Source organism: Embiotoca jacksoni, unplaced genomic scaffold, assembly GCF_022577435.1.
Source record: "Embiotoca jacksoni isolate LCO1_2020_lvr unplaced genomic scaffold, fEmbJac1.0.p SCAF_5, whole genome shotgun sequence".
Lineage (NCBI taxonomy): Eukaryota > Metazoa > Chordata > Actinopteri > Embiotocidae > Embiotoca > Embiotoca jacksoni.
The window spans coordinates 21,825,217-21,897,305 of NW_027185403.1; positions in this window are offsets into that span (position 1 = coordinate 21,825,217).

A 72,089-nucleotide genomic window follows, 5' to 3' on the forward strand; every position below is an offset into this window, starting at 1 on the left:
AAATGATCAAGAACGAGTACATGTGTATTCAGATACAGAGAGGTTCTACTTAAAATACTACTTTTCTGCATTTATTCTGGATTTTTACTTTAATGACGGCAGCATTTGAGCTCTATGGACTCCACATGTTTTGTCTTTCATAGTAATAATTAATGATTTTTGGATGTTTAGATCACTATGTTCTGTTAAATTGTGTATGTTATATAATCTTCTGTCCTTTGATTACTCTCCTTACTTGAAAAACAAATTGTAATTGTCCAAAAAAAACATTCATGTCGGTTTTTTTTTTTTTTTTTTTTTTTTTTTTTTTTTTTTTTTTAATCTGTTATCCTCGTAATTGTTCTTGAATTATTAATAATCATTGCTGGAAAGCTGGATGATCAATGAGACCCACATTCTCTGTGCTCGATTCTTAAGAAACTATTTTAGCTTAGAATTGTGACAGAAGCATATAGAGATGTTGTCAGTCGTGTCCTTGGTGCCAAGCAGAACGTCATACAACCTTTCTGTGGAGTCTTGTTTTGTTTCCTCTCCATGTGCCGTCTCCTTCACCTTCCACTCTCACTTTCACTGCAGCTCTCTGTCATGTTACATTTTGAAACCTTTTTTTTTTTTTTTTTTTTTTTTTTTCATAAAGCGACTCTATATGTATTCCAAGTAGAGACAGGGTTATGATTTGGACCTGGACTTTATTTAGCCCACAGTGGGGAAATGCAGTTGTTTCAGCAGCAAAGAAACACAAAAACATTTGCACACAATAAGACACGATTTTACAAATACGAATACATAAAGTAAGATAGATACAAATAATTATTTTAGAAAAACATATGAGCAGTGAATAAATAAAATACACACGTACACACGCAAACTACATATACAAAAACAAACAAATAAAAAATAAATACGGCTTGGGATGATTGGAAAAAGTGTCAGGTGCCTTGAAATGAAGTACGGTGCAACGTTATTTAAGGCTGGTGTTGAAGAGTCTGACAGCCGTCGGGACAAACGAGCTGCAGTAGCTCCTTCCTGCTCTGAGGGTGCAGCAGTCTGAAGGAGCTGCTTAAAGCTCCTACAGTCTCATGGAGGAGGTGAGAGATGTTGTCCATGATCCATGTCAGCTTGGCTAACATCCTCCTCTCACCCACCTCCTCTATGGAGTCCAGAGGACTGTCCAGGACAGAGCTGCCTTTTGACCAGCTTGTTTATTCTCCTCCTGTCCATCTCCGTTCCTGCACAGCTCCAGCAGACCGCTGCATAGAAGATGGCCGACGCCACCACAGAGTCACCCACACACTGAGATTTCCAAAGATAAACTGGCTGACACATCGACATACGGTACATTGCTGTACAGTTCATTTGAACTATCTAGAGTCATGATTTGAGCTGTCTTTGATAAGACGTTATGAATATTTACAGAAATATGTGTTATCAGCCGAGATAGGAAGCTGGCTTTGTGGGTAACGTATGTCCAGTGAGTCCTTGTTGTGTGATAAATAATATTAGCAGCACGTAGCCACAGTCACTGTGAAGTACATGCCGGCAGCGGTTAAGTTCCTGTAATCAGCCACAAAATGTGTAAATAAACCAAAGTTTCAGATGAACAGTTATCAGGTGTTGTGCACTGTGTCCACTACCCCAGAAGAGGCCTGATTATTACCACCGTGTCTCTGGTTCTCATCACTGCAGCATTGCTGCAGACAGTAAAGGCTGGTTAGAAAACACACTTTTATGGTTTTGGACTTTCTGCTTTCATTCGAGGTCCTCTGTCCCATTCTGTATCCACGCCGACCGCATCCAACTCACCTGCTCCTGGTTTCCCATTCTGTGTCAGCTGCTTCCACTCAGTAATCATCTGGCTGCCAGTGGATTCTGCCCTGCCGGCCACATCCACCTCACCTGCAGCCACTTTATTAATTAACTTCATCAGTCTAAGAAAGCTCAGTTTGGAAGCCAGAGCTGTCAGACAACTTTGTTCATCATCGGTCTGTTCGTATACAGTTCATCCTGCTTTGTTTGGTTTTTAGTTTTAATGTTTTGATTCTTTTGGTTTATGGAACTTTTCTTAATTAAAGCCTGTTTTTTTTTTATTTGTTTGTTTGTTTTTGTTTTTTTCAAACCTGCTGTCCTGTTGTGCTTTTAGTTCCTCCCTGATTTACAATCTCTCTCACATGCACACGTCTTCTTGTGCCCTGACTATTAGGGTAAGATACAATATACTAGGTTGAAATAAATCATATTTTAAAAGCTCAATACTATGGTTGTGTTTTTCTTTATAATGTATCACCATAAACAATATTACAACATTTGATGTCAGACCTGAGTTTCAACCATTTCCTGTCCAGACAACTTGGAAAATAGAATGAGGCTGAACAATAGAAAAAAAAAAATCTGCTTTTATTTGACATGTATATATTGGACATGTATGGAGTTGAATGTAAGTGAACTGATTCCATTCCACTTGCTACAAGCTCAGAAGATGGAGAGCCACCAAGATATTTCACAGTATTTATGGCTGTTGAATGTTTGATGTAGGTCGGGGCAGCGGTGGCAACGAGATGAAAAATTGCCGCTTTCCAGGCTGTGTGTGTGTTTGAGAACGACATCCCTCCCTGGTCTGACCCCTATATGAGCCCAGACTAATGCCTTTTCACATTCTCACTGCACACAGAGCCGCTGCAACTTAAAGTGTTTGTAGATTGATACCAGTGACTGAAGGCTTCAGTATTCATTCATGTATATGTCAAAATGCCTTCAGCAGGAAAACACATGATGGTCCTGACACATGTCACCAGATGTAGTCGATGCAGCCTCGGTTTGTGTGTTGCATACAGAATCCCCCACCTGAATCGGTATGTTTGCAGCCCTCTCTGTGTGTTAGTAACAGCCGTAATGTGAAGTGACAGAAAGATAAAAGGTTTCCTGCTCTCCACCAATGACCATATGTCACCACATACATTGACGGAGACAGAAGAGAAGGAGAGGAGAAGGAAAAAAGGGCTGAGTGAGCAAAAACGAAATAGGAAAAAGTGAAACAGCCGAGGTTTACTGCACTCACATGTCAAGATGTCAGTACAGCCTGGAGAGGACATGGTGTGGAGTGGAATGGAAAAATGAATATATAAAAAAGAAACAGCAGAAAAAAAATAATATAACTTTACTTCCAGCCCGTTCTTATTCCCAAGGCGTCAAATTCACCTGTTTTGTCGAAGCTGTTTGTGTCAGACAGGTACACACAAGGTGTCCTTTGGCAGCGGCAGCATGACCACCCCGGTCGATGAAGGAGGTCACCAGACAAAGTAGAAAGAGTGACAAAGTCTGCATACAGAGAAGGTTGGGGATGATTGGATGCAACAAACAAAAACACCACTTTCTACCCAAGAGACTGTACGAGTCTGAGAAAGAGCTCGTTGCGCTCCTGCCATGCTTGGAGCACATCCTGCTCTGTATTGTGCATCAAGCACCATCTGCGATTAGGAATGGATGTCCTGCACAGTGTCAAGATTGTGACTCTTTAGATTAAATCTCATTCTGGGGAACAGAAAGAAGTCGCATGGAACCAAATCTGGTGAGTAAAGGTAAAGGAGCAGCGATTGGGTTGCTGTGGGTACAAAATTTGTATTTTTAACACTGAGCTTCCACGTTCACCTGTTAGAGAACCAAATTGCCATTCTGCTACAGTTCAAGTTGTTTGCACTGAATGTTTTTCCATCAGACGCCTCAGAAGGCCACAAAAGAACTCGGTGTTGACAGTCAGACCTGTCAAAGAAAACCCACCTGGTTAATCCGGACCTGACACGCCTCCTTCAGCCTTGGACAGTGACGTTCTGGCCCTCTTGAAATGTGAATGCCACTGAAGACACTTTGCTCAGCTCATTGCTTCATTGCCGAAGGTTTTCTGAAGCATGTCATGGGTCTCAGCACGTATCATAGTTTGTGTCAAACTCGGGAACTATCTGCTAAAGTTTCAGGTTCATGATGATATCATAAACGTGCACATAGTAGTGGTCACAAAGCCCCATGTTAAAGTAGTGCTGATGTTAATCAAGCAATGTAATTTGGATTACTTACTTACAAAAGTTATAAGCTAAGAAATAGGTCCTTAAACTAGATTTAAAAATGGGACCCCTCAACACAAAGATCTGTTAACAATGTTACTATCCAGTGATGCAATTTTTTTTTAAAACAAATTTGCATTGAATGGCATTTTGTAGACCCAAATGATGTGGAGTAAATCTTTGGCTTTGGGGGCCTTGAGGGGTCCAGAGCCGCTTAGCAGTTGCCCACTTTGCAGGGATGATAATCCAGCCTTGATCCTAACTGATGTCTTAACCCACAAAAATAAGACCCAACACTCTTTTCCCAGTGTACAGCAATAAGTGTTATCACGGGTGCACTGCTGGTGAGTATTAAAAAAAAATGACATGCGATTCTGGCATTCAAAGAGCAAGATGCAGCACTACATCATCAAAATAAAGTTGGTTGATGTCCAAGTGGACAGTGATTTACCAGAGAAGAAGCCAGGAAACAGTACGACATGAGAGACAGTGAAGGATGCAGTACTATGATGAAGGAAAGGGAGAATTTGACAAAGGAATTAAACGAAGGGGATGTTAGAAAGAAAGGTCAGAGACGGTTTGATAGGAGAAGAGATAAATGGAAAATCTGGGTCCCAAAGTGCTTAAAAAAAGGATGTGACACCCTAAACAAAAATAAATGAGGTCTGGAATAAGGTCCATTATAATCTCCAAAATACATCCAGGTTCTTGTTTGGTCACAATCATACTACATTTCCTGTCCCTGCCATCAGTGTCTGTTACTTCTTCGCCCAGTGAGTCTCGCTGTCCCTTCTTCACACACACACACACACACACACACACACACACACACACACACACACACACACACACACACACACACACACACACAGAGTCCTAATACCCCTTCCAGACAGGCGTTGTTGTAAATCCAGCCAGGACTACACAGCCCGGTTCTGCTGCCTGTGAGCTCCGACTAGGGGACCGATTGTTTGTATTATTTTTATGTCGAGGCATCCAGAATTAATTCTTCAGCATATTAAATATTGAATGGCAGAGATGTGTTTTATGACCCAGGTGTAGAGTCTCATCATCATGCACACTTTCTGTTAACTATTTAGTAGAAGCAAACCTGTGTCGTGGATTTACTGAGGGTTTCTAAGGTTTTCTGCCATATTGTGTTAAGAAATAACAAAAGTCCAGTGCACCTGTATCAGCTGACCACTGCAAACACCAACCACAATTCACACTTAAATCATATAGTTATGTTGTCAGTTCCACAACCAGCCCCGTGGTTCCTGCTGTGCTGTTGCTGAGTGCTTGTTGTTGTCAACAGTCTAATTTCCTCAAAGATCATTGTGTCACAGAAACTGCTGCGTGCGGTGTCTTCAGCTCTTTCTCTCGTTCTCAACACACCTTGTTGGAGACTGTTCCCAGGCAGGAGAAGTTATTTTTGGTACTGAAGTCTCCTCCTTCCTTCTCGAGAAGAATCTGTCAAAGCAAAGTGGTGTCGCTGCTTCTGCTGCTGCTGGCCTTGAAGCTGTGACATTCTCAGAGAGCAGCAGTCCAATCTTTTATAAGTTCGACCCCGGGAGGTTTCCTAACATCCCAGCCTCACGTGGTCATTCAAGCTTTGTTGAGCTGGGCTTTATACTGCCGTGGTGCATCTCCAGTACCTTTCATCACTGATGCTTCCCGGTGTAAGACTTGTCTTTGTTTTTTTTTATCTGTGCCATGCAAAATTAAGTGAAGTCAGCATATAAGTCTAATGCATCCTCCTACACTAAATATTAATGTTTCATAGTTGTGCTATTGTTGCCATATTGCAAGCATACCCATTTTAGCCAAGTGTGTCTTTGACTACATCTAAATGATTAATAAGAGTTTGGCTTCATTTTCATTTCAAGTAACTTCTCTGCTGTGTTTTTAGCTTTTTGCATGGATATACTGACAAGCCACATGTTTTCACCCAGATGGAAAACATTTGCATTAAGGCTGGGACCCCTGAGACGTTTAGATGGTCTGTCTTTTTAAGGTGAATGAGGTGAGTGAGCAAAATATGTGTGCAACAGGGCTTCCTGCCGGGACAGTACCTGGGACGCCCCAGATTGCCAACGGCACCTATTTGATTGGATCTGCCATCAAAATCTGTAAATCAATTTGTGTAACATTTCACGTTGTCTGTTGTGTAATCTTTTTATTCCTCATTCAAGTTTTTTGTAAAATCGCTTTGCTGCCTATTTTGGATGCATTTTAAATCTAACCACAAAAAAGAAAGAGATGTCAGTCACTCAGCTGATGTTACAATGACTTGCACCTCATCAAACTCATCAGACCTTAACTGGCTTGAAAAAAGTTTCAAGCCAACATGTTTGTTGTATGTAGTTGTGGTGCCGTGAGAGCACTGAAACAGAGCAGAGGTCAAAAGACACAGAGACAGAACACATCACTAAGTTTGGTTTCTCGAGGCCAAAACACAACCCTTCACACGGCGTGCATCAAAACTGCCGCTCCTATTATTTTCTATGTAAACCAAAACTGCCGCCGCCCAGCGACGCTTCATGCCAACGTCCCATTTCCAGCATCGCCGGAAAAACAACATGTTTCCCAGAGAAAAGGCTTTTCTGTACTTTGTGTCTCCCGTGCAACAGAGAGGGGAAGAAGTGGAGCTGCAACAGGAGCAGTCTCACAGTGGATGAGGAGAGAAGAGTTAACAAGGTTGAGAAATATCCTGAGCTGTACGACTCACAATACCGTTACTACCAAGACAACGGGCCTCCTATCCATCATACATTTGTTTCCGTGCTGTTTGGCTTTCACACGTTGCAGCTGCTGCTCGGGTCATCAGTTGACACACGATGCACCGCGGCGCCGGTGTGTTGCAGCTTTAGTCTTCTTGCAAATAGAACTTTTGCCAGAATTCCATTTTCCTCCCTTTGTAGCTTCCACAGACATGAATGAAATGATGTGAAGTGAACGGACAGTCAAGGAATTAAAGGGATTTTTTTGTGAATACTCGAAATAAATAAAGGTTTGAGTGTGACAGTTTCATTCAGTGACTTTTTCTCTCCCACCAGAACATCTCCCTTTGTGTTTCGGGACCTCTTCACTTACAAATTACACACTGTGTTCACCGTCTCCCACTCCAGGCTAAAGCCATAATAAAGAACTGAATGACCTACGTAAGAAGCTGCTGATGGCTTTTCGCCATGCCGGTGGCATCATTGTCGGTCTTTTGGTCACTCAGTCTGACTGAAACATTTTCACTTGATTTTACATAACGTCTGTTACATTCAAGATCAAGAACGAATCCTGATGTCATTGGTAATCCTCTGACTTTTCATCTCGCACAATCAGCAAGTCAAACTTCAATAAAACAGCTCAACATCAACTTGATGAAATGGAAAAGCGTTGGCATGGATATCTGTGCTTCCCAGATGATACACCCTAATGAGTTTCCCTCTAGCATGTTCGAGCTGTATTTCATCCCACTTGCATTACTAATTAAAGCGACACTTTTTGAATGCAACCTTCGGATTCAGTTAATCAAAGAAAATGAAGCTGACTCTTGTCTATGGACTCTGATGTGAATCAGGAAGCCCCAAAGCTCTCAGCTGAGAGTGTTGAGGCTGCTACATCCTCTGCTGCAGTGAATGTATCTGTCATCGGTGTCCCACCCCCATCCTGCCCCCAAATTTGTCACTGTCAACTTTTTGTTTGGCCCTTGTATTGTTAATCCGCTTCCATACTGGGCAGCACTTCTCATAATACCAGAGGATCAGGGCTTTATAATATCGGTTACTGTTTGCAGGTCAATTTATTAGTACTATGAATTTGGTGATTACGAGCCTGAACGTCCTGAACGACTATGTCAGACTCGTCCTGTGTAAAGTTTGGCTGGCGGTATCCATCTGCTTCTTCTTCAGCCATTGTGAAATTGACAATACTCTGCACCACAGTGGTTTAAAGGTGGATGAGAGGAGCTGATTGATTGGCCATGATTGACACTGGGAAGTACCTTCTACATGATCTACTCTTTCTACTTTATCCCGGTGCCATGTTGTGCTATGTGTTCACCAAATTACCAAAACAGTTGTCCACACTATGATGTTAAATTAGACATTGTTATGGTGTCTGCTTCCTCCATCTTCAATATATGATTTACTTGACTCTATGTTGATGCCTATGCAGAGAGGAAGGTGACCATTCCTCTCACCTATTTGATCAACATTTATATGAGCTGAGAACTTGTGATATTTGAGAAATCATTGCTCACTTGTATTCAATGTTTCTGCCCATACAGGTTTTCTGTGTGACGATTCTAACTCCCTGACCTCCGACCCTTTAAGGAATTTATTTTCCCCTGGACGATTTCCTTGTAAGTGATATTATTTGCTGACATTTTTTTTTTGTTAGTCATTTCCAGTGACGTTTTTACTTGTAATACAGTGGGTAAAATAAGTATTGAACACGTCACCATTTTTCTCAGTAAATATATTTCCAAAGGTGCTATTGACATTATTATTTCACTAGATGTTGGTAACAACCCAAATAATCCATACATACACAGAAACCAAAACAAATAAGTTCAACAATTAAGTTATGTGTAATAATGTGTAATGACAAAGTAAAAAAGTATTGAACACATGAAGAAAGGGAGGTGCAAAAAGTCACAGAAAGCCAAGACAACAGCTGAAATCTGTCAGTAAATAGAAAGTAATCCGGCCTCTTGTCAGTGCAAATTAATATCAGCTGGTTCAGTCCCAACTGATGGACAAGGTGTCTCATTACCAAGGTGTCACCAAGAAACATCTCATGATGGGTGAAAACAAAGAGCGCTCTCAAGACCTTCACAACCTTATTGTTGTAAAACATACTGATGGCGTTGGTTACAGACGCATTTCTAAACTTCTGAATGTTCCAGTGAGCAGCGTTGGGGCCGTAATCTGGAAGTGGAAAGAACATCATTTCACCATAAACTGGCCACGACCAGGTGCTCCTCGCAAGATTTCTGACAGAGGAGTGAAAATAATTATCAGAAGAGTTGTTCAAGAGCCAAGGACCACTTATGGAGAGCTTCAGAAAGACCTGGAAGTAGCAGGTACAGTTGTTTCAAAGAAAACAATAAGTAATGCACTGAACCTCCACGGCCTGTCTGCACGCTCACCACGCAAGACTCCATCGCTGAAGACAAAGCATGTTGAAGCTTGTTTAAAGTTTGCTGCACAACATTTGGACAAGCCTGTGAAATACTGGGAGAATATAGTCTGGTCAGATGAGAGCAAACTTGAACTCTTTGGATGCCATAATACACCATGTTTGGAGGACAACACTGCACATCACCCTAACAACACCATACCAACAGTGAAGTTTGGAGGTGGGAACATCATGGTGTGAGCTGCTTTCAGCATACGCTACTGGAAAACTTCACAGAATTGAAGGACAGATGAATGGAAAAATGTACTGAGACATTCTTGATCAAAACCTGCTGCCATCTACCAGGATGAAGATGAAATGAGGGTGGACATTTAGGCAGGACAATGATCTCGAACACACAGCCAAGGAAACTTTCATTGGTTTCAGAGAGAGAAAAGAAAGCTGCTAGAACGGCCCAGCCGATCACCTGACTTCAATCCAATTGAAAATCAATGGAAAGAACTGAAAATCAGAGTTCATAGAAGAGCCCCACGGTACAAAGTATTAAATAAATGTCAGTAAGCGTGTTCAATACTTTTCCCCTGTGTCATTTCACATTATTACACATAACTTAGTTTCCGAATTGATTTGTTTAGGTTTCTATGTATGTATGGATTATTTGGGTTGTTACCAACATCTGGTGAACATTTCATGTCAATAGCACCTTTGGAAATATATTTACTGAGAAAAATGGTGACGTGTTCAATACTTATTTGACCTGCTGTATGTATGTTTGATTGTTGACCTGCTGTATGTATGTTTGATTGTTGACCTGCTGTATGTATGTTTGATTGTTGACCTGCTGTATGTATGTTTGATTGTGCCTCTTTAGTCACTCTTGCAACTTAAATCAAAATATTAAACAGGATAAAAAGCCACTTCCAAAATGAAAATACTGAAGGTAGTGTGTGAATTGTACCGTAGGAGGGTGAGAGCGAAGAACCACTCAACATGAACTGATGATTCATATCACTTAACCAAGTTGGTTCATTTAAACCGACAGTGCCTCATTCATCCATGCCGGTTCCACTGCTGCTGGTTGTTTACTCCCTCCTCCTGTTCGGTTCCCTATCTGTCAATATCTAACATATGAGTCTGTAGGCCTGTCTGTGGAAATTATGCATTTTTCATACCTCAGTGATTCATGTCTGCTGCTCCTCTTTTGTGTATCTCTGGGGGTTTGATTGCTCTAACTGCTGCTTAAGCACTGTGTATACAGAGTCTGCCACAAAAAAACAACTTCATAACTATTAGAACCGCAATTATTTTATCTTTAGAAGAGAGCACTTCTGACAAAGATATTGAAAGAAAAACAAACATAACATTGCAAATAGAAGTGTGAGGGTATAAAATAAATTAAAACATTTGAAACAGAGTGTTTATTTTGACTTGATGTAAAGTTGTGGATGAATTTGTTGGTACCCGCCCATGAAAAAAGTAGAAAAACTCACAATTCACTCTTAACAGATGCAATCTGCCTCCATCATTGTTTATTCCATATTTATGGAATAAATAGAAGATTTTGCTTTTCATTTTTGATTCAAATTTTTTTTTAATAACCAATATAAATTGTATTATTAATGGAACTCAACAATAATATTTATAATATTGTTAATATTATTTATAATATGTATAATATTTTGTTGCACAACCATCAGAGGCAATCACTGCAAACAAATGACTTTTGTAGTCTTGAGAGAGACCTCTGCACCTGTCAACAGGTAGTTCACTCTTCCAGAACAAACTTCTTCAGCTGTCTCAGGTTTGAAGGCTGATTTCTCCAGATGGCACGTTTCAGCTCTTTCTATCAGTGTTTGATAGTATTCAGATCAGGACTCATACAGGGCCACTTTACAATTGTCCAATGATTTGTTCTTCGCCATGAGCTGATTCCCTGCGGGGATTTCAGTTGTGTGTTTATGGTCATCCTGTTGGAGGATTAGTCTTCAGATTGTATTGTGCCTTTCACAGATTGAAGGCAGCCTCTGTCAGACGCAGCACAGCGGCCCTACAACACAACCGAGCATCCTCCACTTCTCACAGCAGGTTAGCTGTTCTTTTCTTGGAAAACAGCGTGTTTTTCACCTGTGAACATAGAGCTGATATAACTTACCAAAAGGCTCAAGTTTTGTCTCATCTGTCCAAAGGAAGTTCTCCCAAAAGTCTTGTGAAATCCTTCCGGTTTGCCTTCCATGGAACCCGCTGCGCTCAAAAGCAACGCATGCTGAAATTTAAGGTCCAGATACATCAGTGTCTCTTTGGAAGTTTTCTTCTGTTCTTTGTCTATTATTACGTCCATCCTTCTGTTCAATATGGGGTCATTGTTTCTCTTGCAGCTGCATCCAGGCAGTTTGACTTCAGTCCAATGGACCTTCAACTGGCTGATAATATTTGCAACTGTAGACACAGAAACATCAAACTGCTTGGAGATGCTCTTATAGCCTTTAACTGCTTGTCTTGCTGTTTGGTCTGATTGTGTGTACCACACTGAACATGGACCACAGAAACCAGAGTGACCTTTTTTTTTTTCTTTTTTTTTCTCCACTTAAATAGCCTGAATGGCTGATTACAAGATTGAAGGCTGATTCTAACAAAAGAAAACAGTTTGAAATATCCCAATAACACAGTTTATAATGCATTTTATGGGTTGTTACAAATCTGCGATGGCCATTTTAGAATAATCTTTGTAGAAGAAGCAATAATTAATCTTGTTTTAACATTTGCTTTGCTTCACTATTTAACATACCAAAGAAATGTGAGTATGAGAAAGCTGCTTTTAATTCATTCTTTGTTCAGCGGGGGTGAAGCATTTATTTCAAGGAACTGTTGAGGATACCAACAAATTCATCCACGACTGTTTGTCTCTTTGGCAACTAAATGTTACACGATATTCACGGCTTTATTTTTGAGGCATCTAAGCTGGCAAGGGTTCAAATAGGTGAAAACAAGGGGAAGAAAGGACCTGGCAAGACTGATTTCATTTTAGTCAACATGGGAAATCCATAGTTTTAAATGGTCATTGTTCAAGATTAGTTTCTGTCCTTTTTTTTTTTTTTTTTTTTTTACCAATTTGTTCTCTCTTTTTTCTTGATAGACAGGTTTGACAACACAAGGGAGGACCTCGTGCTTCTCATCTTATTGCTTTCACTGTCTCTGATGGTGGAAGATGGAAGAAGTCCAGGCTGAAAGGTCCTTGTTAAAAAATGGATGTGAAATGAAAGATAACCTTCATGATTTAAATTAAATGTTGTATGCACCTGAATGGAATAGTGAAATAAATGATACAAATTTGGACAAAAAGTACTTAACATTGCAGCCCCAAATGGTCAGATGAGATGAATAATGTCTGAGTTTTTGTCCCAGTGATGGTCCGAGAGGAAATACATAAACAACATGAGGAATAAATGTGCTCATCAGATTTAATTATTAACCCCTGAAGCCTTTTGCCTTTTTTTTTTTAAACTATCTGGTCAAAAACAAGCATCCTTTAATTCAGTCAGTAAAAGCTCAACATGTGTAAGGCCAGATTTAACAACCTTGGCTCAATGGATAAGAGACACTTGGGAGAATTTTAAAATACAATTAGTCTCTTTGTCCCTTGTCACCAGTAAAGTGTGAGATTTGAGAAACTCCAATTGGCCTAGTTTTAAAAAGTGCAGTTAAATTAATATTGCTGCATATGAACCGCGTTTGACTCTATTTCAGCAAATATGGCCCGACTGATATTCAACAATGAACCTGAGCCTTACTCCTTTGTGGCATTTACTTCCTATCAGTCAGCCTAATTCATATTCCATTCATGAACTACCTTTTCTCAGGGAATGTTTTGATCATCTTGCAGGTGCCCAGTCTCCACTCAGTTTAGTCTTCAACCAGCTATGGATCCCAGGTACCGTGGTGTCTCCATCAAAACGTTCTCACAGTGAATCGCATGCACCCCATGTTTTTCAGAGTTTTTAGTCAGGTGACCAGGTCCCTGAGTTGTTGAGGTTTTTGAGAGTTTAAGAGTTGCACTTAAGTTGTGTTTGCTGATTTTAGCAGTTAATACAGCTAAAGTGGCTGAAACAAAAAGTGCTTGGTAAACTGTTTTCATAATCAGCACAAAATGTGATTCAGGCAGCTTTTTTATTTCTCTGTCATTTAGCAAAAAAAGCAGAATATTGTGGACGTGCCCCAGGGGACCTCACTGAAACACATCTAAAATAAGATCTCTCAGGATTGAAACTTGTGACCACAACTGCCCCACCTTCCCTGGATGCTCTCCCATCACTTGAAAGCTCTCCAGTCCTACAGCTGCTCTATCTCCCCTGTGACAGCAGCAGGAGTGGCCACAGTAATCCAGTTAGCGGAAACTCACTCACTCACTAAATGCCAGCTGCAGAGATTATTTCACCAGGTAAAATGGCACTGTGCACATATGTATGTGTGTGTGTGTGTGTGTGTGTGTGTGTGTGTGTAGGTCTCAGGGGAACACAGTGTAATCACAGGAGCCGATTACTTGGTAGCAGTCAGATGTATGTGTGTGTGTGTGTGTGTGTGTGTGTGTGTGTGTGTGTGTGTGTGTGTGTGTGTGTGTGTGCGTGTGCGTGTGTGTGTGTGTGTGTGTGAGAGAGAGAGTTCCAGGAGAGCACCAAACTGTAATCACAGGAGAGTGTTACTCAGTGGCAGTCAGGTGTGTACGTTATATGGTTGTTGTGATAAGAACATATGCAGTAAGATAAAATGACTGCTCTGCAGATACAACCCTGCACATAAACACACACACACACACACACAAAGCACACAGCATCTGTCTGCATCAGCACTTTGTGTCTAAAGTGCACTTCTGTTTGCAGTTTGGGTTGAACCTTTCCCTCTGAACATCACCACACTTTATAGTGAAATGACTTCGTCCCTTTGAATCCCAGTTGTGCGAGGTCGATGCAAATCAAAAGTGACACAGTCTCTTTTACATCACAACAGTTTCACATACATGGAGACTTGCCAATATCCCTGTATGTGAACACAACAGTGTTTGAACTAATTGCAACTGAATATTTATCAAACTCCCCCACAATGATCGTCCAATGAATGTGTTTGAAATTTCCCTCAATATGAATAATTTCAACTTTTCACAAGTTCAGGGTTTTAGCCTCTGAATGAATATGGGCCAAGTACAAATTACAAAGCTTTATTTTGAATGCCATCGGCCTCTTCGAAATCAGATTTGACAAACTATACTTCTTTGAAAGCACAAAGCCTCAAGAGTGCTTACACAACAAAAAGGCAAACGATATGTTATGCACATTATTTTCCCTCTAAGAGTGCAACGATCAAAATATTTCTAAGCTTTTAGTGTAAGTGTAATCTTTTATTAAAAAGGGGGTGAAAAGTGAAATGCTATGGAACTGATGTGGAACCAGTTTAACTTTTTTTTGTTATTATACTCTGTATCTGTTGATGATGTTCAATACTTGACAGTGTGAATGCACTTACAGTGCATCCGGAAAGTATTCACAGCGCTTCACTTTTTACACATTTTGTTATGTCATAGCTTTATTCCAAAATGGATTAAATTCATTTTTTTCCTCAAATTTCTACACACAATATCCCATAATGACAACGTGAAAATAGTTTGTTTAACATTTTTGCAAATCTATTAAAAATAAAGAACGAAAATATAACACGTACATAAGTATTCACAGCCTTTGCTCAATACTTTGTTTTTTTTTAATTTGTTTTTTTTATTTTATTTTTATTTATTTCACTTTATTAATCCCCGAGGGGAAATGTCTTCACTACAGCAGGGGGGCTCTCAGGTGGGAGCTGCTGCAACAGGCTGCCACTGGCACGGCACCAGGTAACCTGACGTGCATGTTTTTGGATGATGGGAGGAAGCCAGAGAACCCGGAGAGAACCCACGCAAGCACAGGGAGAACATGCAAACTCCGCACAGAAAGGCCCAGGACCAGATTTGAACCCGGAACCTTTTTGCTGTGAGGCGACAATGCTAACCACTGCACCACCGTGCCACCCGATAAAGCACCTTTGGCAGAAATTGCAGCCTCAAGTCTTTTTGAGTATGATGCTATAAGCTTGGCTCCTATTCTTGGGCAGTTTCTCCCATTCTTCTTTGCAGGACCTCTCTAGCTCCATCAGGTTGGATGGGGAGCGTCGGTGCACAGACATCTTCAGATCTCTCCAGAGATGTTCAATCAGGTTCAAGTCTGGGCTCTGGCTGGGCCTCTCAAAGACATTCACAGAGTTGTCCTGAAGACACTCTTTTGTTATCTTGGCTGTGTGCTTCGGGTCGTTGTCCTGTTGAAAGATGAACCTTCGCCCCAGTCTGAGGTCCAGAGCGCTCTGGAGAAGGTTTTCATCAAGGATGTCTCTGTACATTGCTGCATTCATCTTTCCCTCCATCCTGACTAGTCTCCTAGTTCCCGCTGCTGAAAAACATCCCCACAGCATGATGCTGCCACCACCATGCTTCACTGTAGGGATGGTATTGGCCAGGTGATGAGCGGTGCCTGGTTTCCTCCAGACATGACGCTTGGCATTCAGGCCAAAGAGTTCAATCTTTGTTTCATCAGACCAGAGAATTTAGTTTCTCATGGTCTGACAGTCCTTCAGGTGCCTTTTGGTAAACTCCAGGTGGGCTGTCATGTACCTTTTACTGAGGAGTGGCTTCCATCTGGCCACTCTACCATACAGGCCTGCTTGGTGGAGTGCTGCAGAGATGGTTGTCCTTCTGGAAGGTTCTCCTCTCTTCACAGAGCAACGCTGGAGCTCTGTCAGAGTGACCATCGGGTTCTTGGTCACCTCCCTGACTAAGGCCCTTCTCCCCCGATCGCTCAGTTTGGCCGGGCGGCCGACTCTAGGAAGAGTCCTGGTGGTTCAAACTTCTTCCATTTACAGATGATGGAGGCCACTGTGCTCATTGGGACCTTCAATGCTGCAGAAATGTTTCTGTACCCTTCCCCAGATCTGAGCCTCGATACAATCCTGTCTCGGAGGTCTACAGACGATTCTTTGGACTTCATGTCTTGGTTTGTGCTCTGACATGTCAACTGTGGGACCTTATATCAACTGAATTTAGCAGGTGGACTCCAATCAAGTTGTAGAAACATCTCAAGGATGATCAGTGGAAACAGGATGCACCTGAGCTCAATTTTGAGTGTAATGGCAAAGGCTGTGAATACTGATGTACATGTGATTTTTTTCATTTTTGATTTTTAATAGATTTGCAAAAAATTCAAAAAAATGCATTTCATGTTGTCATTATGGGGTATTGTGTGTAGAATTTTGAGGGAAAAAATGAATTTAATCCATTTTGGAATAAGGCTGTAATATAACAAAATGTGGAAAAAGTGAAGCGCTGTGAATACTTTCCGGATGCACTGTAGTTTGCTCATCATGTCTCTTCCTAACAAATTGACTGGGCAGACCTGGGACAAGACAAATTGATGTCTCGCCCGTCTCCCTGTTGCTGGGTCTATGACTCGTAACTCTGTGGATAGTGGTTCTGCATATTCTTCTTCGTTTGCTGCTCTTACCCTGATCCTTTCTTGTGCTAATGTCTGTAATTTTGGGTCCTCATCACTCCTAATAAGTGACCGACATGCTCCTGAATCACACAATAAAGTCACTTCAATCTCTTCTATCAGTAAAGTCACCAAAGGTTTATCTTGTTCTGTGAGTAATATTTCAACTGTATTTAGTTCTAACACATCACTGGTCTCCTCATCTTTAGTTTCTAGTTGGGTATGTGTCTGTGAATCATGTGAATGTGCGCGTGTCTCTGTATGAACTGATCCTGGAGTGTTTGTGATTATTCATGTTGAACCCGTCTGAGACCGCCAGCTGTCTTCGTCTCCTCTGCTTCTCCCGCCCCTCCCGTCTCTCCACCGCCTGCAGTCTTTTGTCCAGTGTCCACTCCTCCCGCAAGTATAGCAGCTCTCATCATACCACCCTCGTGGTCCTCCCCCACGGCCGCCAGCCCCTCTCCATCCATCTCACTTCCTCCTTCTGAAATCTCCTTGATCATCATCTCTTCCATAATATACTTCAGAATATTCTGTGTCTTCATCCTCATACACGTATGTGTCCGCTGTTCTTGTTTTTTTCTTTCGTTTATCCTTTAGAACTTTTTCTGCATGTACTGCGTGTGCCTTAACGTCTGTTAGTTCGTCTGTCTGCCAGCCCACCTGATGTTTCTGATGTTTCTTTACAAACGAGCTGATATGAGCGCACAATCCGTTCAAAAGGGTGTTCTTTAACTGCTGTGCATAGGGCCCTCTGTCATTATATGGATTTCCTGGTGCTATGCCACTGTGTCTGTCAAACACTATCTTCAATCTTGCCAAATACTGCACCACTGCCTCATCGTCTCCCCGAGTACATTCTGCCACATGCGAAAAATCTGCTCTATCTGCTGTCAGATTTCTTATTCTAAGGAGTAATGCTTCCAGCTGAACTGGTGAGTATTTGGTGACTACCGAAAGGGGCGGGGTTTCCATCTACGAGCGGGTTCCAATCGCCGGTATTGGAACCAATCTACTCCTGTTATCTGTCTGATGCATCTTTCTATTTCAAATCCATTTAGCTGGTAGCTCTGACACGATAACTTTAGCTGATTTTTGAATTCTGCTGAATCTTCTTTTGGATGAGGAATGCCGTCTACAGCCATCCTAATGTCCGCTAATGTCCACGGATGATAAACTAGTACTGTGGCTTCCTGTCCCTCTTCTCCTGCTGGGATTAGATCATTCTATCAGGGGGTGCATCTGTGCGTGATGTGTTTCTGCATCTCTTACGGTATTATTGAACAGATTCTGATAGTCTCTACCTGGTCTGTTTTTTTTTCCAGGGGATGTGGTTCTTAACCATACGGCAAATCTTCTGAAAAGTTATTGGTTGCTGTCTGGGGTTGGAGTAGAGGGGTGGAGTTTGGTGACGGTGTCGTGGGTTTGGAGATAGAAACTGGCTGAGCAGCTGGAGGCGGAATAGGCGGAGCGGGCGGATCAGCTGTTACTGGGACGTCTCCCTCCAGAGGTATCTCTTCGATCTTATTACAGCATGTCCCCATTTTTGCTATCTGTGAGCTAATCAGTTTGTATGGAGTTCACCCGAGCAACTGGTCTTTATACAGTGTACAGTTAGGTTTCGGCCCGCCTTTACACTGTAGGACACTCACGGTATCTAATTATTTATTCTTATAGTTCCCTGTAGGTCCCTGATCTATTTCCTAAGTCCCCGACTTAAGTTACCTGTAGGTCCCTGATTTATTTCCTAAGTCCCCGACTTAAGTTACCTGTAGGTCCCTGACCTATTTTTGTTCGTGTGACTTTTAGTTTACCTAATCTGCTCAGACTCTTTAGTTTACCTAATCTCCTCAGACTCTTTAGTTTACCTAGTCTACTCAGACTCTTTAGTTTACCTCGTCTGCTCAGACTCTTTAGATCAAAACAACAACAAAAGAAGTTATCTTACCCCGGGTGTCCGATGTTTTGATGGTGAATCAGCCTTGTTCTAGGATCCCGTCACTCGTCCTCTCTCCAGTCAGTCCTGGTCTCACCAATGTCCAAACTGCTTCGATCACGGTTTCAGGTTGTGTCCGGAGAGGAGGAGATGTTGACATCTGGCTCGAAGGACCAATTATGTTAGAAAAATTACTCAAGAGGCTCGGTTCAAAATCAAACACATCGGACATTTATTCTTGCAAGAAGGAACACATACATGCACCCTCAAAGAGAAGTGTCCAGAAAAGAAGGGAGCCTTCCCTCCTCTGTAGGTCAGCTTTTATACAGTGCTTTTGTATGATAACACAGGGCTGGTTGTAGGTCACAAGATAGTTGTCAATTAGATGAGGAAAGAATCACTTGCAAATAAGACAGAAAACAAAGGAAACTTTTCGGGGCCTGAGCCTTTCCGGAGCAACAATGCAAACAAGAGGAAGAGACAAATCTTTCCTTTCCATCAATCTTCAACTGAAGTATCTGCCTTTTTTATTGTCTTTTTTTCCTTCTTCATTTTCCGCATTCCTTTTTTCTTTCTTTTTCAAATTCCCTCCTTTTTTATGATGTTGATTGGAGGCACAAGCAAGTAAAGACATGAAGTAGTTCCTTTATCATAAAACAATAACAATTTCCTTCTTTTAGAAAAAGCAGACCGACATCAATGTTTTTACCATCCTCAGATGCACCGACTAAGAACTTAGCTCAAAGCTAAGGACAACCATTGACTCTGCCTCTCCACAACAATAAATAAATGTACCAAATAAACAGAGTGCCCCTGTAAAAAATAAGGAGATTGCACAACTTAAAAGGATACGCTGCAGGCCAGGGCAGAGGAAAACAAAGCAGCAGCTGCATTATGACATTTTATAGGACAGTCTTGCAAATTTCACCATTAAAGTATTAAAGTTTCCTGGCAAGCATCCTTGACCCCACTAAGGCAGCTTCACTTATAGCAATGTGTCTAAAAGGTTCAGTTCATATTTTACACTTTTTTTGTTTGAACAGAAAATCTGGCAGGATTATAACATCTCAGTTACTAAAGAAAATCACTACTCGGATGAATTTTTGAATCAGGACACTGCACATGGTTATAACTCGAAATACTTTTACTCCACAAAACTAAATAGGAAATTAACCAAAGTACAAACAAAACATAACCAAACCAAATGAGGTGGAACTCAGGGGAGAGAGGGGGGCTGGCTAACTGCCACCATTGTATATACTGGAGTCAGTGCAGGTGAGTTGAGGACGCAACTCTGCCCTCCAGGTTCCTGCAGGGAGGGTCGAGGCCAAGTTCCTGACTCCACAACACGTAGCACAAAGACAATGAACCAGGTCAGTCTCTGCATCAAAGCCCAATCCCAGACTATACAACACTAAACAAGGAAGGTAAATAACCCTCACCAGTAAACAAACCTGATTTAAAACTGTTATCTCAACGTACATCAAGAAAATCTGAATGTAGCTCAAACCAAGCAAACTGGAATATTTCAAACAAAATGGAACAGTTGGAGTAATAAGGTGTAACGGACATCTTGCCGTCACCGTGGGTTCTTTCAGCGAGAACCAACAACAACCAGCCAAAGTACAGTTTCCCACGTGTTTATTATTTATTTATTCAAACACAAATAATATCAATGACTGTGTGCTCTCCTGCCGAGCATCTGAGCACGTCACACGTCTCGCGTCTCACGTCACACGTCTCACGTCACACGTCTCACGTCACATGTCTCACGTCTCACGTCACACGTCTCACGTCTCACATCACACATCACACGTCTCACGTCACACGTCTCACGTCTCACGTCTCACGTCACATGTCTCACGTCTCACGTCACACGTCTCATGTCACATGTCCGGTCTGCTGCTCAGTCTCTCCAGGAGTGTGAGCCCTCTGGTTTCCTGCTACTTGGCTTTTAAGGAGAAGAGAGGGACCATGAGGGATGTGATTCAGCTGAGGCTAATGAAGCCTCTTCCAGGCATCGTTCCCTGAACCACTCCTCCCATCAGTCCCTCCTGCAGCTGAGCCAAACCATGCCCCGTCACCACACAAGGTTTGCACTGAAAAATAGTACTTGAAATGCAGATGTGCAGGGGTGTGTTTGTGCAGATATACAGCGTACACCCACATCTGTGCAGGCAGACCGAGAGTTGAGTTTGTCAGTGAGTTACAGTCCAATTGCGAGATCCTCTCATCGCAGTAATTAAGACCTTTTCAAAAAGCTCAACTCTGAGCAATGCAAACCCACATCAGTACAAACTATATCATCAGCACCCTTTATGCATTATACCACTTATGGCATGTGGCATAATTACGTTCTAATCAGAAGAAGGTAATTTCATAATGCCTCTCTTAATTAATTGAGTAAATACTATTCCTAAAGATCAGTGTTGTTGCATGATGTGAAACGATTGTATTACATTTCATATGACTGCCATGTTGCATTGATTTATTACGTTTTTTTGTATCTTAGTTATGGATGAAGTAAGATTAAATATAGTTGATACAGTACAAACAAAATTTAAAACATATGTTTGATGACATAAAAATGTTTGCTTTTTTCTGTCACACCAAACAAGTGCAAACATGTCTCTACTGATGATTTGAATTACTGTCTCAGAGATCTATCTACTGAACTTTTGTTGAATTTGTGGAGCCGATTTGAGCCACTTGTGTAGTTTTCAATAGAAGTCTGTCCCTGGCTTTTTTTCCTCTTGTAATTTCCTCTGTGGGACTTAAACGTCTTCCATGAATCACTGTTGATCTCTGTTATTTTCTTCTTCTATTCAGCAATGTACCAATCTGCCGATTAGTACTTGAGGACTGTATGTCCTTGTAGTTGTAACATTTGTATTATTTTTGCATTGGCTGCAAACTAATGTGAGGAAGAATTGCAGTTTTTAAGTTGGGTTTGGGAAAGCAACAGTATCACTTAAACACAAGAAAGAAACAAGCTCATACAGGTTGTAAACACACTCTGAAATTAGTAAAACTTTGGAGGAGAAATTAAGAGCGAGAGGAAAATATGCAACCCAATCAGTCTGTCGTAAACATCCACCACAGCTTACTGCCCAACTTCCTGCCTCAACATCGATCCCATCTCTCATAATTGCTGAAGTTGTTAAGTTTACCTCCAATTTAATTGTTCACTTGTATATTGTTTGGCTTGTACAATTGTCAGACTGCTCATGCTGTTTCCCAGGAAACAGGATCAATTTTAAGTATTGTTGCTGCATTTGGAGATTTCAGCAATTACTTTTTCTTATTTATTTATTTTTTACTATAACTACCAGAATAAATGTCTGAGAGTAGTGAAACCCCAGTTAAAATACACTGCAGTTTTCCTTTGAGGAAGGCACAGAATCACTTATTTTGGGACTAATATGGGGAGACTATCTCATTAGCAGGTACCATTGTCAGATGGGGAACCACGGCACACACTAAGGTACTGTACTTTCACCGTTTCTCTTTACTGGACAGCTGACTTCAGCTTCAAGTCTGAAGGGGACACCATTAGAAATCATATAAATTGTGGACAGCATTAAGAATGATGAGGAGGAGGAGTCCAGAGAGCTGGTAGGGAGCTTCATCAGATTATATGAGGACAACAAACTCCATCTCAACATGGTACAAACCGAGGAGCTAGCGGTGGAGACCAAGCAAGAAGCCCCCAACCCCTACTACCATCCAGGAGGAATTGGAGATGGTTGATTTGTACAGGTTACTGGGAGTGCACATAAACAATAAACTGGCCAGGATAGACAACAGTGAGGTTCGGGAAGGTAAAGAAAAGTCATTATTTCTCAGGAGGCTCAAGTGTGTAACAGGCTATTGCAGTTGTTCTTCCAGTCTATGGTAGCCAGCACACTGATCCTTACTGAAGCATAGTGGAGAGGGAACATGTAGGCTGGAGGGATTCGACAGACTGAACAAGCTGTCAATGAAGGCCAGCTCTGTTGTTGGACTGAGACTGAACAGTCTGGAGGCAGTGGTGAAGAAGAAGATGAAGGACAAAATCAGGTCCATCCAGGGAAACCCATCTCATCCTCTCTATGATGAGCTGTGGCAGATGGGGAACACCTTCAGCCAACAGCCAACAGGGTGTACGATGCTGTCAATACACTAAGACACAGTACTATTTGCATTACATGTACATTTGTTTGTTCACTTGATTATTACTTATTGTATTTCATATTATTGTATTTGTGAAACTGTTGTTTTGTGACTATATCTGTGCTGCTGTAACACCAACATTTCCCCACCTGGGTAATAATAAAATGTTACCTTCTTTCATCAGGCAATTGATAGCAAAAGAGCAAAAGTGTACCCTTCAAGACTTTTTCCGAAAGTCATCTGTCCCAGAGCAACCTTTGAGATCTGAGACAAAAATGATTGGAGTCGGGAAGACAGCCACACTTGTGCTCATTGCTAAAGGGTTTCTAGTTTCAGTGATTTCAAGTCAGGTCTAAAGGACAAGTATTATTCAAACAGACCATAACAGGAATCCATGGCTGCTGTCTATCTGCTTTCATATTAATTTGTAATTTGCACACAGAAAGCTTGAGTACATAATCAGTCAAACGATCCCAAAAATATTTTCTTTAAATATTGAAGTGGAAAATATATCGATCAAAAGAAAATGGAACAAATTCAAATGGAAACAGACTTCATTAATTATGAAATACAAGAAGTGTGTGACTTGTTTGTTATATATCAGTTCCATGAGTTTATCTTTTTCTGCAACAGTTGAACATTTTTGCAATTAACTTTTTTGTGCCAACTTCCAATATTCATATTTTAGTTAAAGAAAGGAAAGGTGACTTCTTCGTTTACATGCGTTCAGTACTCTGCCATGTCAACATGTCCACACTGTCTTTAAGAACTAAGGATCATACTTTGGCTTTTATTTTCTTCTGTTAAATTGCTCATTTAAAAAGTCATTTTCAGCGGCCTGTCATATTTGAACCATGAACAAGTCATTTTTTCAATGTATCATCTGACATACAGGAATCTGAGGGACAAAAACACAGAATACTGAAAGGTGAAGGATTCCACTTGACCTGTGTCTCTTGGCCCATATGACAACAAAGCCTCTGCTCTCCAACAAACCAGCACGGCATCAAAGCGGGAGTGGTGTGGAAAGATGTTTGGTTTGTTTCAAAGCAATTCACTGCCAATTCACAGGTATTAAGAGGGAGAGTCACACTGCCCATCCTGTGGAAATCTGAGAAATTCCCATCGAAGCAAGAAAATCACACTCACACATTTACTCTTGAATGCTCTCTGTCATCCATGCAAGAGCCAATACACACTGTTATTTTTATTTTTTTCAGAGCAACCACGGCCCCTAGAGGTATTCAGAAAACACCCATTCACACTGCATCCAGCGACACTAGCTCCAGTAGTTGAACACCAAGGGAGAGACTGTCTGACAAAATGCAGTGATTGGTTGGTTCTCTTGAGAATTGTGCATGACTGCTAACAATCTAAGCTGGACTTAGCTTTTGCCAATTGTCATTGACATTACCAAACACCTAACCTCCCAACTAGCCAGCTCCCCTGGTTGGAAACACTTCACACCATAACGCTTACTCTTTCACTTCTAGCCACTGGCTCAGGTTTTAAGTCTCATCATCAACTGGAACACAAGCTGGGGGTTGTCAGAGCCATACAGAGAATACTGTCACCGTTTATGAGAGGAACGACTCAAACGCACAACACAGAAGCCAGTTTAAACAATCAAAAATACTTTCCTTACAACAAAATGAGGTAGTACAAGGTCCGGGCAACACGTCCACATCCAAATTTCTCTTCATATGGAACCATTTCCCGTCATCAACTTCAATATTATCGCATTTTACAAATGATCCCTGATTGTTCAGCGCTGCAGAGTGGCTCTGCAATAAGTCTAAAGACAGCAGATTATATTGATGCATTGAGATGTTAGTGTTATATCTGGTCAATCTAGAACAGCATTGTAGGATTGGTAACAACAGTACCCTGTTGAAACTCATGTATTACTTCTGCTATGGACCTCTGGTGGGTGGAGGGAGTGACACAAGGAGACAAACACATAAACAGATTGACCAAATCATGACAGATCACTGGGAACCATGACACTATATTACACACTATATATCACATTGCATGTGAAAACCTTTAACTGTTGGTGTCACGAGATGAAAAGGCAGAAAGAACACCATTTAGGATACACAGTCATTCATTAAGAGACTCCACTGGAAATAATCAATGTGTCCCAATTTTCTTGCCAGTCCTTCTGGCCAATGTAGACATAATTCATTGGATAAGTGTCAGTATTAATCTGTCGGTGACTGGTATTGATGGAAACTCAAGGAATTACCAAAGTCATCCATATACATTCTCCGGGGAGCGTAAATATCTACCAAATTAAATAGAATTCACCCTGTAATTGCTGACATATTTGACACTGACATCCGTTCATCATGGCTAAAAATTATTTTTTTGTTACTTTTTGACTTTTCTGTAACTTCTTACATTCTCTCTAAAATGGGTGTCTGTTGTTATATTATTCCTTCTTTTTGACGAGCTGCCCAGACTTGTATTTTCCTTGCAGCAGATAACCCAACCTATAATATCATATTTGAGTTTATTTCATGGCACCATGTCACTAGATTGTTGTTAGATATGATCGCTCACTGTCTGCAGTCACTTTGAAGATTACTGAGTGTAGTTCCAGTGGCTCAGCTGCTTAACGTCTAGTGTTCGACAGCTATGGGATTTTTGACAATGAATAAAAAGGTGTAAGGATTTATAGCTTTCTTTAAATATTAGGAAATATACATGTATACGTTTGATAAAAAAAATAAAATAAATACAGACTCCTGTAGTATCAATGTACACATTTCCACATGTCCCTGCCCACCTGCTTTGTCCCTGTGCCTACAAGCTAACATTAGCTAAATGCACTCAAAACCCAAATGGCCAAACTTATGTTAGTGCTAGAGGAAAGGTTCAGGGATCACCAAGGTCAGTTTGTTTCATCCCATGGGAACCATGAATAACCCAAAACAATTTTTCACAATCTTCCCAGAAGTCAATATACTTAAATGAATAAGTAAACATTTTGAACCAATAGTTGCATAAAATGAAATAGAAATATGAATTATTTCTTTGAAGTTATATGGCAATACATGCAACAGTTATTGAGATATTTGACTTTACACCAGGAATGCCAACCTCGTCGGTGACAGTAGAGGAAAAGACAGAGTAAGACCTGAGTAAGGTTCATCCTCCAGAGACCATGGATATGTTTACCAAATGCCATGGTGGTGAGATATCTCAGTTTGGAACATAGATTGTTTATAAAAAATGGATGTTGTCTCTGGGACTGAAAAGTGAACCCAATACATAAGTGCCTTAAAGTGCAATACCACTGAGGACCACTAGGGGCTGGCTCCACAATCCCTCTGAATTCAATAGATTCCCATTCAAAAAGCTTCAACTTCTCCTCCTTCTGATTTCTGATCAGTATTCTGGTGGTATTACTGAAGATACTTTTCATAATTAACCACACATTTGGCCTCAAAGAGAAGAAAGTTTTGAGAGCAGAAATATGCTGGAATATTGTGTCCTCATCCAAATATGGTCATTTTAGTTAAAAAAAAAACAAAAACAAAAAACAGTGGCAACCAAACTGCCAGACTCATGCTTCGAAACAGACACAAACCCATTGGTGAGTTGGTAACTCGGTTAGTATTAAAGTGGTGGATGAACTGTCCAACATGCCAATTTTACCATTGTGAGAGCCACATTGTTAGCAAATTGAAATAACAGCTTGTCTTGTTACCATCATTGGGGAAAACTTATCCAGTACTAGTACAGAGCATTTAGATCATTTGTATGCAGCAACATGTACACAATAATTAACTATCCATATCATTTACTTCTGTTTAGTTGAATATAGAATACATAGTGCTTTATTACAATAAACTGTGTAGGTATTAAACAACTTTCCACCGAGATCTGACTTGTGAGGGATTTGCCAAATCTACGTTCTGACAGGCGTATTATCCTCATCTTTGCATCAGTGTTGTTGCGTTCTGTAATCCTTGTCCTTGTCTATCATCGTCCTCCCCACTGGATCTGTTTGAATTTTCCTCCCACTGTTCACTTTGACTCTGCGGCTTATGCAAAAAAAAAAAATCACTGCCAATTATCAGAAATACCATCAGAAAATAGCGCGGGAGTTATTTGCTTTTCAGAGAATGAGCAGTATAAATTCTCACTGTTATGTGATGTGTTGGGATTGATGAGGATAGCTATCTGTGACTGGGAGGGCAGTGACAGCAGGACAAGTGCTGCAAGAGCATTAGTCAGGGTTTAAGTACAGTAAATATTATGGCTGACATATACTGTAATTACTAGGGATAAGATCGAGGGAGGGAAGCATGGAGGGGTTGGAGGTATTTTTAAGTGATGGAGCAAACTTATGAAGGGAGGAAACCAAGAAGGAATGAGCAAAGAATATAAATAAGGGAGATTCATGACATTAGAGAAGACGGAAAAGAGACAATTAGAGTGAGAGGGAGGGGAAGCGACAATAGGAGGGACAGAAAGTGAAAATAAATGTAAGAGAATGAAATTGAAATAAAAGGTTTCCAGCACTGTGTCAGCATTTTTACAAATGTTGGCACACTTTAGAACAGAGAAGTAAAAATATTTAAGTTCATATAAGTTTGATATTCTTCTTTTGTTTCTTTTTTTTTTTTTTTAGTAAAGCTGCTGCGGTTAAAACAGTCTACCGAGAGTTATTCTATTTACAGTAACTGCTCAATATTCAACTACGTCATTCCTTCTTGTTTTGTGTCATTTTGTCGTTGTTTTGGATCATCATGTGTTGATCGACAGGTGTCAAACACCTGAAACAGACAGACTACAGCAGTAGTGGTTCAGGTACAGCAGACGAGAGCTGATTGTGTAGTTCAAACCAGTGCAGTCAGAAAGATGATGGATTTCTCTGTTAAAAATTAACATGGGATCAAATAACTGCTCTGATCAATGAGAAGGAAATCAATCTTCTTCATTTCTGTGGTTCTTTTCTTAATGTTTGTTTTAACGTAGTACTGCATAAAACCTAAAAAAAAAGACATATTTTTGGCCTTTTGGAAAACACATTGTAAACAAATCACTGACATATCATCACCTTTTAAGTGCATACTTGTTTAAGTTGAAGCAAACAGCTGCTTATTTACACACACACACACACACACACACACACACACACACACACACACACACACACACACACACACACACGTTATTAAGTAATCATATTGAGGTTTTATATTTTATTAGACCATCACAAGTTCATTAATATGAGAGATCCCTGTCACATTATTTGTTTTAACATTTGATATATTATTATGAAATAATTTGTTTTTACAGGGTACAGGATACTGTCTTTTTTTGTGCAGAAGAGTTACACAGTTAAACCTCTACAAATCGGGATTGTGCATTTAACTAAATAACACTCTGTGAAATGACTACTATAATTTATAAAAGCTGTGTTTCCAATTTACATTTATCTCATCCCCTCCAGACATGTCCCAGAAAAGGTTCAAAAGACAGTCTTTACAAATGCTATTTGTTTTGAGCATTATTCAAGTTATATTAATACTTCCAGTTTTACCTTTTATTTTGGAGTTGAACTACTGACCACTTTTTCCACCATACCAACAACAACACAGCAAAATACAATTGTCTGAGGCTAAAAAAAAAGAAGCACAAATCGGTCTGGTAGGTTGTTGAGAAATGAAAAGGATTGATCCTCCAGACATGTCAGGTAAGAACTCTTCAGTATGTTGTTTGTTGTTCGTAGATTGCACACTGATGAAATATGTTTCATGCTTCCTACAGACAGAACACACAGTGTCTGTGTATTGATGTCAATGATATAGAAACTAATACTCATAATTTAGTTGTATACATATGATACTTCATAGTTCACAATGGGATCATGCATGTAAAGCCTTTCATGCATGGTGTCCCAATTTAGTGTGCCATAGCCTGCATAAATATCTTCCTAAAGAATGAATATCAGATATGATGACATACCAGTGTTTGTCTCATTTAATATAGATTTATATTATTCACCTTTGTGCAATACTCTATAAATACTGCTTGGAGGTGTGGCCTTTTGCACAGGATATGTAAGCCGGATGTTACTAAGGCAGACAATTTGGATTTAATTAAAAACACACAAATGTGCGAGACTATTGTTTGATGATACTCATATTAGTGTCCTATGTAACCATGACATCATTGTTCTGACTGTCAGACTCTTTCTAGTACACTGTAGAAGGAACTGGGACAGAGCGCACTAATTGTGTGTGTCATGTTAGCCTAATGTTAAAAACAAATGTATCTTATCAGATTATTCACTTAAATTGGGAAGTCACTGAACTGATCAGTGTCCACATGTCAACACTCTTTTAGACGTCTTGTTTTTCTTTTCTTTTTTTTCCTCTTCCCTGTTCATTTGCTTGAAGCCGTTATTCTCTGATGAGCCTCCGTGATGATGCTGGTAATGTTTTTAATTTTGTGACGCCACTGCAAAGCCTCCATAATGGGCTTCTCAATAAACATCACAGTGCAGTGAGCGTCTACAGCCGGCGGTCCACTGTGTGATGTCATGTCTCTGCTGTGGCTGGTTGGAGAGAAGTGTGAACTGTCACATCCATTCACTGCCCACTCAACCAGAGCACACCGGTGTCACATCTTTTCAAATGGAGGAGGAGAAAACAGATACTTCATCGGTGGGCGTGCTGTGGATGGATGTGATTGAGACTCGGTGGGTCAGAACTGCTGGACTGCATCATCATGCCTTCACTCTGTGTCCAGGTGCACTTCTGATAACAGATGTGGTCCTGCCTTTGTCAATGTGTGCTCATCTTTGTCTTCATCTGTCACATCAACCGCAGTCCACTTGTGTCTCTGTTTCGTCATGCTGTGTCTTGGTCTTCCACTGTGTGCCCCTCTTTCTTCTGTTCCTTTCACAAAAAATAGAAATATTTTTAAAATAAGCTTTGTCGGAAAAAAAAATGCTGAAACATTTTTCATGATTTTTTTGAAGAAAAGAAAGTGATCTACTGCTAGAGGGTCTTGAAAAGGTAAAAGTTAGCTACATAGTTAGTTACATGTTTTTGAAAAAAAAGACAGGTAATGTTACCCATGTTTGTGTCGCTAAATTAACAGTAACAATTTATTAAAATACTAAATTATTATTCATATAATATCATAGAGTATGCAAAATTAAATGTGAAAAAAAAAAGTTGAATGGTTCTATACATAAAAAAAAAGTGAACTGCCATTATGGATTCTTGATAAGAAAAACAAGTTTGGAATATTAACAGAGTATCTGCTTGTGAAAGAAAACAAGTATGTATCTAAATTTGCTGAATCATGTTTTCATTGTCTCTCTGCTGTTTTATTTTGGAAACTTACCTCTCCTCTCAGAGTTATGACTTCCTGTCCATCTTTGTCTCCTGTGTTTGTGATTACCACCTGAACCAACGGATTGTTTCCACCTGTGTCCAATTGTGCCTCCTCCCCCTTGTGTATACCGTCCCTCATTGTGGTCCATATTGCTTACTTATGTACAAACACTATTTGGAGAGTTTACACTGTCAAGTATGGAAATATTTAATGCACAGAAGTACCTGGATGGTGAACTCAAAACAGTCCACAAGTTAAATATGAAACACTGGAACTTGTTCAGCCTCAACGGTCTCCATCATGGCTTTGTAGAAAGAGAGGAACCAGCGACTTAAAGTATTTCAAACTATGATGGCTGAGGAAACTGCAGCTGTTGGAGAACATCATACTATACCGAGGCAAATTTTACTTTACTTTTCACCAAGTATCATTTTACTGCGGTAGAACAGAAGCCAAATATTTAGGAAAAAATAAATCTAGCTAAACAGTCGAGTTGCTTCATTCAGAACATGAACGCACACAAAATATCTCCAATCAAGGAATCAAGAGTATTAGGTAGGCATTCATAAAGAGAAAACAAAAATGCCACTTTTTTTTTTCTATTTTATATATAGGACTGAAATTAAAACAATCAGTTGTTGAGATTTACACTGTTTTAGATCACAGCAGAAGTCAATTGTTCTTTACAAAGAAGCTGTCAATTGCATTTATTCATAAAGATTTGCAAATTCATAAAGTTGTATTTGCTTTAAAAAAAGAAAAAGAAACTTGCACTAATGCAAACTCTTAATCCAATTCATCCCTGTGTTTGGAGGTGGGGAACTTATCATTTCCCTGCTCTCATTAGAAGAAGCACTTTTCACTTAGTAAAAGTAAGTTTGAGTCGATCACAGGGTATTCACCCCACTTCACCTCTGAGCTGTGTGGAGGTTCACAGCAGGGGAGCGCAGCGCTAATGAACCAATTAATTCATCACTTAGAAACTTTGAAATTTACTTTCTTTTGTCACTTTGCCTTTTATGTCGAGAGTTGATGGGTTTACTGGGAGCTGAGAGGATTTGCACTTGTATCCCAGCCAAGACAAAACTGACAACAAATAAAACATAATACACAGGAATATATAATATAATCAGTTTTCTGTTGTAATCTACTCCTCTTTATCTCCATCCATCACTTTGATTCATCAGTGTTCTGCACTTGAAACTCCAGGTATAAGAAATAACAGGAATAAATGCATTCAAACAGAAATCAAGTGCAACTTCTCCTCGAAACAATTTGCACTCCAGAGTTATTTCAGCTGTGCAGCTTTGGCCCCGGGGCACAGCGGGCTCTCAGTGAAAAATAACCCACGAAGAGAGCTCAAAGTCTCAACTCAGGTACCTCAACAGTTCAGTGCATCCTTTTTCAGTTAAAAAGCAAAAGTATTAAGTGATTTTTCTGCAATGAAGGAGGCCAACACCCACCAGAAATGAATCTGACTTATTGCCGAGAATACGAACACAGCTCCTACTGTGGTTGTAAAGAGCCCCGATGGCCCGTTGCAACGGATCCGGCACCCTGTACTCCCGCAGCACCCCCCACAAAAAACCCCGGGGGACCCGGTCGAAAGCCTTCTCCAAGTCCACTAAGCACATGTAGAATGGATGGGCAAACTCCCTGGCCCCCTCCAGTAGTCTTGCGAGGGTAAAGAGCTGGTCCACTGTTCCACGACAAGGACGGAATCTGCACTGCTCCTCTTGAATCTGAGGTTCAACAAATGGTCGGACTCCTTTCCAGCACTCTGGCATAAGCTTTGCCCGGGAGGCTGAGTAGTGTGATACCCCAATAGTTGGAGCACACTCTCCGGTCCCCCTTTTTGAAAATGGGAACCACCACCCCGGTCTGCCAGTTCATGGGCACTGTTCCCGACCCCCATGCAATATTGATGATGCGTGTCAGCCAAGACAGCCCAGCAATGTCCAGCGCCTTCAGCATCTCAGGGCGGATCTCATCCCCCTCGGCGCCCTGCCACTGAGGAGCTTTGGGTGGGTTATGGGTACGACCCCTCCAAGTCTTCAGACGCTGACTCCTCTCCGGAAGACATGGTGGCTGGGTTTAGGGGTTCCTCAAAGTGCTCTTTCCACCGCCCGATGATGTCCCCCGTCCGAGTCAGCAGTCCCCCACCCACCACACACACACACACACACACACACACACACACACACACACACACACACACACAACGCTGAGAACAGCTCGGGGTAGTCCCTGCTTTCCCTTCCTGAGCCGTCGTATGGTTTGCCAGAGCTTCCTTGAGGCCAACCGAAAGTCCTTCTCCATGGCCTCCCTGAACTCCTCCCATGCCCGAGTTTTAGCAGCCGCAGCCTTTCTGGCCTGCCAGTACCTCTCAGCTGCTTCCAGGGACCCCTGAGCCAACCGAGCCCGAAATACCTCTTTTTTCAGCTTGACGGCTTCCCTCACCCATGGTGTCCACCAGGTGGTCTGGTACCAGGTACATTTATGAGCCACCTTATGTTCGAACATGGTGTTTGTTATGGCCAAACCGTGACTAGCACAGAAGTCCAGTAACAAAACACCGCTCAGGTTCAGATCGGGCAGGCTGTTCCTCCCAATCACCCCTTGCCAGGTTTCTCCATTGTTGCCCACATGAGCGTTAAAGTCCCCCAGGAGAACTATGGAGTCAGCAGGCGGCGCCCTTTCCAGGACTCCTCCCACCACCTCCAAGAAGGCCGGATAGTCTGAGCTGCCGTTTGGTGCATAAGCACAAACAACAGTCAGAGTCTTCCTCCCTGCAACCAGGAAGCGCATGGAGGCGACCCTCTCGTTGTCCGGGGAGAACTCTAACACGTCGGTGCTCAGCTGGGGCCTCGTGAGTATCCCCACTCCCACCCAGCGCCTCTCAACTTGGGCAACTCCAAAAAAGGATAGAGTCCAGCCCCTCTCCAGGAGCTTGGTTCCAGAGCCAGTGCTGTGCGTGGAGGTGAGCCCAACTATATCTAGCTGGTACCGCTCCACCTCCTGCACCAGCTCCGGCTCTTTCCCCGCTAGTGAGGTGACGTTCCACGTCCCCAGAGCTAGTCTATGCTGCCGGCGATTGGTTTCGCCCAGGCGAATGCCCGGCCACCAGACATTCGCCGGCGAGCTCCCCTCCTTGGTCTGGCTGCGAGAGGGTTCCCCGATTTCCCTGGTTTCCCTGATCTGGATGAGGTGGCTTCAGTCCGTGGGCTGCTGTACATCGGGGTCTTTTTGAGCCCCTCTTTGTCTGGCCTCTCACCTGAGACCAGTTTGCCTTGAGAGACCCTAGCAGGGGCTGATGCCCCGGACAACATAGCTCCCAGGATCACTGAGCCACTCAAACCCCTCCACCATGTTAAGGTGGCAACTCGCAAAGAAGCACATTTCTTGCACTGCAATCAAAAATCAAGATTTTAAATAAAAATGTGTGGACAAATTCTCCTTTACAGTTTTGTTTGTTTGGTCACTGAAATAGAAACTTTGCTTGTCACAAAAATAAATAAACCCCCGGCATGGGTTCGTGGTGAGGCTGAAGGACCACCTCAACCTGTCAGACCTTATAACTTTGGGCTTTAAGCTCTAGGCTTAAAAAATCCAGAAAAATCAGTTCAATCACAAACCAAAACTACATTTTTATCTTCTCGTTTTCCCCTAATTTAGAACAAATGAAATAAACTAGAGACATTTGTTTAAAAAAAAAAAAAAAAAACCTTTTTACAAACCTGGGCCACAGCAAAGTTACATTTCATAGCATTTTTAGTCATGGAATGTTTTGTTTTGTTTTTTCCTTTTAACTACAGACGTGGGAACAAATTAAACAAGAGTTCAGTTTCAACTTCTAGTATCAAAATAAATCCAGATGGTGGACATTCTTGGAACATGACAGCCTTGTCTTTTATTCTGGTCTCCGTGGAGTCCATATTTAGCTGTTTGTACTGGGTTGTCTGCAACTCTGGTGCCAGTAACTGAAATAGAACTAGCTGATCATTTGTAGAAGAATTAGTGAAATTTTGATGTTATTTTTGGCAGTCATGCTGTTTCTGATTTGGTCTGTTGATAAATCAGAGGATGAGTTTTAGGTGCCAGTACTTGGACTTCAGGGAGACCTTTCTAAAGAGGATTTTGCCTTTTATTTGAGCATTTAGTTTTTAAATAGACAGAGAATCTGGACAGTGGGTCTCCCAAGCCAGATTTAAACCCGGGGATCCTGACTGTAGGAAACTACTGACGGTGAACCTGAGGGGGGTTTCTATACTGAGGGTGTTATGCTTTCACAGGGTGGGCTGGAAGCAGGTCGAATGGAAATGACATCATCAACATCACGATCCGAGTTTCATTTAAAAGACCAAGGACTTGTTTATATTGTTTACATTCAATATGTTGGGTTTCATGGAATGTCGTGTCTCTGAAGTCATTTTCTTATTTTTATACGGTCAATGAAGAGAACTAATAATCAAAGCAAGGAATTTTCCATATTACTGAAGAACGATGACACACAGGGATGCAATAATGGGCATAGAGCCCAGTATCGTCAGCAAGCCCAGGAATTATATTTATATTGGACAAATTTGCACTTAAATATTTATAATCAGTGCTGAAGTTGAGTGCCACTGCAACAAAAATTGTGTTGTAGTAGTGGTGTGGAAAGGTGTGGGAAAATACTCACTCTTATCTGAGTGATTGGTGTATAGTACTGTATCTCACTGCTTTCTACAACTCTGAATTGGCTCAACCCTTAAATCCTGATGTATTTTCGGACATTCGCACCTTAAAAAAATAAAATCCCCAAATTCAGTCAGTAACGGCTCCACAACTGTAAGGCCAAAATTAATGTCGTGAGCATTTTTAATACAGTTAAGGTCTGATTTGCTAAACTTTTGCAGTGTAAAATCATGTGCAAACTCCACACCAGCAGAAAAATGTCCAAGCAGGTTTGCTAACAACGTGCAGCAAGGATTGTGTCTTCAAATGTGCAGTTTAACACACGTTGTCCATTTTGTGTGTTTGCCTGCATCATGTAATATTTGACGTTTCTGCTTGAAGGTGCAAAATACTGAGAGGGAAACATGCAAATAGAACAATTTAGCACCCGTAACGATATTTACTAAACCTGGAAGTAGAAACAGGAGAAGTGATTATTGTGTATTTTAGTATGACTGAAGGTATTAATCAGATGAATATATGGAGAGACGGCTGCTCTTATTGTGAAGGAGACGCAGGAAAGCAATGAATACGCAGAGAACGTGTTTTACAACCGTGGAAACATTTTTGAGATGACGGAGGGGAAAATTATTCAGACATATCGTTTGTCCAGCGAAGACATTGAATGATCATTCATGATGATTGACAGCCAACAACAAGGAGGAGCCACAGAATACCAGCAATGTCAAAACTTCTTCCGACTCAGCATTTTCCTGCCTCTGGCTCATTCCAGCGTCTCTTGAATCTTAGCAGGTTATTGGCCCGGGGGAGGACAGCCGCTGCCTCTTAGTTGTCAGTTTCTTTGTCTTCCTCTATGCTGGTATGTAGTACTCCCGTTATTCAGGTGAGCTGTCCAAGGTCCTGAATGAGTCCCGCAGAATTCACAGGTAGCTTCATCAGTTTCACGAGCACTCGAGAAGAACTGAATGAAAAGTCACCTGTTCATCACAGAAAGATCTGGACCTGCTGATCGCTGTTTGTTAGAGGATCTCATCCACCGTCCTCCTCTTTTATTTGCCTACGTTTTATTATTAAGCCTTTTCTTCACCTTTTTGTTTTTCCCACAGTATTGACTTCCTTGCTGATAATCTCCTTTATAGCGACTTGTTCTTGTTATATTTACATTTCTTAATTTCAATGGGATCAGATTTCCTTTTCCTTTTGCGGTCGCTCTGTTTAACATTACTGTAATCTCTTTAACACGTAAACCCTCATTTAAATACAACGATTTGCTCCTGATTTCAATGACGCAATTATTCAGTAAATCACCCGTAAAGCGGGTGCAAAAAAAATGTGCTAACTTTTGGATGGAACACGCAATTTAGTACCCGTTATTTGAGATCTCAGTAAATCAGGCCCTTAGTCTCCTTAATCCTAAAACCAGGTCAGGCCAACAAAATATAATTTTGATTTCCTTCTGTGGCATCCATTTTTGTTACAATGGTACTTGATGGGCCCTTGACTGAAAGTGTCTTATCTCTGTCTGAATGTTATTTTCAATAACATATTGTTCCAAAAAAAAAAAAAAAAAAACATATAAAAATGAGTTTTTCATGGCTGTTGACAGTATTTTCTGATTTATGGAGAGATATTCAATTCAATTTTCAATTCAACTTTATTTATATAGCGCCAAATCACAACACAGGTTATTTCATGGCACGTAACACATTAAAGTCCTTACAGCAAGACTTTACAATATTATACAGAGAAACACAACAATTCAACAATTCCCACATAAGCTATGAGGGAAAAACATCTCCTCTTTAAGGGAGAAAAACCTCCAACAGAGGGAAGAAAAACTCCTTTTAACAGGAAGAAACCTCCGACAGAACCAGGATCAGAGGTGGGTGGAGCATCTGTTAACAGAACCAGGATCAGAGGTGGGTGGAGCATCTGTTAACAGAACCAGGATCAGAGGTGGGTGGAGCATCTGTTAACAGAACCAGGATCAGAGGTGGGCGGCCATCTGCCTCGACCGGTTGGGGTGAGAGGAGAGCAGAGAGAGAAAAGGACAGCATAGAGATAGAAGAGAAGAACTGTTGGTGGAGACGACAAGCGCAGGGCAGAGACATGCAGCTCCATGACGGGACATCTGCAAAAGAAGAGAAACTACACGAGCGAAGGAACTGAATGGAGACAACAGATAAACCAGGCTTTTCTGTTTCTCTGTTCTCTTCTAATTTGCATACATTTGTGTTTCAGAAATATGTGCAAATTAAGGCATATTGAATTATATAATTCTTCATTTTCTCATTAAAACATGACATTTCAGAAAAAGTTTAGTACAAAAAGTAACATTCTTAGTATAATAGTGTCAGTAGTGTGTTGCCCTAATTATATAATACTCTGTAAACAAAAAATAATTCATCCATGTGCCAAAGGGAACATTGAAAAAAAGAAACACTGGTCAAATGAAAACTGTTGGCTGAAATTTTGCATCTTTAAATTAGTTAACAAGTAAAGTACTGACAGCAGAAAAATTATCTTTAGAAATATGAAAAATATGACTGCACTCTAGTTTGGTGCAGGCCAGTGGTTTATGAAATCAAATTAAAGTGTTAGTAATCATGTTTCTTTCTTTAAAATGACACCAACATATTTTCTACATCAGTGAATGGCAGAAACATGTGGCTCTCAACTCGTCTCATGAAACCATTATGTTGTTTAATCGTGCAGCAGTGTAATGTGTGTAATTCATTTTAGAAGGTTGGCATACATGCAGACAGAAATATGTTTCCTCTCTGACACCCACATATTCATAATAAATAAATAGTAAATGTAAATCTCCCATATGTAGGATCTGGACCCGGTGTGGTGCAATGTGGTAGACCACTTTCACACACTCAAGATACATATGAAATACAAACACAATCCCATAACACGTTTGGTCATGCATGATCACTTATGTCAACACGAAAGCACTTAAATGTTGCATACGAATTGATACCATGGATGAAATATGTCAAGTGATGGTGAATAATTGAGTGAATTTTAGATGCACATGATACATTATTATTAATGTACAGTGATACAGGAGTAGCTGTCATAAAGGCTCTGTCAAATATTGATAAGGGCAAAGATATATGATACATTATGTAACAAATTAGTTTCCATTATTTAATAGAAACATGTTATGCATTTATATACTATGATGCACATGGACATAACCTGCTGCAAATATGAGCTCACAAATGTCTTTATTCTATAAAGATTATGTTCCTCAAATTTTGCACAGAAAATAATGAAATTATAAATTTATATTTTTGGCTGTTCTCAAATATTTAACTAAACATTAGTCAAAAGTAGTCGTGGGCTAAGTTTTTCATTGGTCATTCAGACACAGGAAGAAATTAAAAAAAATGTCTCCTTTGCACCTTTTCAGAGACTTCACCACACAAATATAAAATTAAACCATTTATTGATCAACTTTCAGTGTGACCGCAGCTGGTGCAGATGCTGAGCGGCACAAGCAAGAGGGGCAAAGAAGAAAAGGTGCCATATTGAAAAGGTAAGAGTCGTACCAGAAGATCTGACTGGATCAGTGATTGGATGAATGGGGTGAAAGAGAGGCAGGAGGAGGGAGGAGAGGTGTGACGAGATGGAGAAACCTGAACATGGCTCGGTGTCATCGTTGAACTGCAGTTAACTGTTTCAGTAAATTGACTCAGAGCCCCACCTGCTGCTGTGGAGGGTGAACTTCTCAGGATACTCGTGAGAAAGACGGTGCCAAAAGTCACGTGATATTGAACGGAATGCAGCACAATCATGTGCACAGAGCAGCAGGAAGCAAAACCTTCCCTTTGTAAGGATTTCCAGTTACAGAGCTTGATCGACAACCGCCCCGAGTTACGTTGTTTTTTGCGGCTACTGGTATGTGCACAAGAACAGTCTCAGAACCTTTTGATGGCTCGTGGCATGGAGGTCACCAAGGTTCTGGTCCACTTGGTGTGGAGATGTGAGGAGAGGATGACCTTCCTCAAATTCATACATGTAAAAAAGAGATAATATGTAATGACTTCATATTTCCCATTGTTTGACTGAAACTGTTGATTAACATCACAACAATGTGCCATGTTGGGTTTAATGGCATCCGATTGGCACCACCAACTCTTTATTGCAGTTAACAAACTACTAGTATTCACATAACAGATGGACATGCATGTTTTTCTATTACCAATTTTGTCAAAACTAAGTTAAAATTTGTTCTTTATTTGGATCAAAATTGTTTGAGATCTGAGTGATAATAATAACATGAGCTCCTGCTCCAGGAGGCCTCATCGAGGTCACCTCCTGCACACAGTGACATACATGTGGGAGGTTCTCTATATAATACACCAATGCAGGAAAGTAAAACAAATGTATTCTCTTAATAAAGGGAAATGTGTAACCATAACATTGGTACATTTCAGAAATTAAATTAAACAGTAAAATAAGGCAGATGCAAATAAATCAAATGGAAGCATTACTAGTATAAAATAAGTTGTTACAGACAGTTTATATCCAGGTAACATCTACAAAATAGTGAATACATGTCAACCTTCAGGAATGACTCACTGACATTGCTTGTGTAATGCCATTACTAGAAACATTATGCAAAGTGCAACAAAGCAAAGTAAACACAGTAATGGCTTACATCAGCACAGGTTGGACTAAATGTGTGTGAACTGTAGATCATCACTGTCAAGGTTAATCATTTTGCTTTCACATTACGGGAACAGACTGCGCTGACAAATTATGCATGTGCATTAGTGTTTCCTAAAACACCAGCTGATCATCATAAATAGAGTAAATGGGTAATAATATTTTCTCCATCCTGTGTGTATGTAAATCTGCAGTCTGTATTTATAGGTAGAACAAAGAGGACAACATAAAACTTTGACAAATGTAAGTCATAAAAGTTAATTCATGAAATGAAGACAGCAGCTGGTGGTTCTAGTTCAGGTTCTGTTTGGGATGTAATTTAAGTTTAGTGTAGTTAAATAAAGGTCAGTGGGAGGAATACGTGTGAAACCTGATTTGATGAGTGCGCTTCCTGCTGGGGAAAATTTATTTAGTAGTTATTCTGATTCATCTGTGGGTTAATTAAGAAAACATCACCTTGTCTTGCCTCGGCTTTCTGAGTCATTGTACTGTCTTTTTGAATACCGTATCTAACACACCATTAACCCGCTGACTTTTATTGGATACACCTTTTTTTTAAATCAGGTCCATCTCTTTAATCCCACAGACTTTTGGACACATCTGTCATTAGCCTTCAGACTCATGATGTTCTGCACTTCATTCTTTAAAACTATTCATTTTGAAAATTTGAATGAAGATAGCAGGTTTCCCAAAGGTAAGAAATACATTACATGATTTCTGTTTGATGTGATGATGTAGCCATGGGACATGGATGTAAGTGGGACATGAAGCAGTAAAAAAGGACTTGGAGAGAGATGGGTAATATTAGGAACATTAAGATTTAAGTGGTGCTGAAAATGGATGAAAGAGCTCTGATTCTCCCTGTTATAAGTATGTGTACCATAAAACATATGTTGAAGCTGTTATTTCCAGACAGTTGCATATTTGGAGCTTTTATTCCTCAACATACGTGTTCCCTTTCTGTTTTATCTTGATTAGCCTTAATGGAGAGTTGGAAGAAGCTGAAACTGTCACTGACAATTAACAGGATTTTAACAAATCTGAACTCTAATGTTCCCTTCTCTTTGAAAATCTGTTTGTGATGTAGATTTAATTTTAAATGGATAAAATTGACATTTCTCCCCAACAATCTGCCCTCAGTGACCCACGGTGGCTTTCGCAAATCTATATCAAAAATCAAAACCTGAAATCTATCATGTAAAAAGACTCTTAATTCAATCCTTTGTAGAAGCTCCTTTGGCAGCAGTTACTGGAGTCTTGGGTAAGTCACGACAAACTTGAAAAAGCCCCTTGATTTACGCAGTTTATCTCCTTCTTCCGAGTAGAAAGTCTCAGATGCCATCAGACCGGATCGTAAGTGGCCATTTTCAGGTATCCACAGATGTTCTGTGGGGTTTACGTCTGACTGTCCTTGAGTGACCCAGCAGAAACCAGAGACGTGTCCTGAAGCCACTCCACTGTTCCAAGCAAATTCCAAGCCGCCTGGCATGTGTTGTTCTCAGTCCAACTGCTCTACCATTAAGGCTGACATGGTCGTTCTTCCAGCTGGTTCTCCATCCCGACCTCTCCATCATGGAAGACCGCTTGTTGATATCTTTGTATCTGTTGTTGGCTTGTTGATGACATTGAGGGCCACAATACCAATTCAGCTTTGCAGCCTCCTCCCTCCTTTCCTTTTGTGTTCTGACTCTGAGCTCTTCTGTTTCTCCTTCTCAACGTCTCTCTCTGTCTCTTTTAATATCCTTTGGTCTCAATGGAGCAGGTGTAGAAAAAGTTCACGGCATTGATCCATCACGCTCTTTCTTTTTCAGACATCAATAATATAACTCGCCGCCATCGTCATCGCAGCATTTTTGCACATATGGATTGATATGTCACAAGTACACCCTCCTAGTGAGGAACCACCTAATGCTCCAAAATGGCCCAAATATTGACAAATATCACCGATAAAAACCCATTAAAAGTTCTACAACTACTTGAGGAAGGATTTTCAACGAGCAGTCTTGGCACGACTCCATTTAAAAAGGCCTCATTTGGTCGAGGCTGTGAACGCTGCTCTTCACCTCTGTCGTGTGGACTGTCGGGGAAGTTTTTAATGTCAGTATCACTGACGGAAAACCTTGAATCCGTACGAGACACGGCAACGTATTAGTATGGAAATGAAGGACCTACACAAGAGGTGTGAATTCTATTAGTGTCACTGCCAGGTTCAGGGGAATATAGAGAGTCAGTCAGTGGGAAATCATGTTGGATACACATTACTGCAAGATTTACATACAGATGTATCCTTTTGAAAAAGTGGAGGATTATTTTCAGTGTTGTTACTTGCTTAAGATAAGAAAAAAAAATACAAAAAGATGGAGCTGTGTTTTAACTTATACATCTTAAGTCTGTCATGTACTTGGCACCAACACTACTGACTACCAAACGACTGTGCAAAATGATGTGTTGATTCATTTTTGTCCTTTAACATTTTCACATTTAAGGGCAACCACACAGTCTACCCATGACGTATCTGTCATGATCACAGCAAAACTGAAACTAAATGTTTTAAAATGACAATTAAATTAAACTAATTATTCCTTAACATTACTGTCATGCTGATATATTGTGTTGCAGTCAGAAGGAATTAGTATGTTGCAGGACGCATGACGGCACTCCATCTAAAGCGACCTCCAGATGTTCACTATAGAAATATCACTATATTCATTTTATTTCATGTTATCAGAGACAGGAAACAGGATTTTATCAAACAAGTGAGGGAATCATCTTGTGGATGATCTGCTGCTCTTCAATGGGGAGAATAGGTTGCGATAAAGCTAAAGCTAGGTGTGCAGGACCACCAGAGAGACAACGATAGTGACGGCGAATGCTCCGAATATAAAGATTATAGATTTGACTAAACTTATAACTAGACTCAAATGTTTGGCAAAAAAGGCAATGACTGAAATTTTCCAGACATTTATAGGTGTGTTCATCAAAAAAGTAAAACTAAATCAACATTAGGTGCCAAACTGAACACTGGTCATTGGTTGTACAAGTTGAGAAAGCAGGCTTTAACTGGGGTTTTGAGTGAAATGCATGTGAAGATGTCACAAAGATTTTATTGTATTTTATTTATTGATATATTTTGTTTTGGCCATGGACCAGGGGTCTCCAACCAGTAACTCACTCGCCACTGTTTGCTTACAGTGCCTTGCAAAAGTATTGACCCCCTTGGCGTATTTCTTTTTTTGTTGCCTTACAACCTGGAATTAAAATTTATTTTTTTGAGGGGGTTTGTATTATTTGATTTACACAACATGCCTACCACTTTGAAGATGCAAAATATGTTTTATTGTGAAACACACAAGAAATAAGACAAAAAAACAGAAAACTTGAGCGTGCATAACTATTCACCTCCCCAAAGTCAATACTTTGTAGAGCCCCCTTTTGCAGCAATTACAGCTGCAAGTCTCTTGGGGTATGTATCTATAAGCTTGGCACATCTAGCCACTGGGATTTTTGCCCATTCTTCAAGGCAAAACTGCTCCAGCTCCTTCAAGTTGGATGGGTCCCGCTGGTGTACAGCAATCTTTAAGTCATACCACAGATTCTCAATTGGATTGAGTTCTGGGCTTTGACTAGGCCATTCCAAGACATTTAAATGTTTCCCCTTAAACCACTCGAGTGTTGCTTTAGCAGTATGCTTGGGGTCATTGTCTGCTGGAAGGTGAACCTCCGTCCCAGTCTCAAATCTCTGGAAGACTGAAACAGGTTTCCCTCAAGAATTTCCCTGTATTTAGCGCCATCCATCATTCCTTCAATTCTGACCAGTTTCCCAGTCCCTGCCGATGAAAAACATCCCCACAGCATGATGCTGCCACCACCATGCTTCACTGTGGGGATGGTGTTCTCGGGGTGATGAGAGGTGTTGACATAGCGTTTTCCTTGATGGCCAAAAAGCTCAATTTTAGTCTCATCTGACCAGAGTACCTTCTTCCATATGTTTGGGGAGTCTCCCACATGCCTTTTGGCGAACACCAAATGTGTTTGCTTATTTTTTTCTTTAAGCAATGGCTTTTTTCTGGCCACTCTCCCGTAAAGCCCAGCTCTGTGGAGTGTACGGCTTAAAGTGGTCCTATGGACAGAAACTCCAATCTCCGCTGTGGAGCTTTGCAGCTCCTTCAGGGTTATCTTTGGTCTCTTTGTTGCCTCTCTGATTAATGCCCTCCTTGCCTGGTCCGTGAGTTTTGGTGGGCGGCCCTCTCTTGTCAGGTTTGTTGTGGTGCCATATTCTTTCCATTTTTTAATAATGGCTTTAATGGTGCTCTGTGGGATGTTCAAAGTAGATTGCACACAGGTGGACTTTATTTAACTAATTACGTGACTTCTGAAGGTAATTGGTTGCCCCAGATCTTATTTAGAGGCTTAATAGCAAAGGGGTTGAATACATATGCACGCACCACTTTTCCATTATTTATTTTTTAGAATTTTTCGAAACAAGTTATTTTTTTCATTTCACTTCACCAATTTGGACTATTTTGTGTATGTCCATTAGATGAAATCCAAATAAAGATCAATTTTAATTCCAAGTTGTAAGGCAACAAAATAGGAAAAATGCCAAGGGGGGTCAATACTTTTGCAAGGCACTGTATGCTTTAATGATCATTGTATGTGATATATATATATATAATTGTTTCTTTTGTTTTTGTTATAACACCCAAGTGGGCATTCTGTGATGCAATTACAGCAGCTCCAAACCTTACTTGCTGATAGTAATGTGTGAGGCCATACTGTTGTAAATCACTGGCTTTGCATGGGCAGGAATTCCATAAGATAATAAAGGGAATTCCATCATGTATCAGCATTATAGTAACATATGGCAAAGCTCCGTAATAGCATTCATATAATTCATTCATCCCATAAGAGCCAAATAGTAATTATTGGACTGTGCTGTTAAAAGTGTCATTATGCACAGCTGCACTTGCATGCAGTCACATGTATGGCACAGACAACGGGTCGGGCTTAAGAGGTGAAGGTTGATCAACATCAAAGTACAACGAATCTGCAGCTGTGGTGTCGCTGTCAGTAGGACAATGTGACGGCACACCCACTGTGTTTATATATAGTGTTTCTGTCGTCATATGTGGACCTACACTGTAAAAACTCTCATTATTGAGTCATTTGGTCTCGTTAGTTCAGAGAGATGCATCACTGACATTCTGAGAAAATGTATTTTCCCATTTCATGTTGTTTTTACTTCTATTAGCTGCTTTTACTGTGGCTTGTGTTGTTTTTGGCCATTTTAACCTGTAAAGCGTCTTTGAGTATCCTGAAAAGTGCTATGAAAATGAAATGTTTCATTATTATTATCACTATTATTTCCTAAACTTGCTCAAGTTGGAGATGGACTTCAGCCAACAGCAGAACAATTACACACATTAAAACCATAATATCTTAAAACCAGTCTTTAAAATCAGACTCTGGGAAATGGTCTTACAGCAGATAACAAGAAATTAATTGGAGTTGAGAATTGGTTAGCCTGGATTAGCATAAAAAGCATGGAGGCAGGGGGACAAAGCTTTTTGTTCCCCGGTGTAAAATTTAAAATTCAAAAACAGCTTAAGGCTAAAGCTGGACTTATGCTCCAGCAAAGCTACACATACAAATCTGGGTGAATCTACATAGACAATGTTCTTATGAAGAACTGTGGGTTGGCATGGAGCTGAAACATTTTCTGAGGATATGGTTAAAAATAAAATAATACCAAGCACAGTCAAGGTAAAGGCTTTAAGACCAACTCCAAGCAGCCTTTGACCTGTGCTGTTATTATTACGTCTATGGTTCATGGGTCTGTAGCCAACCAACATGACATCGTCTTAAGAGGAAAACTGACCTCTGATTGAAGAGCAGTATAGTTTGAATGCTGGAAAAAGAACCAAAGAAAAGATCAAAAACATATAAGATGACCTTGGAGATCGTGTCTGGCAGCAATATACATCACTTTCTGAGTGAAACTGGGCTCCGTGCAAGAAGACTCCATTTTAGAGGGGAAAACGTAAAGAAGCCTGAGAGGAGTTTGCTGAAATGCATTTCAATAAGTTCCAATAGTTCTGAAAGAATGTCCTTTAGACAGGTGAACAAAATGAGAGCTTTTTGGTAAATCATATGTTCACAGAAGAAAACGATTCATCGGCACTGTGAAACATGGAGGAGGATTTCTGAGGCTGTTTTGAATCTGTGCAGGGCACAATGAGATCATGAGTTCATCGAGGCTTTCTGGAGCCAAACACCCTGCCTGGTATCAGACAGGTCCGTCTCAGTCATAGGTCATGACTCCTCCAACGGGAGGAATGAGCCAAAGCAGACATCCATCCCAAAGTCCTGATCTTAATCCAACTGTGCAGGTACAGAGAGCTGGAGTCCTTTCCTCAGGAAGAGAGGAGAGTCCTTCCTGGTGAGACGATCTTATCAAAGTGTTTGATTACAGTGATTGGTCCAGTGTGTGCTACAAAATATTAAGGGTCCCACTTTTTTCACTTGTTGTATCATTTATGATAATATGCTGCACTGGAAAGCACCACACCGATGCTTTAAAGAAAGGAGTCGGTAGGGACTCTGTCTGGGCGAGCTGAGTCGAACCAAAAAGTAGCCACATGGTCTTGTTTGCCTTTCAGAGTGAGATACACACCAAGAGGGAGGGAGGGAGGGAGGGAGCAGTGGGGAAGACACCACCCTTCACCTGGTAAAGTATCATTATGATATAATTAGAGCGGAACTGTGTTTTTGCGATGATCATACGGTACAAGTGATCACAGATTGCTTTGCCTTTAAATGAAGCGCGTTGCACATGAAAACAGTGTGACCCAGGCCGAACAGGTAACTGTCTCACTTCAGCACATATTGAATCCAGCTGACAGAACTGCAACACAAATGAAGAATCCACTGGAGAAGGTGATCAGGAGTGAAATAACCCAACACAACCTCACCAGAGAATCTGTCAGAGGTCGACACATTTTCCCAAATCAGATGTCCTTTCTTCTACGATTCTCTGTTTGAGATGAAAAGCAATCTTTTTTTTTTTCATCACTTTTTAATTGTCATAATCCATCTGCGATTTCTCCCGCTCACGTAGAATGCCAAACACATGATTGTCTGATTGTCTCTGCGTCACCTGGGTACAATAAATGTAATTTAAGTCGGCAATGCAAATGTAGCGCCTCACATGAGAGACGGGGAGGAAGATTGTTTGAGTTGACAGGCTCTCATGTCATGTACTTTCTCATCAAGTGAACCATCATGTGCCACCCCAGTCTCTCTCTCTGTCTCTCTCTCTCACACACACACACACACACACACACACACACACACACGCGCACACTCAGCTGTCTTATTGCCTCAGCCCTTATGGTTTAAGGCCCAAACCAACCTCAATATCCATGTAAATCTGCATAAGCCTACGGTAATGAAAGAACAACATGGATATGGAACAACTCTAGGGAGCCCCGAGATGTGATGTGACAGACACACACACAGCAGAGAGAAATAAATAGGCAGTGCTTATTCGAAAGTTAATGACTAAATTAGCCTGATCGTGTGTGTGTGTGTGTGTGTGTGTGTGTGTGTGTGTGTGAGGAGTCTCTAAGCATTGGTGTTAACTAACACAGGACTGGGAGAGTGTATTAAATAACCAGCATTCATTCTGTTCCTGGGAATGTTTTCAGTTATTCCGAACATGCAGAGGTTGATTTGTAAGTTGAAGGGTAAATACACGCTGCAGTGATTCAAGTGGATTAAACAGGTGGGCCGTTCAGACAAGGCATTTATTTATTTTTTATATTTGCAAAATAGGGAGCAGAGTTTGTTTTACCCACCAGGCTGTAATAAATCTGAATCAGTTAAGTATACGGAAATATTAAGTTTTATCAAACTGAAATAACAAAGTAATAAAAGCATTGTAATGTCTGTTCTGGTCACTGTTGGCTTTATGACGGTCACACAGTGTAGGTCGCGGTATACCCACAGTTAACCACCACAATGCTGCAGATATTCCCCTACTGTTCACATACACAGTGTATTCAATATTCACAGGAGTCCCAAATGCACAACATTGTGAGCTACAAGTTTTAGCATATTGTAAGCTTAATTTAGGTAATTCTGCAGATAACACGTAAACAAAAAGCACAAGGTGAAGGCAGAAGGGTCATGGAGATGATATGTTGGAGAGTATTGAGGGAATGAGGATGTGACAATCTAACCAGTGGAAGGGAACAGATTGATCTAAATCCACAGGGCGCCAACCTGAAAGACAGATTAGCGATCCTACATCGTTGATTTTGAATAACTGTTGCCTTCTGTCTGATTACGTTGTGACAGATCATTTGGTTTGAATAAGTTAAGTTAAAAAAACAGTTCCTGGAGGGTTCAGTCATTTTGTTACTTAACATTAATCCACAGAGTACTTGGTGCAGATGGTGAAGGTCAGTCAAAAGCGTTATGTTCTTGTACATTTTTCATAAGCGACAATGTCAGAACCAATTTTAGACTGGCGCTTCAACACAGACTTCAGCCGTGAGAGGAGGACAGTCTGCCTGCACTCTGTGTAAATATCTTCATTTCCACAAATCAGGTACTCATCAATTAAAAAAGACAAAAGTTCACAGCATGGTCTGTGTTCGATAGCACTTTGTTCACTCCTTCATTACTCTTATTGCAACAGGCACTCAGTGGTTCACTCCTTAGTGAGCAGGACATTGAGATGTCAGACACAGTTATTACTATGTTGTGTCACCATTGACAGCTGTTAAGTTGCTTAATGCCCATTTGTACCCAAGTAAAGTAGGATGCATTGTGGGATTGTAAGCAGAATATAGTTCATACCAAACACTCTAGTTTGCACGAGTGTGAAATTTTACAGAGTAAATTGACACTGAAATGGCACTTAAATGAGACGGGTTACTCTATCGCACTATATTGTAAAAAAGGGGTGAATTTAGACAGTTACGTGAAATCAATCCCAGAATGCAATGCATCCAAGTAAGGTTTTGTTCAGGCTGCAGGCAAATCAGATTTGTTTCTCAAATCACATCTTTAGGACGGACTGTCCGCACTGTTATTTGCAAGTGAGTGGATTGGATTTGGTTTGTCCAGACATCTCCAACCTATCTGCATGGGTTGCTGTGGTAACGATACGCGTGCAGCTATGCTGGTGAAGTGTCAGCAGAAAATGTATTTAAGATAAGGTAAGGTAAGATAAGATAAGATAAAATAATCCTTTATTAGTCCCGCCGTTGGGAAATTTACAAATTTCAGCTGCTGTCTGTGGACTGTTGTTGTCGTTGTCCTCCATGGTGCCCAATCGACACTCTTTGATAGCTCCACTAGTGGCAGCATAGATACTGCTCACTCTGTCTTTGAAAATCATGCTGTCTCTTCGTGTCACATTGCGAGCAGCACAAGAAATCCAAATTAAGCCAGCAGAGCGTCTGGACTGAGACGCATTGGAAACGCATCTCACACCACCTCTAAATGTGGTTTGGGTCTGGTTTGATCACACCTTGTGTGGTTTTTGTTATCCAGACGTTCAAAAATCAATCTGGATTCAATCAGAATTTGACAAATAATGGAATTGGGCCGGCGGTCTAAACAAGGCTTGAGTGTCCAAAATCTCAATCACTGCTCACTATTGATAAAGAAGGCAGCCTCTGCCGTGTATTTATATTTTAAAAAGTTAAGCCACCAGAGTTTCTGTAACTCACCAACTAATCTCATTTATTGTCAGTGTAATCTGAACACAAGATAAATGTAATAAAATGGTAAGTTGTGGTTTTACAGCGAGTTCAATTCTGAAACTATTTTCTGGTCAAACACTTTGTAAGCTCAGCAATGTGCCTCCTTGTATTAATAGTGACATGGGATCATTCACAAGGAACTAGATGAATCTTCAAGAACTGTTGATGTTTAATCGGCTGCTTCCAAGCAGTGTGTATAATCATATCTTATGTAGTTTTAAATGCATGCAGTATTTACATTAACCAAAGTAACGTTGTAATTGTAATGACATAGTTATGTTTGTGCGTGAAGCCTCAACCTACGTCATTTCTGACTTGTCAGAAATTCAAAATAACCCCCGGTCGGACTTACCAGACACCCCCGAGTTTTAAAAGCTGTCAAGAAGTGGCCATGTGTTGAATCACTGTGCTTTCATCCTGATTGAGTGACACAGCTTACATTTATTTATACTAAAATGTCAGGGCTAGTTAACTCAGGTTTAAGCTATGTTTATGATTCTCGATACCACGCCACACAAACCCGGTTCAATCAGCACACTTTGCTGCATGCATGAATATATGAGATGAGGGCATCTCGCTGAGTCACTGAATGTCTGAGTGGAGAGGATTCATTCAGTATGAACGAGTGAGTTAATGAGTCCTTGAGATCTTCGTTAGTCAGTATTTATGTTGTGATTTTACAGCTTTTGACCCCCATCAGTGTAAATCTGCACGCTACCTCGGCTGTCATCTCCGTAGATCGACCTGACTGTGTGGCACTCGGCCATCGATTGGGTCTGTTTCAGGTTTTATACACACACACACGTCACTGCTCTGCTTTTGAACGAGCAAATATTGTACTTGACAGTTTGTCTGAAAACATCATCGTCATCATCAGCTTAAGTCACATAGGCAGATTAACAGAGACGTCTTGCAAATGCTCATGTTTGTGTCTCTGTCCGCATAACAGAAAAGGACAAAGACAGAAAATGCATGCATAGTGTGTGTGTGTGTGTGTGTGTGTGACAGTCACCAGTGATCCATCATGTTTGTATTGTAGATGGAGTTGTAGGCTGCATGTCTGTGCAAACACAGACCTCAGAAATACTTCAGAGGGAATTCAGACTCCTTCACGTCCTCGAGGGTAGATGGAGGGAAAAAAATACAATTTTAAAAGTGAATCTACAACAGTTAAATGTGCAAAAAGTAAAGGAGTCTCAATAGTTTATAGGGACGTGCCTTTATCTTATATATGTGTTTCTGTTTCCAAACAATTGAGGCTATATTGACTAATAATAATTTAATATTAATGTGCAGATCACTACATTATGCTACTTCAGATGGTTATTGTTATTGTTTTATGCATGAGCTTGTTTAAAACAGTGATTGTCTCTAAGGTGACAAAACCATCTTTAAAATAACTTATATTATGGTCCATATTATAGAAACTGTTATGAGGTGGGTGTTTTTCCAGGACCCAAATGCAAACTCACAGACTCGAGGTATCAAGTTCCAAAATACAGTCTTTATTGTCCAAAAACAAACAAAAAACTACAAACCAAAAGGTGGCACCGAGCGTGTCCACTTACTTCCAGTCGGGAGGGCAACTCGACCGACAGCTCCAGGGGGACACGGGTAACAGGACAGCCGGCAGACCAGCGGAAGGGACGGCGTCAACAATCTTCCGAGCCGGGAGGGCAACTCCACCGACTGGTGATTTTGACCGGGAATATCCGCAGGAGGCACAGAGACCGGAGGAACGGGAACAGGAACAGGACTGACGGAGAGCTGACGGGGAGCAGACGGAAGACGGGCGGGGAGCAGACAGAGGACGGACGGGTGGCTAACAAAAATGAACCGACAACCAGAGTTGTGCAGGGGCAGGTTACATATAGTCTGGGGAGGTGATCAGGGAGATGCAGCACACCTGCAGGTGGTGATCAGGGGTGAGTGGCTGCATCTGCTGGGACCGGTGAGGGGCGTGGCCACGGGAGGTGAGGGGCGTGGCCACAGACAAAGACAGGGGACACAGGAGGAGAGGTGATCGGGGGCAAAACGGAGGACAAAACTGGACTCCTGACAGAAACGGTGTTAAAGTTTGTTTATTTATTAATTTCCCCGTTTAATCACAAATGACGATAAACTAGTTTAAAAGATACGTTCATTAGCTGATCAGCATCAAATGAACCGTGTCGATAATTATCAAATTAAACTTCAAAAACTATGTCAGTCAGTAATGTGTTAGTGAAAAGGGAGAACAGAAAGTATTTGGAGAATAGAAAGAAAAGCTCCCTTCTGATTCCACAATAGGAACGTGGGCTGAAGAACATGGACAGACAATTTTGGCAGGAGCACAGAGGCACAACATAAACAGACTTTTAATTGTTCTTTGTGAACCAAGGGCAGAGTGTATTTGATCAGCATTGGTATCAGAGAAAATTATTTATTATCTCATTTGAAGGTGTATTTTAAAGCTAAAAATGTACATTACCAGCACTCTTCTCCCCTGACACACTTTTTAATAGGAAAATAAGGTCCCAGATTAAAAAGATGGGTCATGAGTTTGTTTTTAAAAATATCAACACTTTTAGTGTTCCTCAGTTGTTCTGGGAGTCGGTTGCAGACGTGGACCATGAGATGCCTCACTGTGGCTCCGTTCAGACCACTGTTGAACAAAATAACACATTCAACTGTCCCTTTTGGCCCTCAGAACATTAGCACTTTTATTTTTGAACATTTTATTGGATTATGAATCAATCGATTGATGAATAAATAATTAATACACAGTAATAATTCCAATGACGATCAGTCATCTGTACAGTATTCTGCATCTTTATCTATCATGTCAGCAAAGATGATTTTCTACGTTATAAATAATATAAAAGCTTATCATCCAACAATCCAGGAGTGTCCTTGTGTGTCTGTCTGTGTGTGTTTGTGTGTGTATGTTTGGGTGTGATAAAAATGACTCCAGTGTAAAACTCATTATCTTCTCAGAAATTCTTGCCACTGGGTTTTAGATTATCACTGGTAATTTTGTCTCGCTCATTATTTTCTACATGTTTGCATGAGTGCTTTTGTGTTTGTACTGATGTGTGTGTGTGTGTGTGTGGGGGGGGGGGGGGTATTTTGCATTTGTGACTGAGTGTGGGTGTAAGTGTGTGTGGGTCATGGGGGATTTTGCTGTCATTTATAATAGCGTATATTAACCACACGAGAAAACTTTGCGCCATTTGTAAGGCAGATGCTTCTGTTTGAATATGAATGTGTGTGTGTGTGTGTGTGTGTGTGTGTGTGTTTGTGTGTATGTGCGGTGCATTCACATTTCCGTACGCCTGCCCTGCAGTTATTTCTGCATTTCCTGTAAAGTAATTTGTCAGGACCAAAAGAGAACAGACTGGTTGAGCAGATGTGCAGGAAACGCCACCATTTCCATAATTACCTACAGAAAAAACGTTGCCTGCAAAAATCAATTTGCCCCTCTAACGAATGCACTCGTAAAGCGACTTAGACAAACAGAGTGAGCTGCAGGGCAAGTCTGTATCTCAGCCCAGTTAAATGTTCGACTGCCGCACCACAACTACTGCACACATCACTTCCTCTTCATGCAACATCCTTTTTGTTTCCAAGTAGTCATCAACAAGAGTTTAGTGTAAGAAATGTTTTTGCATCTGTTGCTACGACGCCAAGACGCAGTTTTTCTGTTTAGAGCCGCCTTACAAATGACTTTACTTTTGCTGATCTGAACCCTTTCATGGGAGGGTTTTCTCCTTTCAGCCACAGCTGGTCAACCACTTTGGTCCACATTGAATTATCTCAACAACTTTAAACAATTAAGATCAAGGGGAAAAGTTGCACTGAAATACACAGTGCCCAGAAACCGTGGATATGTTCTGATGTTTATATATACCTGTATATATATATATATATAGTTATATATTTTTTTGTATGTATATATTTTGGTGTCCCAAAAAGAAAGAGAGAAGAATAAATTGCCTTCAACCTCACAGCAGCATGAAGCCTTTACAAGTAGAATTGAAGAAGAATACCTGTCAAAATAGATTTAAAAAAAAAAAAAATCCAAAGTATGAGGAACAATATTTCTTGTCGCTTCTAATTTATGTAAATGCATTCACTAAAATGATTTGTATTGTTAGCTGAAGCCCTTGTGTCACCAGGTATGGAACTATTACTTGTTTCTGCTATTGGACAATGACAAAGGACTTCCTGGTAAACGTGTTTAATATGGTTAGGACTAAAAAATGAAATGTTCTTCTTTTGTTGGCCAGGGGAGAGACATCTGCTGTCCTTCTATGAATGCTTTTATGAACAAGAATGAGCTGCAGGCAGTGACGGCACCTCATCTTTTTAAAAACACAAGAAAAACAGTGTTTTCCTCAAGTGTCAAAGCACTAATAGCCTCTTCACTCTGAATTCTAAAGAAGGCACATACTTCTTCTGTTCTGTTCAGCCTGAAATCTGGTGCACTCTGTGATTCAAGTAAAACACGTTGTTTTATGTCCCTCATTTTAATGAAGGACTTTGTCCTTTTCTATTATCAAACAAAAAGTGTGGAAAAAAAAAAAACTCCTGCCAACTGATATAAATTAGTGAAAATCATTTGAAAAGCCCAGGTTTTTATCCTCTTTGTGCACCATATCAACCAAATACCATTTGCCAACTTGGCACTCCCACAACTCAAGGTACTCCCAATGACTGAAACTAAGTGCTTTTTGTGTTATAAAACACAGGACAGTTTTCAAATGTCCATTTTAGGAAATGTTCGAACTAAAGAGGCTGCAGAGATGTGAATATTGCAGCTTTGAGAAGAGTGCTCATGTGTCCAGGATCTAACCTAACGGATCGATATCTTTGTATTTATCCCAGTGAGGTTACAAACAAGCCTTTAAAAAAAGATGATTTTTCTATTTCTCATTCCATATATTTTTGTTAAATCTTGGACTTTATGTTGATATTCTTCAAAGGTAATGTCTACGACTAGTGGTATCCACAATATCACACACTTATGGAAAGACATATTTTCCATCCACAGAGCCAAGACGTTAAGGGGATTCTTCATTTTAGTCTTCACATTAACATATATGGTTTAGTACTAATGACATGAGTTCTATTAAATAGAAAGCTTGTTCTTTTCTGTAGAGGGGTGATAATATATGAAAGCAGAGGCCCCACGTACAGAGCACGTATAGCATGTCAGCTCAGCTTACTGTAGCACGGCCCTCAAAATGAGTATAGATTTATAATGATTAAACCAAAAGTAGATGTGACGCAGGCACCTTCTGTGATAACCAAGGTCACAGAGGGGGAGAAATATTCCTCCAGTGAATTCCTCATTCAGTGCACTGAAACTGGTGTATGAGCGGATGGGACTGTTGATTCAGCCTTAATGTGTCAGTGCTGTACAGAGTACCACGAGCCAAATGCACTCCTGCAACAGAAGCACCTGTGTTCAGTTTTAAAGATTGCTGCCATATAATAAAATACTAAATGCAGTACATGTATATAAGCTGTGATTGTTTCGTTCCTTATAAACAGCATGAACATAATGCTCCTCCAAAACCAACCCAAGAACATCTGGATGTCAAACTCCTAAACGCCCCTCATGGAAACGCTGCAGGTAATTGTGTTTTATTTTTACCTTTCAATCTCTCTGAATGTAAAAATCCCTCTGAGCTCTTCACCTCAGGTAAATTAGAGCACATACCTCCTGACGTAAAAAGCAATTATCTAAAACCACATGAACTTAATAAGGAAGTGACAATGACTGCCACGCGCCCCGCGGCTCCGTATCCTGATGTTGTGCTCTGTCTTGTATATGAACTGAACATAAGGTGGCTTGTGTGTAATCATTCAGCAATTTACCACTGTTATATATTCAGGTTTATTATTTCCTGTGCTATTCAAGAAAGACATTTTTAAAATCAAGTAGAAATTAGTGCTATTAAAGGGTGATAAGGTTCCATAACAAGTCAAAACTTGGTATGGACAATTATTGTACCTAGGATGGGTCTTCAAAATAATTTGACATAATAATAATGATATATATATATATATATATATATATATTTTATGCACTTTAATACTGAGGAATTTGTTAAAAATCAGAGTGAATGGAGGGAGACATTCAGTTTGTCTATTTTTGAGTGAAGTTTGAGGCACAAATTCTATATTATGAGCAATGCAGAAGTTGCATATTAATTGTTTTAAACTACAGGATTCAGTTCAAGTTCAAATGTGCACAACTGTACTCCTGTTTCAGAATGACACGGACTTGAAAGTGTAATTGAATGTACGATTTCAGTAATGAAATTTGCCTCAGAGCGTTATCTCTCTTTAATTGTATTTACAGCAGTGATCCACAGAGACAAATCTGAAGGCTGGAACTGAAGTCCACACAGACTGGACAAACAATGACAAAGATTGTTTCCTCCAGCAGCTTTTTTTTCATTTATTTTTCAGTCTTTGACACACTGGACGCGTGCGGTTGAGCAAACACACTGGACAGGACTCTGAACAACTGGACAGCAATCACTGTTGGCGGTAGACGACCCCAAAAATCCCACAAGAACGCCAACCGTCCCGTGTTATTGTAGCCGTGTAAACATGGACGGCAGCCAGCAGCTTCGTTACCGGCACCAGACAATGGGGAAATCTGGACCGGCAGCAAGTGGTGCACAGGCTGGGGAGTACTGTGCAGCCAATAAATAAACAGTGGATAGACAGGAAGAAACAAAGTTAGTGTCTCGCACCGTCCACAGCGCGTTTATTTTTGAAAACAACTTCATCCAGTTCCTGGTTACGTGATGTCACAGCTCATAGATCAAAGTGCCACTTAAATTAATAATTGTGACTAAAAATGACGTTGAATCATATTCCCAAAGGAATATAAATGCACATGAAACCAAAAAGCTCTTGCCATCGCTCACACAATAACACATACAGACCTGCTAACACTCAATCAGCACCTCTACAGCTCTCTCCCACTTGCATACAGTGGTAGAGGTTTTGGCGAAGCCACACCGCGGCAGTGAGCAACAGCATCAGTGAAATCAGTGCACATACTGACGTTAGTCTGTAAGGTTAGCCAGCCTGAAGTGTCTACATGAGACAAATCCCAGATTTAAACCAAGAAAACTTCTGTTCCTTCTGACATTGCAGTGAACAAGTATTGTTGGCATGACGGCACTGGCCAAGGCAGTCTGCTGAGAAACGCCATGCAACATGAAAACTTAATGAAAACATGCAATCAGAAAAAGACAACATCAGGACTGGTTGAGATCTGCAGCCACGTTCCACTTATATTATTTAAAGCAAAAACAAAACATACAGTAAATCTCATTTGTCGTGTCAAAGCATCATTAAGACCTTGAAAAAGATGGATCCAAGGACTTAATAGTAATTTCAGGGAGAATTAAGGGCTTAAATTTGCATGAATTAATTTAAAACTTTGAGAATCTGCTTGTAACCGGCACCACACGCTTCCTTTGACAGCTGTATAATGTCTGCATGCAGAACATGTCAGTGCGGATCTCAAAAGACATTTTGACTTGTCTTTGTGTCATCTCTTTTCAGGACTTACTGTATTACTAACCGACGCATGTGTTCCCAATGAAAGAAAGACTTGAGGACCAAGTAGCTGATCAGAAAAAATGCACTTATTCCTCCACTTTTCTTCTGCTTGTTCGTCCTCTCGTCCCTCCATCGTTTCTCTCTTTGAAAGAGAAAACTAGGTCAATCCACTGAGTGCTTGGAGGTCAATCAGGATGTTAGCCAACATAATAAGCATTCAGAATGAAAATTAGGTAAATGAAGCAAAGAATCCTAAAGTCTGTTTCCCCCAAATTTCCAGCCGTGCGCTCTTTCCAGACATCCGTCTCCCCTTTCATGCTCCGGTCTTCCGCTTGTCTCTCCCTCGGTCTTTTGTTTTAGAGAAAACTAGGCTAATCTCCTGACTCTGTGGGCTCAGGCAGTTGGCCAGCAGCCCCGATTCTCATCCAAGGACATTGTCACACACTGTGTTTGTTCATGGACTTTTGGTACTCTTGAGAGCTGCTTGGACTCTGCACACACGTCTGTCTACTTCTTTTAGTCCATAACACATCACATGCTTTGATTCTTATTCTTCCAGGTTCAAGAACAAACTGGATGACCTGTGAGTCCATCCGGTGGCAGAAATCTTAAAGAGTAGTGTGAACATGTGAGCCGCCGCAGGACTACAATAGATCAGGAACTTGGCGTCACGCTGCAGACGTGACAGAAGTTCAAGACCTGTGATGAAAAAAAAGGATGTTTTTTCTAATATGACCTGGTCTCACCCCCCACATGGAACATGGATAACACGTATTTAACCTGTATTACTGTTAATCAGTGGTTTGTCACTGATAGTCACATCATTGGCCAGCACGCGACCATGTTTGTAGTTTTTTCCTTTTTTTTTTTTTAACCAGTTTTTTCATATAAAGGATCTAAAACATGACATGATACAGTCGTTTGTTTTCAGAAAGCTCTATGCTTTGACTGCACATATTTAAGGTTCATTCATTCATTATTTAAGTCAGTCAAATGTATTCCTCTGAATATGTGCTGTAGGCTGTTCTTCCTCATGGAAATCAACAAATAAGATGTGACAGCAGTAAGATGGGCTAAATCTCAATGTGCACAATCACAGACTTTGAGGTGTGTTCCCGGCAAATCTGCAGACTTTCTCATAGTTCATAGCTGAATATGTGTCGTATGAAATGCGATTGTTCTGCCCTCCAAAAAATGTAAACAAACCAAGCATGATCGCTGCTGTGGATATTAATGTTTGTAAAGTTGTTAGATTCACGGGTGATTTTTGTTTACATCCATGAATGTTTAGGTTGCAGGTTGTGATCGAGACGTGGCCTCTTGTACTGAGACAAACAGGAAGTGGAAGAAGCCAACGGTGTGTACCAGATGGGATTCTGACATTTAGGATCCATATTAAATCAGAGTATTTTGGATTCTAAGTTTTGTTATTTATTGACAGTTGTATTTGTTAGATAAATACTTTAATTTGATATATATATATATATATATATATATATATATATATATACAATGTTATCCTACAGGTCATTTTTACAATCAAATATGTATATTTGATTAAAAAATAACCTGTAGAATGGAGGTGACTGGACATCCCTGTGCTCCTTTGTAGGGTAGCCTCTGTTTTTCAAATGCCAAACCAAATCACCTTGTGGTTTTTCAACACTTTGTATATTTGGGTCTTCTTGTTTCTAAGAGCAACAAGTCCGGTAAGTGAATCTGAATTTGATGCAAAATTGGCTGAACTTGTAAAACGAGGTTATGTCATTGAGATATTTTTTCATGCCTACATTCATTTTCTTTTCATTTTCCTCAATGTTACCTGCTGGCTCTGTTGAGTGGCAGCATGTTTTGGCAGCAGATGTGAAAACAAGACATAAAATCAAACAGTAAAATGACTTTTTTCTTCTTCATCATACTGTATGAATTTTCTGCCATGTTATGCCACTTAAACATTTTTGGGAGCCCGAACGAATCAGAATAAAACATGTTGCAACCGTTCCTCCATTAGAGTTTAAATACACCTCTCAGTAGACCACACTTTTGTCAAGCTTTGTTGCCGTCGCCCATCAGGGCCAACAACCCGACTCATTGTCTCACCACCAGAACACTTGAATTCACTGCTGTCTCTGCTTCCTTTCAAAAGTCATTGATTTTCCAACCAAGAGGCATTCTCGATTAACTGCTGCTGGAAATTAAATCTTCATAGATTTATATTGTCTTGTCAATAATAACTGAAGTCGTGTTGCGTTGATAGTTTTAACTTTGCGATAGTTTTGGGACCCACATTCTGGCTTCTTCCATTGTTTAAGAGGTAGGATAATGTTGGCATGCTGGTTTGTCTTCAGGCCTGTTCACAGTCAGTAAATCATCCTCAGGTACCATTTCATCCACAAAACAGGTCGTCTCTGTGTTGCATATGAACTCCAATGAGGACAAGTTCCTGAATTCCAACTTTGAGAGGAAGCTTTTGGTAAAAAAAAACCTCAAAAGGTTTGTTTAGGCTCATGAAATCTTTAAAATTAGTCTGCATTGGTGGTGAAAGCTAACAGGAAACAAACTAGTTCCAAGTTAACAGTAAGTTCAGTTCAATTCAGTGTATGCAGTTGAACCGGCCTCAAAAGTTTACCAGATGAAGTAGGATTTACATCACCAACCCTCGAGATGTCTCCCTGCTGGTTCACCTGCACCGTAATGATCAGAGTAAGAAATGATGTACCATTAAACTTCCATTAAATACAGAGTGTCAAATAGCAGCGTGGCTCTTCTAGTCACAAGAGAAATGTCATGTTTTGGCAGCTGAGGCAAATGTTTGAGCTCCAAAAATATACAGAGACAAATGGTATTTTATCTGCTTGTCATAAGTACACCACGTATAAACTGCACACATCCAGCTGTCTCTTTAAATAGATGCCTGTTTTTGTTAGGTGTTGCATGACCTTCATTGTCAAAGGAAACACATTAATTGGAGTTATATGGTGGGTGATACGGACTGTAATAAAGACAAGCTTTTGAATGTTAAATCAGAAGATAAAAAAAGACATTGTGATACACTTAATTCCACATTCTCTGTGTTGTCACATCACAACACAATGTTCATTATTCAGGCCGATTCCTTGAAGGATTTTATTTTTTCCAAAGCATTTAAAATCACATCAGCCGTCAGATACATAATTTGCTTTCTCTCAAATCCCTCAGAGAAACTCTCACATTCAGGCTGCCGTCTGTTTGAAGCAGCTCTTACCTGATGGATGTTTAGGATCAAGCAGCACAGTGAAGCAGGGCAGAATGAGCAGTTTGAGGGATCATGGTGGGTGAATACATACTCTACATTCATTTTACTTTGAAATCTGACAGGAAATGGTCTGGATGAATATTGTCCTCCTTATACTACCTACTTACCTTGGCGTCATGAACCAGACTTACAAATACATTTAAAATGAGTGTTTGACCCTTTTCACTTTAATAACATACATGCTCACATATGATGTCAGTTCTTGAGTTTGTATTCAGCGTGTGAGATTTTAGAAGATGATGGATGCAGCAGGTCGCCCTTCTGCCCTTCATGCATCGTGTGGAAGAGTGTTTTTGGCACTTTTCCTGCTGCAGGGGAACAGTTCACGGACAAAGACGTTTCCCTCTAACATAACAATATCCCATCTTCTGACAAGGCTTTGTTTTTCCTGACAAGAACATTTAATTTCCAGCAAATCAACAGACTGAAGCGAGAGGGACCTCGGGACCAAAGACCTGCAGTATTTTGCATTGTTGTCAATCAGACAAGCCTTTCAAAGTTCCATTCAGAAAAATCTGGGAAAATAGTCATTTCAGTTTGTATAGAGCAAATGAGTCATGAACAAACTTTCTAATCCCAAAATTGAGTTCTGATGTAAAGATATACACGGAGGTGTTTGACCCTGTCCTTGGTGCAAAATGGAAGTATTTACTGTATAGAGATGAGAGTGGTCAACTAATTGTAAATAAGTCTATTTTATAAAATGTCTATCTATCAAAGGAGAATGGGATAACATAAATGTTACTTGACAAATGTGGCATTTCTCAGACTACAAACATGGTGATGTATCTGTAGGTTATTGGAGTAAACTTCAGCAGTCGTGATTATAATTAAATATTTTTTTTTTTTTCTTTTGTCAGATCCATCTTTCACACACTCACAAAGCACCTGGAATATGTATTTCCTTAGAGAACACTAAGTGTAGTTGTATTCTTTGAGATTGTGACTGAGCTGAACAAGTGACACAATAACCTACCAAGGAGACTTTTCTTCTCTTTTTGGCTTTCCTGAAAATGCAGTGACACTTTCCATACTGCTGATGGGACTTTTCAATCAACAAGCGGTGCTGTGTTGCCTGCCTATGTGCTCTCTGCCAAGTATTATGAATTGTCTCTCAGTGGTTGTGGGTTTAAATTTCCTTTTGCAATTCTGTGCTTTCATTAAAACGCTTGTGTTTCTGAGGAAGGCATATAGTAAGTGCATTAGCTCCGTGAAGTTTCATACTTTTATGAAAACGCATTTGCAGACAATAGAATGGAACAAAGTGAGGCGGAAAAAGGGAAACAAGGCAACGTTTCATCAGCGCGTCTCGTGCTGGCTGCGCACTAAAATAAGTGTGTTCAGTCTTCTACACAGTGACGTTCAGTGTGGGCACAGTGAGCTCGGTGCCTCGTGGTGCCGCTGCTTTACAATGCTTTGACCTGTGATTAAATGCTGACAGTCGGGTCTTCTGCTTCACATCGACGATTTAAAGTTAAATTTATCACCGTCAGCATCAGACCAGAATTACTTAAAATCACTATCCTAATACTTGTGATTGTGTTTACCATTACCACCCCCGTTGGTTTCCCTGAGCCGTAGAAAAAGACATATGCTGCTGTCAGCGGATGACATAGCCTCATTATTAAAAGCCTATGGATTTATGGTCAGTTTATGACCAAGTCAATGTGGCTGTAAAGGAGCTCAAACCAATGCTCTCACTGAGCTGAATCACTGACTCTGTTGGATGTAATCCCGCTGTTCCAGAATTTATTTGGCAATAAAATCATGTAAGTACACTATATATCTGCAGCAGCCCTGGAAAATGCAAAATAAGCTTATTTGCAATTGTCAAAACCCACATGACAGATGCAGGATTTTATCTCAGAGTTTGCAGAAGTGAAAAGACAAACTACTTTTTCTGATATTATGTACCTGTGTATTGCTGCATAACTGTTAAATGTATGGTAAACACCACTGCACTCTGCCCGGCTGCTTCCACAATAGAGTTTGGTTAATATTCCAGTCAAGTTATGTGGGAGAGTTTTCAATAACAAACTTGTAGGAGGACACAAGAACAACACACATTGTAAATCATTTTTGCACCTGATTTTTAATGATCTTGCACATATTATACATGTGTTGTACAGATTAGTAATTGATTTCTTGACAGTTTACAATCAGCAACAGGATTAAAAGGACTCTAAACTCATTTTTTTCTTCATCCAATCAGCCTCTTACTGTGAGCAAAAGATTACAACACAGACATCCTGTTTTGTTTTTTTAAATATGTTGCATTATATGAATAAAAAGCAAGCAAGTAATTAAATGCTAAATGACAGATTTATTTTAACTGGACTGTTGGAATATCATTATCATGAGCATGTTCAGTGTCATTATTTTAATTAGCGTTAATATTACAATTTGGAAACTTGAGCTTTTCTGTGTTTAATAGTTGTGTTGAAGTCATGCAGGGAAAGAGGTCTGTGTGTAGCAGTCAAAGGTATTCAGTTGTTTCCAGCTTGAGCAGCAGAGTTTGGTGCAACAGCTGTGGAAGTCGTGTAAAATATTTGTAAACTGTGGTGTTAACCTGTTGGAGCTCATGTCATGAAGTACTAAATCAGGTTTTAGCCACATTTAAATCAAAATGGGAGCAATCGCCTGAAATACTCCTGTTAAAGTAGATGAGCTGAATTTTCAAATCTTATATTTTGCATATTATTATTTCATTTGTATATGGAGAGCTAAAGCACAAGCTTCCAGGGGCCTTAAAGAACCTTTATTATGTTGCATAAAATACCCTTAACAAGCACTTTATTGGGAACTCCACACTAAAACTAAGTCTGGCCTTCTGTTGCGCAACATTCATTCTTGGTGTAAATAAGGTGTTGGACTCATGATACTTACATTTTTCTCCATGTTGACACGATTACATGACATCATTTTTGCAGATTTGTCACCTGCACATTCATGCTGCCAATTCCTCATTCTACCACATCCAAGCGGTGTTGTACTGGATTCAGACCTAGACACTGGAGGATGCTGAATTCATTGACATGTTCACAAGACCTGCCATTTTTTGTACTATATAGTCTGGCAGATTCAATGTCATGGATGTTTTTTTTTTCTCTTTCTGATGATTTGTGTTTTAAATAATTAGGTGGTTCAAACTTTTTTTTTTCCTCCATTGAAATCCTCAAGTGCAGCTTTGGCATATTAATTAGTCATTTAGATACTGAACACTAGCTTTATGCTCAAAGTTTTATGGTTGCATATTTATATCTGCTTGTACAGTGACTCTCAGTAAAGATTGCTCAGTGATTGTACCGCTGGGAAGACGTCGTTGATGTTCAGATCGTGATGTGACCGATGATGAGAAACATGTTAGTTTCTTGAGACGACTTGCTTTGAGACACGATGCATTATCATGCCTGAAGTAGCATTAGCAACAACCTGGACTGTTGACAAAAGGCAGTTTGGGTCCTTATGTGGTTTCAAAAGGGGTTCGTGTTTACAGTGTACATGAGAAGAGTCCATATGAACGGCGCCCTCTTGTGGTATTCATAAGGTCGAACCTCAAAATGTTCTATAAACCTCGAGTTCACGAGTTGTGCCGTGTTTGCTGACGTTTACAGAAATGTCAGAGGTCATGGAAGTTCATGTTTGGTTGGATGTTAACCTAATGTATTGTAATTTTAGTTTAAATTTGTGTGTCTTCATAACTTGGATAATATTCTAAGTCTGAGGAAAATATTGATATTCATGACAGCCTCATCTTTTCCTTCTGTCGTTGCATTTCCTGCATTACGTTAGCTTGATAAATTGTTAGCCTCTGTGTCGTCTACATTTCATCCACATTGCCGAGAAACGGTGTTTTTACGACTTAACCCCTTGAATGCCAAGCAGACGGTGCACACGACTTCCCATGTTGTAACCACAAGTTCACAAATTCCATTTGAATGCAGCATTCGACCGGCATCCAATTCTGAGTCTACCGTCTGCAGCCTCAGCAGAAAAGGAGACTTTATATATATTTTAGTCTTCCACTGTCCAGTTTTGGAGTGTGTGTCCTCTGCAGCTTCAGATTTCTGTCCCCGGCTCACAGGAGTGGAATCTGCTGAGGTCTTATGATCGTGGCCCAGTCACCTCAGGGGTGCAGGTGTCTTTTAATAACGTCCTCGGTGAGCGTATTTGTTTCACTAAAACACATTGTGTGAATCCTTGAGGCCCATCAGAAGCGTCCAGAGCAGGACACACGGATAAAACAGAGATCCACTTGTGACTCCACCTTAGTGGCACAAAAACTCTGCAGGATATCTTTCACAATGTTTGGCTTTGAAATGCTGCTAAGCTCTCCTTTGTTCTTCAATCACAGTTCATTTGCGGTTGAAGCAGCTTTTGAAATGCTTCCCAAGCGGTCTCAGTCTGGTTGTTTTGTTTGAAACAGAATTAAGAGGTTTGGTGTGAAAACAGCTGTAAAATGTTGAATGGTCCATATGTGAAATCTCATATTCTCCATGTTTAATGTCTAACATGGAACTATCCTCATCTCTTCATGTATCAGATACAACACAGGAATCGTAACACTTGAGAGTATACATTTAGCATTGATAGAACAAGTCTGTTAGGATTAACTGAACAGCTGAGACATTTCCTTTCAGCAGTGCTGGTTCAGCTCTTGTAATGTTAAAAGAAGTCCGCAGACATCTACAGCAGCACAGCGAGTTTTACCTTGAAATCTGCTGGAAATGCCTGTCATGCTTTTCATTTTCCAATCAGCAGCAGTGCCTGGCTACATTTTAATGCAAGCAAATACATGACTATCAGTGTAGCAACAGTAACACGAATCTGCTTCAGGCTTTCATCTGGAGCGCTTAAGCAATTTACATGGTGGACTAGTGAGTAACATTTTAAAAGCGTCAGACAGGGAGAATAATGGAAAATGCAAATGAGGAGCAAATCACACCGGCTATATAAAGCACGCACACACACATCTAAGTATAGTCATTAGAATGACACATTAATGGAGATCCTACATGTCGAGGAATCATTTCCACAGTCAGCTAGATTATGGCATAGAGCAGCATGTTGCACAAGTCATTACACTGTATATTCAGCGCTTTAAACTGCTTTTTGCAAACGAGACAAAGTAATTGTGGACGCCAGCAGAGAGAGTGCATCAAACTTTCATTAAACCGCACAGAGAGTCATTGCAGAAGTTCTCAGACAGTAAAGTGTTCTAGTGTTCAAACTTATTTTTTTTAAGGAAGACTGTCTTGAATATGTTACACTTTCTGCAGGTATGGAGTCTTGAAACTGACAAAAAGTAGTAAAACGTTCTGAGTCAAAAACAAAAACTGAATGCATCAATAAATTCATTCAATAGTTTTAAACGTTTCCTTTTTTTTCCTGATGAGTTTGCTACCTGTGTCTCTCCCTCCACCCACTAGGGGTCCGCAGTCTCTGAGTCTCTCCAAGCCCAGCGTCCTTCCTGCCACGCCCACCTCACCTGTCCTCACTTCCTCAATCAGTCCCACCTGCAGCCACTTTGCAATCAGCAAGTCAGCGTACATATTGTCTCCGACAGTCACCTCCCACGGTAGAGAATAAGGCTGGTTTCACAGTATAGGCCTTTTTAAACAAACCAATCTTGTGGTTCCAGCTACTCTGGACTTTGTATTTGTTCTGTTTCCCTGATCTTGTTTTACCTCATTTTGTTGGAGGCAAAGTATTTTTGATTCTTTCAATTGGCTTTGAATTAGTGATGGTGAGATGAAGCCTCATGAGGCATCGAACCACTTCAGCCAATTGGTTCTAGAAAGGGTTCGTTACTCGAAGCTTCATGTGAACACGAAACCACCTACTGGCCAAGTGTATAATGACAGGCAGCTGTATCTGAACCACATCACGTGATGCATTGAATGTTTGTGTCTGTTATGGCTGTTGGGAATGACTATGAATTACAAAAATGTATGACCAAATCATTTCTGTACATAAATTATCACATATGTGCATAATAAAATATTTTTTGAATGTATTCTGTGTGTGTAAATTTTCCCAAAATGGTCGCATCATATGATATGGCAGGTTGTGTAATCATGTTTTTCTGTCACTTTAGGAAAATGGCATGAGCTTCAGCAGGCAGAGGACAGTGGAAGTGTTTGTGGAACTTGGACAATGATGTACAGGACAGGGGACATTTTATTCATTTTTATTCAGAAATAACATTTTCTCAACCGTTTTTGGTTTTGTGGATGTCCACATGTCAGAAGTAAGGCTAACAGCAGCCACCTTTTCCACTTTAGTCTTCTCCTTCTCCTTAGCTGACTCATACTTGGCCTCCACCATGGCCTTCAGAGCCTCAAGGAAAAAATACATAGTGCTGAACTGTGAGACACAATAAAGTACTCATCTGTTTCATGCATGCACCCATACATACCTGCCTTGTAGGGAGGACATAATTAGGATCCAGTTTGGACACAAATGCCCTGAATCCAACATCATCCACAATACTGAAGGGCTGTGTGTCCTTCACTATCATGGAGACGAGGGCTTCATCCAGCTCTTGTTTTCTGGTGGCTGGTTAAAAGAGAATAAATACAGTGTCTGTTACCTGTCTTTATTTGCACAATAAACAAAAGTGAACAGGGAAAAATTGTGATGGTGCATTTGTAATATTGTAATGACTTACCTTGGCTGGGTGAAGCTCCAGTTTCCTCCTTATTCTCATGCAAGGCACGGTAACGCCTCAGCATGGATGAGGTGTTGTTATTGTACCCCAACTCCTTGGAGCACAATAAACACCTCACCTTTGAATAAAATAAGAAACTGTGAAAAATACAGTTCTTGATAAGCAAACCTAATGTGTCTGAAATAGAGTTAGATTTAGCTTATTAGGAGTTATCAAATCAAAGTGTTCCCACACAGGGGAAATCCTCCTCTTCCCAGCTGACTCCATCTTATCACCTCCTTCTCTCCTCTCTCCTACATCTCCAAACTATCTCTCTCTCTCTCTAAACTCTCCAAACTAAATAAACGCTATCCAAACTATCCAAACTATCCAAACTCTCAACTGACCTCAACTCTCCACCAACAACCCACATTTTGAATGGAGCCTGAGGGGTTTATATTGCTGTCAAACCTCCCGGCAAAATCTGAACCACTTCCCGAAGCAGTCACGTGGTACAGCCGGGCAGCGAGGCTTCGGACCTCATCATTTGTGGCTCCTCCCCTAAGTGAAGCAAGCCTGGACACACGCTTCGAGGAAACGCCCCCTCCATTACTCAACACAGCTTCGAAGCGTCGGCACATCTCGCAACATCACTACTTTGAATGGGTTCCTCTTCTCATTAACTGGGACACAATTAGTTGGGAAGCATTTACTCATCTTGACCTCTGATCAGTTATTAAATTAAATGTATTTCTTTAATTGTTTTACTCTAACATTACTTTTTTTTATCTTTTAAAAAAATATATTTTTTGCCCCACACACATTTATTTTTTAGGGTCTTAAAACTCTTTCAGTTGTGTATATATATATATATATATATATATTATGAACTCTTTGCATTTCTGATAACGACAACCAGTCTGAGAGGACCATGAAGCCCAACTCAAAATACCCTACTGAACATTTTTAGCTACCCCTCCCCCCCAGTTATGAATAACATGTTAATAAAAGTACACCAAAGTGAATAATGTCTTTCGTTCAGTCTTTTATATGCTGCTGTGACATTTTAGCCAGCAAGCTAATGCAAGCCAATTAACTAATTAGCATTACTTAGAAGGTTGAAGAACACCTTTTTGATTAATGCTTGATTTTTGTTACTTGGTTATCAGTATTGTATTAATTTAATCAGTTCAATGTTTGATTCATCTGATGAATGTCTGCTGCTCTTTTGTTTGTTCCCATATCAAAGCTTCAAAGGCACCTCGGAAATGTAAAGCTTCACGGAGGGCTGTAGGTCGCCTGAAATCACAGTGGTTCTGATGAATTGGTCCTCAATTTCACTACAAATCAAATTATCCAACAGCATCTACTTGTGAATTTTCTCAAACTCTACTGAATATTATTACATGTTGCTTCTATACATGGTAAAACTTGCTTGCTGTGAAACCTGGTTCTGTGTGGATATAATCTGCTATAATCTATAATCTGTGTTCCAGATGACAGACTTCCCTCAGTACACTATCAACTAATGCTTTTACATGTTAGGCCTCTTATTTTTTGTAGTGCAGGAATTTAAACCGAGTAGTGTTGCTTCAAATCACGCTGCTGTTCAGCACTGACAGGAAATGACCTCATCATGTGAACACATTACCCTCCAACATATCTGCAGCTTTAATTATTTTACCCAGAAATCAGTGATTTTGTGTCCTGTGTTGAACACACTCAATAAACCTTCTGTCCAGCAGCAACAGTGAAAAAGAAACACTTTAGTGTGCTGGTCAGGAGCAGTGGAAGGTTTCTCAGACGCCGGTGGCCCCGCCCCTTCCTCCACGTAGACAAAAAGGCGACTGTTTAGGGTGGAAAGTGTCCAGAGTTTCACGTGTCTTTTTTTGGGACTGATTTGAGTGCTTCATCCTGGTACTTGTAGTGTACTGCATGTTTCTGTACTTGATAGCGTGAACACACTGATGCAATCAAAATAGTGAGTGTTGGTACACAAGTACAACATCTGGATCTTATTTGACTTTTTCAGAGCAAAAAAAACGTCCCCTCAGAAGACGACTGTAACTTGTGTTTTCCAGAATCGTCATATCCAGTTCAGATCACTTTCCCCACTAACTGTCGTTGACAGCCATAATCTCACTGTGTTCAAGGTTAATTAAAGTCTTCTTGTGGAGGCTCGCTGAAGTGTGCTTGCTGATAATTGGCGTGCTGCATGCGGTGCACTGAAGGGTGTTTGTTTCTAATTGATATCTTTGAATGGATTCACACACGTGACTATGTATGGCTGCTTTGATGTGTGGTCGGTGTGATGTGTGCGTGATATTAATTGGTGACTTGCTATGGGAACTGTGAGAAAGCTTAAGTGCCTCAGTAGCACTCAAAGTGATATTAATGAGATTGGTGTTGACAACGTAGCATATATATCACGTGTGGCGCTTACTTCAATTGCACCTATTCAAATTAACAACTTAATAAGGCTGTCATTTTATGTCAAAAATAATGAACATCTAAATGATATTTTAATATTTGGAATAGTAAAGCAATATTTTCTGAAAACAGTGTAACACAGTTAGAGGCCTAACGAGATGGTAATGGTGGCACGTCCTGCCCTCAATTGACTGAACCATGAGTGCATGACTTGTCAATTCATGTGACCTTTCATGTCCCTGCAAGGAAATGTGTGTACTTAGGGGATGAATTAACATGCCTGCCATGCGATGTATTTTCCTCATTGAAAATGGCGAACAGTTTTTTTTCTTATGTGTCCGTTTTCTGTCATAAATCTTCAGAGCAACGGCCAAACCACTTCCCAAACCTGAGCTGCGTGGAGATATCTGGGAGTCTCTCATGGTCTGTTTTAAAAGGTGAATAAAATTAACTTCATGGTGGAAATGCATTAGGGAGCAGGAAAGGTTAAGCAATGAATGTCCTTTTGTGATGACGTGTGGTGGTGTGGCTCCTTGAGGCATTTGTGAACTGTGCACCATTTGTTACTTTAAAGAGTTAAAACTTCTACTTGTCTTTTTTTCCTGGACAAAAAACAACAACAGAAATGACATGTTCATGATGTGATTTGTTGCTTTCTGAATTGAGGTTGTGAAACTACAGGTTGTGTTCAACACTTTGGAACATTTATAGTCCTTTTGGGAAAAGGAAATACGAAACGGGGCGATGATGTTAAGCCAGCTACATGAGCAAGTAAACTCTCATGAGCCTCTCTGGTTTCTGCAATTCAAAGAATATACATTTTGCAATGGTTGTGGGTGTTGATCACTCCTAACCAGCAACCAACATCTTTACATTGCTGGGTGGTTTGGAGTGGTTTTTTGTGTGTTTTTTTTACTCGGTTTTAATACATACAGCAACAAAAAGGTGACTTCAAATCTTTCTCCAGCACGTAGACTGTAGGAAACCGTAACTTTGGTGATTGAAATGTCATCCATTGCTTTCAGTGTTAAGCTTCTGAACCCTGAAGTTTGGGATTATGACTTGATAAAAAGAAAATCCCGATTTAGGAAATGAAGTTTACGGGAGTAAAGATTCAACCCTCTGGAGTCAAAGTACAAAAATGCTACTCAGTTAACCTTTTTAAAGATTTAAATATATCATTGCAGATTTGTATTCCCATGGTCCATGCAGCTTATCCATGAAGCAAACATGTCCTCAAGCCTCCTAAATATCTTCTGAATGGAATAAAGTTTCCAAATTCTTTGACCGACACTGACTAAAATATTCCACAACATTTAAAGTAATAATGATGATTACCCCTCTACATGCAGATATTTTATGTATATGTAAATTAAAGTCCCAGACCATAAAAATATCAAAGGTAGTTCAAAGGAGGACTGTTTCTCAGAGCAGTGAACCAGTGGGAACGGTGTTCCTCGAAACTGCCTGTGACTCTTGAAGAAATGCTCTCCATCTGTCTTGCAATTCATTTTCAAAAGCAACATGGTGAAAATATCAGCACATAGTTCAATGATACAAGGAGAGATTTTATCAAGTTGATGTCACTCGCAGGAAATAGAAGAGCTATTCAAATCTGTAACGCGCTCAAAACACTCATTAACTGACTTTTCTAAATGACACTGAAGGCCACTGCATTCATCTATCATCGTTGCATTTTTTTTAGAAAGTCCAAGACAATTGAAGTGAGATTGTTTTTGGTCCCTTTTTTTTCATCCTGACAGTTAAATGATTAGAGTGAGTTTGTGGTGCATCTGTTACGTAAAGCAGCAACAGCCCTTAAAGAACTGCTCGTACCATTGTTCCATGTGGATCTACAACCCTCAAGGAGAGCGCCTTATCTGTGTGACTGTGTTTTTGGATGGTAGCTGTGTATGTGTGTGCTCGACTGCAAGAATGTCAGTTTTTCCACTTGGCAGAACTCAGGTTGACTCCAACACACACACACACACACACACACACACACACACACACACACACACACACACACACGCACGCACGCACGCACGCACGCACGCACGCACGCACGCACGCACGCACGCACGCACACACACACACGCACGCACAGACATACACAGCTTGTAGACATCTGCATCCAAACGCTCCTTGACGTGACCTTATTATCATGCTGGGTGATAGTCATCTTCACCAGCAGCTAAACATCTGCTAGACCTGATGGTAGGAGCCACACACACACACACACACACACACACACACACACACACACACACACACACACACTCACTCATACATACACAAAAAGGCGGAGATATCACACCCTCACTGTGGATTTGTATTCTCCGCATGATAACTCCAACAGGAGACCATATTACAGAGTCTCTTAGCATGAAGCAGCCCAGCAGGAAACTGGTGGATGGTTGGAAACAATAACCCACAAACCCCGAGACACCAGGTCAAACTGGAGACCTTCAGACAAAGAGCCACTTGGATCCATTTCAAGACGACTGAGCTGATGTCATATCCTATCAGTCAAACACTTACTTTCCATTCAGAGATTTGTATGTAGGTTTTCCATGTTGAGCTTGTTTTCAGCTAAAAAAAAAAAAGAAAGAATCATGAGTAGAAAACTCATCTGAAAATTCTGAATACAAAATTGAACACAACACATTTTAATAAGGCCTCTTTTTCTTTCCTCAATTTATTTCAGGTTTTATTTTAATTTGTCATGCATTTATTGATTTAAAATGACTCATCATATTTTTCAGTGTTGTTAAGTCACAGTTGAAAAAAATGGCCTTGTTTGTTGTGGCATG